This window comes from Sorghum bicolor, chromosome 5 (assembly GCF_000003195.3).
Source record: "Sorghum bicolor cultivar BTx623 chromosome 5, Sorghum_bicolor_NCBIv3, whole genome shotgun sequence".
Taxonomy (NCBI): domain Eukaryota; kingdom Viridiplantae; phylum Streptophyta; class Magnoliopsida; order Poales; family Poaceae; genus Sorghum; species Sorghum bicolor.
Genome location: NC_012874.2, coordinates 30,756,192 through 30,828,280, shown reverse-complemented (window position 1 = coordinate 30,828,280; position 72,089 = coordinate 30,756,192).

Here is a 72,089-nt window from a genome sequence, read left to right as displayed (position 1 = left end):
TGGTTTGGGAGATAATCATCGTAGTGGCTATGTCAGTCGTGCATTGCGTTGCCTGAATGGAAGCCGAGCTCGTCGACGTGGCCGACCGGCGACAGAACAACGGCGACATTTGGCGCCCGTACATCATCTCTGGCCCCGCTCGTCAGCTCCGAACGCCGCATGACCTCCACGGCGACAACCCGGACGCAGTGGACACGTCCATTCTCTCCTTCCTCTCACTCTCTCGCAAAAAACGCGGCCGCTGCAGAGTCGCCATCGCAAGCTCACTCCGGCGAGCTCGAACGCGCTCCTCGCTGCGTTGCTGTCCACCAAAACTCACCCACAGATCTGCCGTGACCTGCTCTCCAACCTCCACCAGCAAACTCGTCGTGAAACCCTCCGGTGAGCCGACATTTCCAACTTCCCCCAAATCGGTTCGTCGTGACCTTCTTCTCCGGCGAACTCAATGTTGAGCTCCTCGGAGCTTTTCGTCTTCTCTAGTTAGGTTCTAGAGGTAGCTTAGGACCTTAGCAAGCATTTGCGCCTCTTGGTGGACGCTCTACCGCACTCACCGTTGTCGGACACGACGCGCAGCGCCGCCGTGTTTCCGCCGAAGCTCGGCCCTCTCGTGGCCAGCTCGTTCCACACCGTTTCAAGCCTAGCCACCTACCTAGAAAGTTTCGCCGTAGTTCACTGGTGCTGTAGGAAACCCTAGGTCTCGCTCTACCGGCCTGAGAGCGTCGGCGTAACGCCGAGCACCTCCGCCGAGTCGCCATGGTCGACGGCAAGCCCCTTTCGGTGGCTCCGCCGTGGGGAAATGGGGTCAACCGGTTTGCAAAGGTCTGGGGATCACGTTGGTGCCCTTGGTTTGGCCGGAGACCTCGCCATCGTGGAGAAATCGCCGGTGAAAGTCGTCTCGGTCGTGAGGAAGACAAATCTGACAGGCGGGACCCGCTGTCAATGACACATCGTTTCCCTCCTTTTCTTTTATTCAAATCCAGATTTCTTGCAATCTTGCAAAAATCATATCTCCAGTTTCTGAGCTCTAAAATTTGTGAAACAAATTTTGTGATGATCCTTGAGATGGCTAGTGTTTAATAAAAATATAAAATGTACCATGTTTTCTGGGAAAAATAATTGTTATGATTTAATCTTGTTATTTAATTGTAAATTCATATCTGTTGATATACTGCTCCTTTTGTTATGAAATTGTTATGGTAGTCTCTGTGTGGTATTAGAATGCTGTGATAAATATTTCATGATTTTTGGAGTGCTGTATCTTTGATATGAAATTTATGTTGATTCTATAGCTTGTTTTCTTATTTAAATCATAATAAATGATTTATGCTTATGCTGATATTCTACTTTGGTGTCAAGCTTGTTTATGGTAATAGTAACATGTAAATAATCTGAAATATGTTGTTTGACACTATCTAAGCCATGTTTCTTAATTTATGAAATAAGCACCTTGTTACTTGTAAAGTACTTATCTTAAGTTTGGCATGTGCAATTGCTCTGAAAATTTTATGGTAATGTCAAGATGCTATGCTTGTGCTTCTGTAATTTTTGTAGATTTTTCTCAGCACTTTTGCTGGTGTCTTGTAATTATGTCTCTTCATAGAATTAAATTAATAAATAAATGCCATGTTATTTAATGTTTAGGGGTCAACATGGGATGTTCTGGTAATCTTAGGTTGTGCTTGTACTTGTAAGCCGTTAGGTTGGCACTAAATATGTTTTGGTTATGTCATCAAATAATTAATTAAAGGGGTAAAAGCTATTCTGGACAGCAAGGAAGTAATCTGACCTTTGCTTAATGACAACTTTGTTTTCTGACTAACTTGTCGAAATAAAAGATGTTGTAAACTTTATGAACTAGCTGTGGCTTAAATTTGGGATCTATTGGTCCAGTAGTTTAAAAGTTATGGCTCTTCCAAGTTGGGTTTCAGAAATAGGTATTCTCTGTTTTTTTTGGGACAGAACCTGGAACTTTGTTTAATTGACCTGTTTAACTTGTGAATCTTGCTGTGATGTCTAAAGTTGAAATGTAAAAAATTTCATAAGCTTTCCAGAATGTCCCCACCCATGTTTGTTGGATCTGTTTTGCAGCAAACTAGTCATTGGCTTAGCAATCTTGGAGAAGTCGCGGATGAAACGATGATAATGCCCGCCCAATCCAAGAAAGCTTCAAACATCTGAGACAGAAGTTGGTGCCTTCCAGTCCATGACCTCTTGTACTTTTGCTGGATCCACGATGATCTCTTCTTTCGACAGAATGTGCCCCAGGAATGGAACCTACTTAAGCCAAAACTCACACTTGCTAAACTTTGCATATAACTGATGTTCCCGCAGTCGAGTCAGCACAACCCTCAAATGCTCAGCATGGTCTTGCTCACTCTCCAAATAAACCAGAATGTCATCGATGAACACCACCACAAACTTGTCTAATTCTGGCATAAAGACTGAGTTCATTAGATACATAAAGTATGTAGGAGTATTTGTCAATCCGAAGGACACGACAAGATACTCATACAACCCATATCTGGTAGAAAAAGCAGTCTTTGGTATATCTTGCGGTCGAATCTTGATCTGGTGATACTCGGACCTCAGTTCTATCTTGGAGAACACTTTTGCTTTAGACAACTGGTCAAACAGGATGTCGATTCAGGGTAGAGGATACTTGTTCGTGATGGTAACAACATTGAGTGGATGATAGTCCACACACATGCGCAAGGATTGATCCTTCTTTTTCAGAAACAGTGTCGGACAACCCCATTCAGATGAACTAGGCCAGATGAAACCTTTGTCTAGCAGCTCCTTCAGTTGAGTCTTCAGTTCAACCAGTTCATTTGGCAGCATCCGATACGGTCTTCTAGAGATTGGTGTTGTACCTGTTATCAACTCTATAGCAAACTCCACTTCCCTATCCGGGGGAAGTCAGTAACTCTTCTGGAAAAACATCGGGAAACTCACAGACTACAGGTATGTGCTCTAACAGAACCACTTGTATAGCACAAGAAAGGCTGGTAAAGTCAAACCACCGAGGTAATTTAACCTAAAACACTCCCTCCCACTTTGGATCCTTAAGGGAGAGAGTCCTCTGACCTGCATCTATGACTGCACCCCAATCTATCGTCTTATTCATGCCAATGATAACATCCAAAACTAACCTTGGCATGACAACAAGGTTTACGCAAAACCTTCGGCCGCTGATATCCAAAGTTGCTCCTGTTACTGCCTTGTTGGTCAATACATCAGCCCCAGCCGAACTGATGCGATAACCACAACCCAACTCGGTAACCGATTGATCATGTTTTTGCGCAAATGCTTGGCTCATGAGTGAATGCGATGATCCAGAATCAAATAAAATAACTGCAATATGTTGGTGGACAGGGAACATACCAGCTATTACCAGTTCTCCTTCCAGAATCTCCTCGATGAAGGTGTGATGCACACGGGCTGGGTAGGTCGTTTGTTGCTTATTGGGATAGGGACATTCCTTGGCGAAGTGCCCCATCTTGTGGCAGTTGTAGCTCGGCCCCTTGGTCATAGAGTTGGTAGCAGGTGCTGCGGCTTGATTGGCTCTTGGCTTCGTTGGAGCCACTGCTACCTTTTATGGCTTCTGCTGAGTTGGATGCCCCGTGTTCCTTCTTGGTGTAGGTCGGAACCTAGCACCCAGGGCAGCAGGACGATACTGCTGACGCCCTACCACTGGTGCCCTGGACTGAGACGATCCAGCTTCAAAAGCCCTCTTGTGTGACTTGGATGCACTGTAGTTGTTGTTATTGCTCTCTTGGGTCAGACAGTCACTGATATAGGCATTGAAAGTAGCTCGGGTCCCTGTACCCATGGTCTTCAGCATCTTTGGGCTCAGGCCCCTCTGAAAGCTAGCAATCTTCTTAGCATCTGTGTTAACAAACTCAGGAGTGTAACGAGCAAGGTTGTTGAAAGCGTGCATGTATTCTTTCACAGTCTTGGTTCTCTGAGACAGCTTCATGAACTCTCCAATCTTCATTTCCACTAAACTCGGAGGGATGTAATTTCCCCAGAAAGCGGTGGTGAAGCGGTTCCAGGTGATTGGGGTTCCCTCTAGATAGGTGGTATGATGATGGGACCACCAAATCCTAGCAGGCCCCTCTAACTGATGCACTACGTACTCTGCCTTTAGCTTTTCAGTCATCCGAAGAAGGCAGAATTTCTGCTCCATTGTGTTAATCCACTCATCGGCTTCGAGCGGTTCCGTGACCTCCTTCAAGACCGGTGGTTTGGTGTCCATGAAGTCCTTGAAAGAGCTATGGTTGGTGTTGTCAGCGATATTGCGGAGGGTAGCTTCCATGGTTTGCTGCATTTGTTCCATGTTATGTTGGCTTCCTAGAAACTGTGTGAAGAACACCTCCGCGGTGTACGAAGGGGGTGGTGGTGCTGGCGGTGATGGTGCTCTTTCCTCATTCCTGCGAGCCCCACCTCCAGAAAAACCTTCTCCAGCACCGGGGTTAGGGTTACCCCTACCACGCGTTTGCACCATCTGCATGCGTCAATGATAAGCAATCGTTAGGAGTTGTTATCAACCAATAGACATATGTAAAATCATGCCACACTGAATTTGCTAATGAGAATAAATCCACACAATAAACAGAGGCACAATAATTCATCATCCACACACAACATCACTAACTGATTACTTAGCACATAGCCAACGCGGTTCGCATACATCCAAAATTGCCAGCATACATACACTAGACTTTCAGCATCAACATAACTCAAACACAGAAGGTCTCACACATCCAAGTTTCAAATGGATTATAGGTACATGCCATGCAACATCAACAACAAGAAGAAGGACTAGCTCTAGAGCCCTAGCATCTACTTGCTATGGTTGCTGTCCATGCTGGAACCGTCGCCATCATCATCTCCACTAGCGGCCTCCTCCATCTCTAGGTCCTCATCCATCTCATCCTTAGAGTCTATCTCAGCTGCTCCAGGCAAGTGATGAGGATGGAGCTGGTTATGCAACTGGTGGATCTCCTCATGCAGGATCTCATTGTACTCCTCAGCATTAGCTAACTGCTGCTCAAGCTCTTGTTGTCTGGCCCTCAGTGTGTCCTCCTCGTGCCAGGCTTCATTCCTCTGACCAAGCACATGAACTAGCATGCGCTCGCAATTCCTGTGAGCTATGGTCACCCTATCCTTCTACTCTCTTACTGCTAGCAGATTCTGACTCAGCACACTATTCTGCCGGACTGCCTGGTCCCACTCTAGAGTCACACGGGACAGCTCTGAATGCAGCCTCTCGAACTCACTATCAAACTCATGCTGTAGCTGGAGCTTCTCATCCTAAACTGTCAGCAGAGACCCAGACAAACACCCCAAATAGAAATCTAGACCCCCATAGGTCTTCATCATAGCAAACATGGCACTCATAGCTATGTTGTCACTATGCTGGTCCTCATCTGCACTCCTCTCTAGAGCACTCCCCTCGGACTGATCCCACAGCAAAGTGTAGGGGTCACCCTGGGGAAAGACCCCAGTGAAGGCGTGAGCTAGCTCCTATGGAAACCTCTCCATGACATCGCTCAGAACTGCAAAAGCAGCCCTCTAGCACCCTAGAAAGGTGTGCTGCCTCGGGACTCGTACACCCAGCCACCCTAGGCGGGGTCACCGCCACTCGTGGGAACCACTGCCTCGATCCCCACCAGGGTCCCATCACCAAGCTGCTCTGAGCTCCAATAGTAGTGAGGTTCCCTTCCTTCAGGATACCCCATCGAACTGAGCACCCTCCAAAGCAAGGTAGGCATCCCAAACTCTCTTATGAACTTGCTCTTATGACGCAAGCCCCTAGGTGCCAACTAATGGCGGGGAGCCCGCCCACCAGTTGACTTGCGAGCGGTGAGCCTGGTGCGTGCCATCTGCTAAAAATAGAATACCTCGGGTAAGACTGAGGATTATCTTTTATTATTTCTATTGAAAATGGGACAGATTTAAATAAGGGGAGGAAATATGTAATGATATGAAATGAACATGATGCATGCACGAAACTTACGATCTCACAAACTCAGAAACAAAAGTCAATACTAATCGGTATATGCGGTGGCACACAACATTCTCTCATAACGTAACTAGCGCTCTATGCGAGAACGTGGTTAGCATACCTACAGAAAAATCATTTCAACCCAACCACAGTATGAACATGCAAAACAGGAATTTCAAGCTTGGCACCCCACACACAGGTACCCCACTTGTACCATAGTGATTATATTTTGCAGGAATTATAGTGCAACAAGTGAAAATGTGCCATACCACGAAGAAAGCGCAAAGTACCAAAGGATGTATTCAGAAATGCGCAGACCAAGAAAATAGAGAAAGGCCCAAACAACGCAGAACTGGGCCTGATCGTAACCACGGGAGAGATCCAGGCCCAGAGCCAAACCGACCACACGAAGGCGGTGGCCAGGGGGACCCACCCAGGGTGCGGGCGCACCCCTGGAGGCGGCAAACTGGGCCCATCTTTCTCAGGCGGTTGCATGCCGCCATGCATAGGACGGTTTCACCTACTACCAAATTTAGATGCGACAAACCATCCTAGTTCCACTATAAAAAGAGAGGCACTCCCCCCTTTTCAACACACACATCATTTGCAGTCAATTTACCTCACACCTCTCACTTGTATGTTTAGTCTAGATTAGTAGTAGAGCAAGGCAAGAGCTAGCAAAGAGAGCTTGTCTCCTTGGAAGAAAGGATCTTCTTGGTATGAATAATATTCAATCTTCTTCCATGAGCAAGTTCTATTCATCTTTATATGATTATGCATATGAACTAGCGTATGGTTGTGTTCTTATCATGTTCATAGTATAAGAACTAGTTCTTAGTTCTTGTGCTATGTTCTTGATATGTTCATCATTGTTCTTCATTGTTCATCAGATTAGTATGATTAGGATTAGAATTAGGAATGGGATGATGGTTCACTGTGCTGTGATGGTTGCTCTTAGCCTTGCCTGTCACTCCGAAGGGGTGGGGCCCGTGGGGGTTAGGAGTTGTTCCCAATTACATGAAAATGGTGTTCAGGTATGCGAGAATCAGTGGATGTGCGGGTATCTTTCGGGTAGAGGGGTAGGTGCCAGGGTAGTGATAGCTCTGTCATCCTTTGCACTCCTCCACGATCAGGTATTCCGATAGGAGTTCTGTAAAGTCTCTATCAACTAGGTATCCAGCTGCGGGGATCTCCCCTGATCTCAGGCTTAGTTCTAACTCTATTTATTGCTAATTAGATGATCTGCTAACAGTTCTATGCATAGTTATATGTGACCCATTCCTGCTCAAGTAGATTTATTTCTTTATTCTTTATTTATTATTTTTATTCTATTTTATCCTTGAGGTTGATCCAATGTGTGTCCACTATCTTGAATATCATGTTTATTCCTGTTTACAATATGTCTACCAAGCATTCAATAAGTAATCATATTTACACCATGTTTGATCCCTTTGCCTTCCTACGGGAATTATAAATTCGACACCCTTGAATACTCACGGGTTGAAATGCTACAATGATAGTTTTGTCCACTTGCAATTATATTACTTCTTCATTCATGAACTTTCGATTGGCGTACCTAAGTACCATTACTTAAGATTGTAATCCTTGTGCACTTTCAAGCGTAGTGCCACAGCTTTGCATATCGCAAGTAAGGATGGTTAGGAATGCCAATTCGACATTCCTAATTATTGTTACCAGACTGCACTGCTAAGGCCGGTGCCCTCAAGTTGCCTTGGGTTATCTCTCTCATGTAGTGATAGTTACGGTATGCCGACACCCAACATTTCTAGTGACATTGCTAAGGATGGATCTATGGTCTATTTTTAGTAGTGACGCTCAGAAATGCCAACAAGCATTTCTGGCGCCATTGCCGTGGAAGACAAAAAACCATACTGGCATAAACATTGATTGCATAATAAACATTGGTAGCCATAGATTAAGGAGGATAACTTTACTGTTTTCTTCCTCTTTTTATTGGAATGAAAACAGGATAGTGTATGAGCAATTTCAACTTGTCGGCAAACTTCCACAATGATCCAGAAACACTCCTAAGGAAGGGAAGGGTTCATACCATCTCTTCTTCTGCTACGCAACTGCCAAGCGAATCAACTATTCTAGCACCAACCGCACCAATTGCTATGGCCAAGACACTCCGTGACTACTCCACTCCCGTTGTTGCCAATGTGCCGACTAGGCCCGCTGTCAATGTGGGGAATCAAAGCTTCGAGATCTACACTGGCCTCATCTCGATGGTGCAGGCAAACCAATTCTATGGCCTGCCAAGCGAGGATGCCAACGCCCACCTTCAGAACTTCCTTGAGCTATGCGACACCGTCGTCATCAAGGACGTCGCACAGAACAGCATCAGGCTCCATCTGTCTCCCTTTTCCCTTGCCGAAAAGGTGAAACAATGGTTTTATCAGAACAAGGAAGCTATTGAAGCATGGGAAAAGTGCTCCGCGGCATTCCTCGCCATGTTCTTCCCCATGAGTAGGACCAGCGCTCTGAGGGGGAAAATCTCTATCTTCCAGCAGTCTTCACTTGAGTCCATACCCGAAGCATGGGAGAGGCTCCAGGAGTACATCCGGGCCTATCCTCATCATGGAATGGAAGACTTGCTTCTGCTCTAGAACTTCTACGAAGGCCTCACGGCCATGTCAAAGGGGCACGTAGATGCCGCAGCTCGAGCTGCATTCCTTTCTCTTAGCATTAATGAAGCTACTGCCCTCATCGAGAAGATGGTGGCAAATCAAAGCTGGGGAGAAGGAAGGAAAACACAAAAAGGCTCGCAATCTGCGAAGGAGGCAGATGTGCTTGCCGCAAAAATAGACTTGCTGCTGCAAAGGATGGAGGGACAAGTTGCAAATCCCAACATGGGCACCGTCCAAGCAGTGAACTCACACACATCGTGTGAAGTTTGTGGTGATGATGGCCATTCAGGGAACAAGTGCCCTGAAACCCAAGAAGAAGCAGCATATGTCAACAATGGGTTTCGGCCACAACAGCAAGGTAACAATGTGTGGAACAATCAGCACCGCCCGCAGGGTAATTTCTTCAATCAGCCTTCCTTGAAAGATCTGATCATAGGGCAAGCTAAAATCAACGAGAATCTGACCAAAAAGCTGTCCTACAATGACAAGATCATTGAGAACATCAACGCTAAGCTTGAAACTCTTTGTTCATCTGTCAAAAGTCAGACGAGTTTCAACAAGAGGATAGAAACACAGATAGCATAGATGGCTGCATCAATTCCAGTCACTGACACATAGAGGATCGCAGGGCAACCGAAAACCTCTATTGAGTTCATCCATGCAACCACAGAAGAATGAAGGAAGGAGAGTCTTGCCAACGGACTATAAATGTTCAGCCCTTGCCGAAGGAATTTGGTAGTTATTAAAAAAACTATATATAATAAAAATAAATTTGGTGCTATTTGTGTCCCAATAAAGATATCTGAAGGGGGTCCACGACATCAAGCAAGCTTGGGGGAGGTGTCCCCGCTCAGGTATTATGTATTTTTAAATTCTTTAAATTTCGTTTCAAATTCCCGTTTTATAGAAAGTTTTTATTTTTAGTTTCCAAAAGTTTCCCTTTCTATAGTTTTATTTTTAGTCAAAAATAAAATTTCTCTGAAAATCTTATAAAAATTATTTTCTGGTAGTATAGATTTTCCCGTTTCCAAATCTTATTTTTATATAATTTTTGAAAACCAAAAATATTTTGAATAAATATGTGGAAAATCAAAATCTGGAGCAAGATTTTGAACCAAGTCTGATCATAACTAAAGAGACGTTTGGGGTGACCATTGGAGCGAGCAGCCAAAAAGCCGGGCAGAGGTGGGCCACCAATGGTACGTGCACAGCAGGGTGTGGCCGCACCCTGCCCAAGGCCTGCTGGCCTCGGCCTATGGGCAACGGCTAGTAGCTGTTGAGGGGGGCGCTCCCCCACCTACGATCAACTCTATAAAAAGAGAGGATCCTGGGTGGAGCACCACACCCCTCTCACACATATTTTTTTTATTTCTTCCCTTCTTCACTCTCTTGCTCCACTTTGCTTCATAGCCTACTCCACATGCTTAGTGCAAGAAAATTCTATCAAAAACCTCTTGCACACATCCCTCTCCAAGCAAAAACACCATACACTTGTGCTAGCTCGTCCACCATGAGTAGAATTTTTGGGCTTAGAAGGAGTCGCCACCAACATGGGGAACATCCACCAACCCCTGCAAGGAACAAGCAGCCAGCACATGGAGGAGAGGAGGAGGAGCCACACGGCCATGCCATTGATGAGGCCGACGCCCCCTTCATAAATTGGAGAGAGAGCGGGAGATGCAGGCATACAACCTCATGAAGGAACGCGAGTTCCTCCATTCCCCGGCATTCAACCACACATTCATGTGTTGACACTAGCTAACACCACTTAGATACTAGGTTGTCATCCCTAGCATGGCGCCGGAGTGTACAAAGGTATTTATAAATGTAAAGGCTCTTTAGAAAATAATCCATTCTATCCGCAAGCGCACAGATAAAACACCTCATTGTAGCATTTCACCAGGATAAGTATTCCAGGTATCGTTATTTATAATTTTGCTCTAGGGATCTAAGGAGATGGAATTAAATCAAGGGACAAAATCTATCAAGGCATAGACTAGAGTTAAACTTGCAAGAGCATGATTACTAATAAGAAACTCGTCACACAGTCACATACTTTAGCAGGGGGTAAACCATAAAGATAATGATAATAAAGTATAAGTTCAAGGGATAAAGAGCACAGCGATTAGAAAATAGACTACTCCTCATATATGTAGGTGATGTCGGATTAGCTAGAGAATTGATTCTAAGTTATCTACTAACTACTAAGTCATAATCTACTCTAGTTATCTACAAGATCATATATAGCATAAAAGACTCTTCATTCATGTATAAGGAACATTGATAAAGTAAATCAGAACATCGCATGACTTACTCCACAATACCGGTTCTGCCTGTCCTATCAACGGAGGGTGGACTATATAAGAATCAACGAAGCTGTCACTATCGCGAACTACCACACGACTCGGCCAATAGGATACATTTGCAGATAAATAACATCTAAGCACCACGCTCACATGTGATCTATCACCTAACTCCCTCGCGTCAAGAGCTAAGCGCTTTGCAAACTTATACATAAACTCATTATCAATTAGAACTATATCAAATATAGAACTAGAGCAAACTAAGAGCATAATAATTAGAGACATAATGCAATTAGAACAATAGAATTAGAGAAAGATATGAATAATACCAATCTTTATTACCGAAGATCCGAATCCAGAGCGTAGTGCTCTACTTCTCTAATTGCTATCTAATCAACCTCTAAACTTGAAGGATTAGGGAGTAGCTAATTCTAATTCTCTGTGGGAGAGAGATCTAAACCCTAACTTTGATGGCTACCTCTGAATAATGATTTCTCCTCCTCTCCTCCAGGGGCCAGGGGTTCTGGTTTTATAGTCCCCTCAAGTGAACGTGAGCCATTGGATCAAACCGACATAGATTGTATGGTTTAGATTGATCCTTTAGGTCGGTGGAGTCTTGTCCCGAAGCAGAGTCCTGATTGGCCTCTTGGCCAGGGCAGGCGCCCAAGGGGGGTGGGCGGCCGCCCAGCTCCCGAGCCCGATTCGCTTCCCGTTCGTTCCCGTGGCTTCTGGATCCTTCTAGATTGAGGAAAATTGCGCGGCACGTAATTATCTTGTTGTAAACATGACATGTGGGCCTTCTCTCCATATTTTCTGATAACTCCCTGCGGAAATAGATAAACACCAAAGCTCGTGGAATTCTGTCAGATAAAACCCTAATTCTAGATGTTTGTTTCATATTGATCCTTTTTAATGTTTATTTGATTATTAATTTTAGTACTTAAGGACCGTCAACAAACTCCCCCAAGCTTACCCTTTGCTCGTCCCTGAGCAAACAGCTAAACTCAGACGGATCAGGAGTTGCTTCGATGTTTTCTTTCCTGACAGGCACACATGCTTTTATAAAAATTCTTCCATATTAGAGTGAAGTGTTATGAAGTTTAGTACCTGCACTTAAGTCTTAAGTAATCGAAAGACAAAATAGTTAAGTCAAGCACTATCTCTCCTGTCTATACTTCACCTTTGTTCCAGAGTTTTTCATAAGTTTTCAAAATAAAACTCAGAGTTCCCAGCAATGATTCTCTCAAGTCTCTGTATATGTGGTATTTGTGGATCCTTACCATAATATCACTTACCTATAGCTAATGGAATATTTAAGTGGAGCTCATAGGAGTGATAAACAGCTCATACATATGTTGTCTAATCGAGCCATGGATCCAAAGGAACTCAGCATATAATTAAATCAAGATGTGCATGTGTGATGGAGTAAATGATAGTGATGGTGAAAATGCATAAGTGATAATAATAAAATTTAGTTCTCATTGCTCCTTATATTGCTATCTCTCCTCTTCTTTGATCTTTGCTTTGGGAGAACATGGGCTATCTTTTTCTTCTTCTCTTTCTTTTTTTTTAAGATGGGTAGTAGATACTCCTAATTCTACTGTCGGACACTTGTCCATTTTTTCCGCTCTAGTGGGCATCTTTGTACCCCTAATTCTACTCCGGACACTTGTCCATTTTTACCTCTCGTCTCACTCTTTTTCTTTCTTTTCGAGGTTCCGGGCACTTGTCCCTTTTTATTTCCTCGTATATTTTTGCATAACCCATGCCTCTTCTGCATTAAATCTTTTTAGAGAGAGAATAACAATATTCGGGACAGTGAGTGATTATATTTTTAGCAATTTTAATGATTGGTGATGAATGCTGTGGTAGATGTGTGCAAGTGAATATCTTAATTTAACCACATGAAAAGCTCCTAAGGGTCTACACAGCTCGATTAAACTCAATGTGAATATAGTAAAAGATGTTATAGCAAGTATGGCTGTGGTAGGTAGTTTTGTTATGCTAGGAACTCATCATGTGATTTGTAAGTTTTCAAAATAAATCTCCAGAACTTAGTGTAGTAGGGATAAGATAAACAGTAGCTCAACTTTATATCATGTCTTTCTTTTACCTAGAATTTAGTTTTATGCTTCCCAAAGATAGTAATTTTAGTTTTAGTAATTCTTGGAAGAATTCTAATATAAAAGCTAGGTACTTGTAAGTAAGCAAACAGAGCAACTGTTCATCATTTCCATCATGCATATTTTTGGTCTTTTTATTTTTTCTAGAGATTGAACTTAGTAGGTAAATAAAGCACACTTATCTACACACTCTTTTTATTTTGTTTTCATGTTTATAAAGTGCAGTAAATTAAAGCAAGAAAATATTTATTTGATTTTCTAAGTTTTTTTCCTTTTAAGATAAATTAAATACTAAGACAGAATAGAATAAATAAGAAGAGCAAATAGAAACTTACTTGATAAATTGGGGAGAAACTCCCCCAAGCTGGATGTTGACGTCGGTCTTACCCGATGTTCCAGAACAGCATCATGGTTGTGATGTTGTCGTTCATTGTTGTTGTATCTTGTCTCAGCTCTTCTACTACAGCTGCATGGTCCTGGTTCCATTTTTGTTGCTCTTCTAGGAGTCTTCCATGTTCTGCTTGCGTGTTCTGGATGTCCAGGAGGGTGTTGTCGGTACGAGTGAAGAAAGCACCGGCCTCTTGGTAATAGTCATTCGTGAAGGCGTAGGAGGCATCGGAGTATCGTCCTGCATCAACTTGGGATGGAGGTCTGGATCCTGAAGCTCCATATGGATCAGTGGAGTACCTGCCCGTATGAAAAGGCGGGTTTGTCCACTGGTGATCTTGGCTCTCCGGCCATGTCTCCTCTGTTGGCTCTTGTGGTTGCGCATGACGAGCCCATGGGTCTCGAAGGACTCGTGGATTGTAATCGCAATAATGCAGGTGCGCTGCTTCTTCTGGTCCAGGGTCTTCTCGGTGAGTGGTTATCCTTTCAGATGCCACTCGCTGTGGAGTTCTCTGGTTCACTGGTGTTGCTGCAATCTCAATGAAAAAGTTTTGCACAGAGTAGAGGCCAAGGTTCGGGTTAGGTAACCGAATCTTGCCTTTATCATCATACAGCATATACATTATATTCCCCTCTTTCTTTAACATCCGAGCTTGTCTAAATGTGTCATAGCCATGGTAAATTCTTAATTCTTCTATGAAGTCCAACGATGAATTTTCTAGTAAGTGAAGATTAGTGGCTAGACGAGTGATAAGTGAAGTACACCCTACTGGTCCCTGCAGACTAGGTATACTAAGCCAATGTGAAACTAATAATGTAACAGGTGAAGTGGGTACTTTACTAATAGCAACATATAAAAGTTGTAAATCTCCTACTCTTACTTTCCTAATATCATCACGATAGAAAAGATTGTACCCAAGCCATTTGTGAAACATCCTAAGAGTGGGGTGTTCCATGTCACTGGTTCGGGCTTGACTATAAAAATTATCTCTAGATATTTCTCTCCAAAACTGGTGTCTCTCAAAATTGGGTAAATCGGAGTCAATGTTCAGGATGCATCTTGAAGAGAAACCAAGATGGTCGCTCAGCTCTCTCCAGGATAACATAATTTCTTGTTTAAACATCCGAAAAACAATTCCCCCCTCATAGTATTGTAAGGTGCAAAGAAATTCGAGGGTGAGAAGACGAGAACCCAGCTCAGTTATATTCCAAAAATTTGTCCAACCCATCATCTGAAAAATTAAGTCAAATTCAGTGTCCATACCTGTTTCTCGTAGTAGGATTGGATCGATAGTAGGGGTGTGAATGAAATCTTTGTTCTTCAGTTGCTGATAGATTTCCTTCTCTCTTTGGTTCTTCAGTCCTAGGTCTCCTATCTTGAGAAGGACCTTAACTTGATGACCTGATGAAGATGACGGAGCTTGTGTGGGTGTCGGATCGACACTCATCTCTGATGGCTATGAGGAGTGTCGGGCGGAACTCCTTGTACCAATGTTCTTGAGAGCCTTCCCTGCATTCTTCACCTTCTTAAACATCCTGCAAACAAAAGTTGGCAAAAACACAACTGGTGGAAAATGTGAGATAAAATGTTGGTAGTCAGCCGTCCGGAGTGTCAGTAGTCCAGGGGTTAATCGTTCAAGACAAGTTTCTATTTTGGTAGAGCCTCCCCCTAAACAACTTTTACTTCCTCTTAGACAACTACTTACTAGGTGATAATAACTCTCTCAAAAGAACTCCAACCTTCCCTTCCACTCTCCTCTTTCTCTATACAAAAACTCCTTCTCGGGAAACTGAGATTTGTGTGGTTTTCTGAAGTGTTTGTGTGAAGAGAAGGGGAGCTGGAGGTGGAGTTTTATAGGCTGAGCAGGGGACAGGGCGGGCGCCCAAGGTAGGTGGGCGGGCGCCCACCCCTGGTGTCCATCCTGGGTGTGCCTCCTCCACTTGCTTCCTTGCTTTGATCTCACGCAGAATAATATTGTGTTGGTGGTGGTTGGACGGTGGAAAGATGTCAAGTGAGTGGAAACATATTGGTGGATGAAATTATGTGATGGGATGTATGTGAGGTGAAGTGTATGACATGTGGGACCCAAGGAGTGTGGGTCATGCTTCTAGAAGATCAATATAATTAAATATAATGCAGGAAAATCTATGAGAATTGAAACTTATTGAAAATGATAATGGAAAATATTTTTGTGCCTCCACAATAATTAATAAATATGGGTTGTTACACACCATGAATATTATTTATATGGGGATTTTCATTATTATAATTATGCTATGAATATATATGACTAATGCAAGATTTAACTATGCAAGAATTTAAATATGAGAAACTTAATAATGCGGGTAAATACCGATTTACCTCCCGGTGAGGGTTTGGGATTTTTAGGTCCCCCAAGCTGGACCTCCAAATCTTTTAATCTTCTTAGTTACCTTCCTCCGGAGATGGTGTCTTCAGTAGTTCTTCATGAACTTCCTTCACTGTAGAGTCTTTCTCTGGTCTGGGTTTGAATGTGAAGTGTTCTTCTTGACCGTTTATGTTGAACTTGATTTCTCCCTTCCCAACATCAATGTGGGCATTGGCAGTGCTCAGAAATGGCCTTCCAAGGATGATGGACACTTTCGAGTCAGGACTCATGTCCAGTACTACGAAGTCTACTGGCACCAGGAAATCTCTGATCTTGACTGGAATGTTCTCGGCGATGCCCAACGGGTGTCGAACCGATTGATCCGCTAGTTGTAGGCACATTGATGTTGGTTCTAAGGTTGCATGATCAAGATTTTTGTAGACTGATGCTGGCATCACACTGACACTTGCTCCGAGATCACAAAGTGCATTGTTGAAGTGTTGGTTTCCAATCGAGCAATCAATAGTGGGGCATCCTGGATCTTCCTTCTTCTTTGGTGGTTTGTTGAGGATGGCCGCACTACATTCTTCTGTCAGCTTGATAACCTCAGTGGTGGGCAGTGGTCTCTTAAGAATATCTCAGATGTACTTTGCATATGTAGGTACCTGTATGGCATCGAGCAGAGGTATGTTGACATATAATTTCTGAATGACCTCTACAAACTTACCAAACTGCTCATCCGACTGCAGTCCTCTGTTTCTTCTGGGAAATGGCAAATAGTTGGTGTCGTAAAAATATTTCCTCATTTCTCCATTTCTTGGTAGTTGTAGCAGATCTTCTGCTTCAACTGGGCTTTCTTCTTCTATCACTGCTGGTTGCACTGGTGCTGATGTTCTTTGTTTCTCTTTTGGGTATGGTGGATCTCTGGTGGCTTTGCCTCCTCTAGTAGTTATATTCTTTACCTGCTCAAGGTTAGTAGCAACAGGCAGTGCAGCAGCTATCTTTATTAATTTAAGCTCTACCTTTTTATTAAGAGTGTTTTGCTCATCAAAGGCAGTTAGTAAAAAATCCATTTTATTGTGTATATCTTTTAGAGACGATTCATTTGTATCTAGCCTTTGTTTAACTTCATCATAAATTTTGGTTTGTTGAGCAATTATCTCTTTTAATGAAAGTTGCTTGATAGTATTACCTGAATTCATACCTTTGCTATTGGGTTGACTCGAAGTTGGTTGATATTTGTATGCTGTCTCAATGGCCCTTTGATCTTCTTTGAACTTGGCCCTCTGGTCAATCCAATGGAGCAAATTTTCTATCTTAGTTGATAATGCATTTACTTCTTCTGGTATTTCTTCAGTTTGATGACATTGTTGAGCTTTATCTTGGAACCAGCTTTGGTTTTCTGCTATCTTAACCAAAAGTATCTCTGCTTTTCCAGTTGTAAGCTCGAAGAATGATCCTTTAGCAGATGCATCTAGGCACTCACGAGTCTGATGGGTTAATCCATGATAGAAGGTCTGCATAAGTAACCATGTAGCCATTCCATGGTGAGGACAATCTGATATGTATCCTTGAAAACGCTACCATGCTTCTGAAATGGCTTCTGTCTTCTGCTGTTGGAAACTGACAATATTTCCTCTTAAGGCAGTTGTTTTGCCTATAGGGAAAAACTTTGATAGAAAGGCATCTGACAAGTTCGTCCAGTTGTTGATGTTATCTTGATGAGTGTAGAACCACTTCCTCGTTTTTCCTTCTACACAATATCTCCGTTGATGTGGATTGTGCTTCCAATTTCTAAGAAATTCTGCAAGTGTGCACTGGCATCTTCATGTGCATTTCCACTGAATTGTGTAGCTTGTACCAAATTGATGAGGCTTGACTTGAGCTCAAACTCGGGTATTCCTTCTTCTACTGCAAATCTTGGACCGGTTGGAATGTTCTCAAGACTTGGAGCAGAGAATTCTTGCAAGGTCTTGTGTGCCATAGCTTCAACAATTGGTAGCTAGCTTCTTCTTCTCTTGATTGCTTTGGTTCTGATGATGAAGAGTTGAATGTACCCAAAGTCATTCCTGTTATACCCTGTATAAAAATATAAACATAGAAAAACAACAGGGTGAACCTGCCAAAGCAGAGGTGCCTTGTTATGATTTCTCACTTAGTAGCAGTTTTATGCAATTATTTCTCTATAGTCTACTCTAATATTTTATATGAATAACCTTGACTGATTTTCTGGCTTCCTTAATATTACCCTTTTGTTCCCTTTTATGACTTATTCCTGAGATTCGTATAATTCCTATAAGTTCCCCGGCAACGGCGCCAGAAATGCTTGTTGACACTAGCTAACACCACTTAGATACTAGGTTGTCATCCCTAGCATGGCGCCAGAGTGTACAAAGGTATTTATAAATGTAAAGGCTCTTTAGAAAATAATCCATTCTATCCGCAAGCGCACAGATAAAACACCTCATTGTAGCATTTCACCAGGATAAGTATTCCAGGTATCGTTATTTATAATTTTGCTCTAGGGATCTAAGGAGATGGAATTAAATCAAGGGACAAAATCTATCAAGGCATAGACTAGAGTTAAACTTGCAAGAGCATGATTACTAATAAGAAACTCGTCACACAGTCACATACTTTAGCAGGGGGTAAACCATAAAGATAATGATAATAAAGTATAAGTTCAAGGGATAAAGAGCACAGCGATTAGAAAATAGACTACTCCTCATATATGTAGGTGATGTCGGATTAGCTAGAGAATGGATTCTAAGTTATCTACTAACTACTAAGTCATAATCTACTCTAGTTATCTACAAGATCATATATAGCATAAAAGACTCTTCATTCATGTATAAGGAACATTGATAAAGTAAATCAGAACATCGCATGACTTACTCCACAATACCGGTTCTGCCTGTCCTATCAACGGAGGGTGGACTATATAAGAATCAACGAAGCTGTCACTATCGCGAACTACCACACGACTCGGCCAATAGGATACATTTGCAGATAAATAACATCTAAGCACCACGCTCACATGTGATCTATCACCTAACTCCCTCGCGTCAAGAGCTAAGCGCTTTGCAAACTTATACATAAACTCATTATCAATTAGAACTATATCAAATATAGAACTAGAGCAAACTAAGAGCATAATAATTAGAGACATAATGCAATTAGAACAATAGAATTAGAGAAAGATATGAATAATACCAATCTTTATTACCGAAGATCCGAATCCAGAGCGTAGTGCTCTACTTCTCTAATTGCTATCTAATCAACCTCTAAACTTGAAGGATTAGGGAGTAGCTAATTCTAATTCTCTGTGGGAGAGAGATCTAAACCCTAACTTTGATGGCTACCTCTGAATAATGATTTCTCCTCCTCTCCTCCAGGGGCCAGGGGTTCTTGTTTTATAGTCCCCTCAAGTGAACGTGAGCCATTGGATCAAACCGACATAGATTGTATGGTTTAGATTGATCCTTTAGGTCGGTGGAGTCTTGTCCCGAAGCAGAGTCCTGATTGGCCTCTTGGCCAGGGCAGGCGCCCAAGGGGGGTGGGCGGCCGCCCAGCTCCCGAGCCCGATTCGCTTCCCGTTCGTTCCCGTGGCTTCTGGATCCTTCTAGATTGAGGAAAATTGCGCGGCACATAATTATCTTATTGTAAACATGACATGTGGGCCTTCTCTCCATATTTTCTGATAACTCCCTGCAGAAATAGATAAACACCAAAGCTCATGGAATTCTGTCAGATAAAACCCTAATTCTAGATGTTTGTTTCATATTGATCCTTTTTCATGTTTATTTGATTATTAATTTTAGTACTTAAGGACCGTCAACATCATGCACCAAATAGGTATGGATGTTGAGTTTGATACTATTTTTGAGCATCTTGGTTGGAGTAGAGTTGCCCCCGTTCATGAGCTTGGGTCACGTCTTTTGACGATCCAAATTTTGGGCACTCTACAAATTGTGGATTATGGTATTACCTTCCATTACTTTGGAAGAGATTTCGGTATTTATTGGAAGGATCTTGCCAACCGTTTGGGTTTCCACGAGCGGTGCTCCATTGACTTAGGTTTCTCCCTCGGGGGTTACCAACGTCATGCTTTCTGGCATTTGATCTCGGGGCAACACGTCGTTGGAAAGTTCCAGGGGCATTCTGCCAACATCCATCAACCCACTTTGAGGATTCTCCATAAGTGGATCACTAGTTCGTTCTTTTCAAGAGATAATACGCATCTTACTTACGACATAGAGTTGAAGTTGCTTTATGCTGTGCTCAAAAAGATTAAGGTTGCACCTATTGTTGAGCTTGTTAATCATTTGTTGCGTTCCATTAAAACTTCAACTGCTATCATGTGCACATCTCTTATTACTCGCCTTACTGCAAGTGTTGATCCCCATGCTGCTAATACCATTATTTACATCACTACTCCTTGTATCATGATTAATGAATCATATATTTCACATGCACATATGATTAAACGCGACGAAATTGGTAAAAAGATTTTATATTATTTTCCGGGATATACAAACGAGATCCAGTAACCTAACCCGGATCTCGCTCTGTACAATTCCCCATCACTCACCTTCACCCTCATTGATAGGGAAGGTGGACGCAGGAGCTCTGTTTCTTGCAGAACTCACGGAGGAGGGAAGAAGAAGAGTAGGCAGCACAAGCAGCAAGGGCAGCACAGGCAGGACTGCCAGCACCATCCGCACAGCCAGCACAGCACACTCCACAACCACCTATGCCAGGGATGGGATGGACCCCTGCTATACCTACGCCCGGATTTACCCCTAGATATGGATATGGTATGGGATACGTTGCTCACCCCTACAAGGCTAAAGGTTCGAGCTGACAGGCAGGAGAGTCGAGCTGGCATGCGCACGGAGGTGCAAGCCCAAGCGAGCCGGAGGCATATTGGGTAGGGGGATCCAGGCATCTCGAGCTAGGACACTCCTCAGATTCTGAGGGAATGCTACCCCCTGTTCGCCCTTGTTGACGGTTCTTAAGTATCAATTTTAATTATCAAATAAACAAGAGAAAGGACCAATATAAAAACAACACCTAGAATTAGGGTTTGATCTGACAGAATTCCACTAGTTTTGTTGTTTATCTGTTTCTGCTGGGGGTTATCAAGAAAAAAGGAAGAAAGGCCCACATGTCATGATTACATAGAGATATCAACGCACCGTGAAATTTTCTACCATCTAGTAGACTCCAGAAGCCACAGGAAGGAAGCAAAGGCCGAATGGAGCCAGGCCCTGGGCGCCCGCCCAGTTAACCTGGGCGCCCGCCCTCTGTTGGATGCCAATCAGGACTCTTTTTGCACACGACGCTCCACCGACCAAAAGCATCAAGGATAACCATCCAACCAATGTCGGTTTAATTCAATGGCTCATGTTCACTTGAGGGGACTATAAAACCAGACCCCCTGGCCCCTGGAGGAGACAAGTTTATCATAGAGTTGAGGGGAGCCCTCGAAGGAAAACCTCTTCTCTAAATAAAATTTCTTTTTAGGCTTAGCATCCAATGTGAGTACAAAAAAAAATCTTCTAGTTTCTACTAGATTGAGAGAGATAGAGTGGAGGTGTAGACCGGAGGAAGCCCGGCCTGTCGGTGTCTACTCCGAGCTTGTACCTGCGGGATCAAGTTCTCCTAACCCGAGGATTGCTCCTAGGATTCTTCAGTATTTCGACTTCTAAATTCTAGTAAGTTCTTGTTTTATTGTTCTTTTGCTTTATGAGTTTACTTTAATCTCTTCGCGTAGAGTTTAGAGTAATCATCTCTAGCGTAGACGTGGTGTTTAAGCTAGGATACTCATAGATATTCCTTGACTAGCTAGACCGTGGTAGTAGCGAGGAACGTGACATTTTCGAGTTACCTTTGCAGACCATATCTTGTTAGCAGGAAGGATAGGGTTTATAGGTGCGGGTTGAACATCCTTTGTGGTGTCTAGATTCCGTTAGCCTCCCCAATAGAACAGTAGATCATCCTTACCAAGGTTAGAAGGAGATTACGGTTGTAGTCTTCTCTATTTATCACTCACATCGAGAAACATTCTTTGTTGCCTAAAGGGTTAGTAGTAATAGACCGGGTTAGTCAGATGCACTCTTTCTCCTAGTGGTAAAAAAATAAATACGATACTCTGGATAACCTCCCGGGTGAAGTGCTCACCGATATCCGTGCGCTTGCGGATCAATTCCTTATTGCGTTCCCAAATATCAACATGCATTTCTGGCGCCGTTGTCGGAGAGAAAGATGGTTTGCTGAGATAACCTTGAGTCTTACTATTAGCTTGTATCTATACTTTTATCTTTTCTTATCTTTTATATTCTGTATTTATTTTCTTTACTCTTACCTTATGGAAAACCAAGATTCTAAATCAATCTACAAATTTGCAACACCTTCAGAAACTGACCTTTTACCATGGGAGTCATCACAGCCTATCCAAACATCCCAGTACAGGTTAAGTTCTAGGTTGATTTCCATGATTCAAAACCTATCTTTTTCGGGAAAGGAAGACGAAAACCCTTACCTTCATATTAGAGATTTTGAGCAAACATGTGATTGTCTTTGCATTGAAGGCATTTCTGATAAAACTTTATGTTAGAAGCTTTTTTCTTTTTCCTTAAGGGGAGAAGCTAGACAATGGTACAGTCAGAAGGTAAGTCAACAATGAAGTGAATGGGGAGTTTTACGAGCCAACTTTTGTCTAGATTTCTATTCCCTCGACCGTATCGGCGACCTTAGACTCGAAGTCCTATCTTTTAAACAAAAAGATAATGAAACTTTGGGAAAATCCTAGAAACGTTTTTCTGATCTTTTAGATCTAGTCCAAACCTTAATCTTGAAGACCCTGTTCTTTTATTTAACTTTTTTCGAGGTCTTCAGAAAAATCACAAACAAATGCTACACACAATGTCTAGAGGTTCTTTCTTTCACATTTCTACTGATGAAGCTAGAGTGATCCTAGATAGAATCCTAGAAGCTGAGATGGATAATACCCTTCATGATGAAACCTACGAAGCCGAAGTAGACACTCTGCCAAATTCTTCATCTACTTTAGCTATCCCATGTTCTGAGCCACAAGAGGAAGAAATTCCACCACCGGACTTCATGCTGCATATAGAATCCGATCTTTTTGCCGATTTTGGAAACCTTTCAAACTACCATTCTATTGACAAACCCCAAAACGACCAGTTTAGCATTTATTTGCCAAGTGAATATCAATTGAGAGAGCTTATCTCAGTCATGAGTAGCGAGTGGTTGGAGGAATCGGAGCTTTCCTCTGATGTGATCCGTTTGGACAAACCCTCTATAACTATACGTTGTGCCTATAATTCTGATCGATTTAATGCTCTTTATAATCCTGTTGTGGGGATCAACATCATGTCTAAATCTTTTGCACTTAAACTATTTAAAAATCTTGTCTTAACCCCCACAACAAAGGTCATAAAGGAATCTTTGGGACGATTAGTCCCCAGTCTTGGAATTATTAATGTCCTACCTCTTACGGTAGAAGGCTCCATGGTTCATTTGAACTTCTATATCTTTGATACATGGGACTTCGACCTGTTGATAGGACAACCTTTTAGAAGACTCCTTTATGAAGGTCATACTGGAAAGCTACACATTTCTTTTGGAAAAGCTTTTAAAATCCCAATAACAATTTCACACTCTTTGAATAATAAGGCCGAGTCATATCTTTTGCCTGATCCTATGGAGGAGGTAAAGCTGCATCTCTTGAACTTTTAGAAGAATCAGACTTAGAAGACGAAACTCCAACCCTTAGATGAGTTTGTAGAAACACCTAGACCCCCCATAGAGCTTAAAACTTTACCACCTGGTCTTATCTATGCTTTCCTAAACAATAATCCAGAGTTTCCTATGATCATTAGCGATAAACTCACTCAGGAGCAAACTCTGCGATTAATGACCATTCTTGAGAAACATCACTCAGTTTTTGGCTACTCACTCCAAGATCTTATAGGAATCAGTCCTATGATTTGTACCCATCGTATTCCAACAGATCCTTCTGTTTCACCTTCTCGGGAACCCCAACGTAGACTTAACAACACTATGAGAGAGGTAGTTAAAAAGGAAGCTATAAAGTCGCTGCATGTAGGGATTATATATCCTGTGCCGCACAGTGAGTGGGTAAGCCCAGTACAAGTTGTGGCTAAAAAGGGAGGCATGACTGTTATTATGAATGAAAAGAACGAGCTAATTCCGCAAGGCACCGTCACAGGATGGCGGATGTGCATAGACTATAGAAAACTAAGCAAAGCCACGAGAAAGGATCACTTTCCTTTACCTTCCATAGATGAGATGCTAGAGCGATTAGCGAACCATTCATTCTTGTGTTTCTTAGATGGATATTAAGGGTATCATCAGATCCCGATCCATCCTGATGATCAAAGCAAAACCACTTTTACATGCCCATATGGAACTTATGCTTACCGTAGAATGTCTTTTGGGTTATGTAATGCACCAGCTTTTTTCAAAGATGCATGATGTCTATATTTTCTGATATGATTGAAGACATTATGAAAGTTTTCATGGATGATTTCTCTATTTATGGAAAAACTTTTGATAGTTGTCTTGAAAACTGAGACAAGGTTTTGCAAAGATGTGAAGAAAAGCACTTAGTCCTTAATTGGGAAAAATGTCATTTCATGGTTAGGGAAGGAATAGTGCTGGGACACCTAGTGTCTAAAAGAGGTATTGAGGTAGACAAAGCTAAAACTGAAGTAACTGAACAACTACCTCCACCTGTGAATATAAAAGGAATTTGAAGCTTTCTTGGCCATACTGGTTTTTATCGTTGATTCATAAAAGATTTTTCATTCATTGATAGACCACTTACTCTTTTGCTAGCCAAGGATGCTCCTTTCGAATTTGGTGATGCATGTCTAACATCTTTTAATTTATTAAAGAAAGCACTCATCTCTGCACCAATCATTCAACCCCCTGATTGTTCGTTGCCTTTTGAAATTATATGTGATGCTAGTGATTATGCTGTGGGGGCAGTATTGGGACAAACTAAAAATAAGAAGCATCATGCATTTGCTTATGCCAGTAAAACTTTGGCAGGAGCTCAACTTAACTATGCAACCACTGAAAAAGAGCTTCTGGCTATTGTCTTTGCCATTGATAAATTTAGATCTTATTTAGTTGGAGCTAAAATAATTGTTTACACTGATCATGCTGCACTAAAATATTTGCTCACTAAAAAAGATACTAAACCTCGCCTGATTAGATGGATCTTATTACTCCAAGAATTTGACTTAGAAATAAAAGATAAAAAGGGAGTAGAAAATTCTATTGCAGATCACTTGTCTAGAATGTATTTTAAGAGTCCACAGGAAACCCCCATCAATGATTCACTCCGGGACGACATGCTTTATGGGATTAACAGGTCTGACCCCTGGTATGCAGATATTGTTAATTTTATGGTTTTAGGGTATGTACCACCAGGAGCAAACAAGAAAAAGCTTATTCAAGAAAGTCATTCACATATATGGGATGAGCCATACCTCTTCCGAGTATGCTCTGATGGCTTACTCAAGAGATGTGTGACCACTGAGGAAGGATGGAAGATCATCGACAGATGTCATTCATCGCCATATGGAGGTCACTATGGAGCATTCCGTACACATTCAAAGATCTGGCAGTGTGGATTCTACTGGCCTACAATGTATGAAGACGCGAAGCAATATATCAGAAGATGTGGGCCATGTCAAAGGCACGGAAACATAAATACAAGGGATGCAATGCCACTCACCAACAACCTTCAGATTGAGCTCTTTGATGTCTGGGGAATAGACTATATGGGTCCATTTCCTCCATCAAAGATGTGTGAGTAAATCTTGGTGGCACTTGACTACGTCTCCAAGTCGGCAGAGGCATTACCTTGCAAGCATACCGACAACATCAGTTCAAAGAGGATGTTTGAAGAAATTATATTTCCAAGATTTGGAGTCCCCAGAGTAGTGATAAGTGATGGAGGAGCACACTTCATCGATAAACGATTCAAGCAATATCTATCAAAGCATGGAATCCGTCCCAACGTCGCTACCCCCTATCATCCTCAGACATGTGGCCAAGCAGAGACTTCCAACAAGCAAATCAAGAATATTCTTCAGAAGACAGTAAATGAAATGGGAATGGCGTGGAAAGACAAGTTACTCGATGCACTCTGGGCATACCGGATAGCATACAAGACCCCGATTGGAATGTCTCCATACCAATTGGTGTACGGGAAGACTTGCCACCTACCTGTTGAACTAGAGTTCAAAGCACACTGGGCCGTAAAGAGATGGAATATGGACCTAGATGTTGCTGGAGATCATAGAAGAATGCAACTATAAGAATTGGAGGAATGGCGAGAGAAAGCATATCACAATTTGAAGATCTACAAAGAAAGAGTCAAAAGGTGGCATGACAAGAGAATCAAGAAGAAGGAATTCACACCCGGAGATAAGGTATTACTTTTTAATTTCAGGGTGAAGCTTTTTCGGGCATGGAAAACTCCGGAGCAAATGGGAAGGACCATTCAAGGTAATTAAGTCATTATCCCACAGAGCTATCACACTTCAAAACGATGAAGGTACGTTATTCAAGGTAAATGGTCAACGTCTTAAATTGTTTTTAGAGCCCAATAAAGAATTAGAAGAAATACACGTAATCCATTTTTTTCTTCCCATGGAGAATTAGAGCCCGACCTTTTTAGTCTGATGTTTTTGGGTCATATATATATATATTCCTAATTAAGTCTGCATCTAGAAACACGCTCGAGGAAGCGTGCCCACAGAGGAGACAGAGAGAGGGTGGGCGCCCTGATCAAGTGGGCGGGTGCCCAGCTCCTGTTCCCCCTCTGTCCTGATTTTCTCTGTTATGGAAAATGCACTTATGGTAATCCGAATAATCCCTCAGATGGAAAGTTTCTCACGCACATCGAAGGGAGCAACCAGAACAACCCCTAGAGGCACTTTTTGACCCCTATATAAACAGACCCCTGACATCAGTTTTCAAACACCAATCCACCAAGCCTTCTCTTCTTCTTCTTCTTCAATTAGAGCTTGTTTAGTTCCTCGCTGCTCCAATGGCCGAGAAGTTCCACGATGATTGGGAAGTCGTCCCCTTCAACCTCAACATGGAGCCTGCGGAAGACCCCGATGCCCGTGCTCTCGTCCCGGCCAACACAGAGCGACAGCTAGAAGTCATGCCATTACGCCAACGCAGCTCCGCCCAATCCCATCATGCTCAACCAGTTCTCACCGCACCACCACAACCCCTACTCCTCAAAGGATCATCATCTAAGATGAAGACCACCATCAAGGTGCCAACCAGCACGATGATCCTTCCACCTAGACCCAATGAGAGGGTCGTTGGAGTCAAGACCAACCAGAGCGGTGAGATCAGCAGCATTCGCTACACTACGGAGGAGGAAAGGCCTTACTTTGAAGGGATTAGAGCAGCCAAAGTCCGTTTCATCTCTCCAAAGGCAGCCCCGAAGCATGCTCTCAATGCTTTTGAGACACCTCCCAAGCGTCGCAAGACTATAGTAGATATTGATGAGGACGTTCGCAGGCTAGACAGAGTTATCATAGAACTCCAGTCCTCGATTAATTCCCTCACTAGGCAGCTCTCTAACCACAACACCGTTATACTACGCCTTAGGCAGGATCTTGCCAGTGTCAATAAGAAGATTAACGAATTAGAGTGTCACTAAGTTATCTAGATTAGACATTGAGGCAATGCATCTTAGTCATTTATCTTTAAATTCGGTTTAGGTTTACTATTATTGTCAGTTTGCTACTGTTTTCGTCAGTTTGCTACCAGTCAGTTGTAATAAATGCCTCAAGATTAATAAAGAGTATTATTATTATTATTATTATTATTATTATTATTATTATTATTATTATTATTATTATTATTATTATTATTATTATTATTATTATTATTATTATTATTATTATGTCTTGTGTGTCTCTACTTTATTCTTGTGCAAGAAAGTAGAAAACAAGTATGGGGGAGATCCCTCGACACGCCAAACACACTTCGACTACAGTACATACTCTGCACACTTTACACATACACATATCTTGGATTATGCAAAATATTGTTTCTGACATGATAAAGATTAAAATGTTTCTAATTATGATTAATCTCACTCTGTGATATTTCCTGAAAACTTACAACTATTATAAAATCATTTTAAAACCCTGTGTTACTTAAGTCAGTATGGAATGTGAGATGGTAAAGTATGAGTTTCTTATTCTAGATATCATTGTTGCTTGGAGAATTTATTTCAAAATCTTCAAAATTCTAGCTACCATCCTCAGTGTTTTATATGCCTGATAAAACTGAAAATATTAATTATGATTATAAAGGCTATCTACTCTGTATTTAGTTTGTTCAAAATGAGTTAGACCCATGTTGAGAGATTTATCATGCTCCTAAGATCAAGACATTTATTCAGAAAGATTCACTCTTCCGAAGTATTATTGCATTAGGCATGGGCTATGCAAAAATAAAGATATTTCGTGGAAATAAAAAAGGAGCAAGTGCTTGACAACCTCGCAGAAAAAATGGACTAGTGTCCGGCAGTAGAATTAGGGGTACCTTGGTATCCACTTAAAAAAAAGAAGAAAAAGAAAATGATAGCCCATGGTCCCTCTAATAAGCAATATGACAGCAAGAGTTGACAAATATTTTTATTTCTAAAGTCTTTGATCTAAGAGTATGACATTCCCCTCCTCGGATCCCGTTTTGATCAGGCAATAAATACAAGGTAAGTATGCTTGAGAATTTTTGCAAATTAAAACAGCCTCAGTGAGATATATATAAAAGATAAATAAGTGATCTGAGAGAACCTATGAGGATAAAAGGTATGCTAACTTTCTTTCAAAAATATACAAAAACTCCAAGTGACATGATTGAGAAGAAAGGATCTCTACTCTTAACCATATACTTTCCTGACTATAGTTCACAGTGGATTTTAACATCCTGCAGTTATGAAGAGAATATTTTTAAAATGTTTTACCCCAGATATTGTTCTTAACCATCCCTTTCTCGAGGACGAGTAAAAGCCTAAGTATGGGGGTATTTGTTGACGGTTCTTAAGTATCAATTTTAATTATCAAATAAACAAGAGAAATGACCAATATACAAACAACACCTAGAATTAGGGTTTGATCTGACAGAATTCCACGAGTTTTGTTGTTTATCTGTTTCTGCAGGGGGTTATCAGGAAATAAGGAAGAAAGGCCCACATGTCGGGATTACATAGAGATATCAACTCACCACGCAATTTTCTACAATCTAGAAGACTCTAGAAGCCACAGGAAGGATGCAGAGGCCGAACGGAGCCAGGCCCTGGGCGCCCGCCCAGTTGACCTGGGCGCCCGCCCTCTGTTGGATGCCAATCAGGACTCTTTTCGCACACGACGCTCCACCGACCTAAAGGATCAAGGATAACCGTCCAATCAATGTCGGTTTGATCCAATGGCTCACGTTCACTTGAGGGGACTATAAAACAAGACCCCCTGGCCCCTGGAGGAGACAAGTTTATCATAGAGTTGAGGGGAGCCCTCGAAGGAAAACCTCTTCTCTAAATAAAATTTCTTTTTAGGCTTAGCATCCAATGTGAGTAGAAATAGATCTTCTAGTTTCTACTAGATTGAGAGAGATAGAGTGGATGTGTAGACCGGAGGAAGCCCGGCCTGTCGGTGTCTACTCCGAGCTTGTACCTGCGGTATCGAGTTCTCCTAACCCGAGGCTTGCTCCTAGGATTCTTCAGTATTTCGACTTCTAAATTCTAGTAAGTTCTTGTTTTATTGTTCTTTTGGTTTATGAGTTTACTTTAATCTCTTCGCGTAGAGTTTAGAGTAATCATCTCTAGCGTAGACGTGGTGTTTAAGCTAGGATACTCATAGATATTCCCTGACTAGCTAGACCGTGGTAGTAGCGAGGAATGTGACATTTTCGAGTTACTTTTGCAGACCATATCTTGTTAGCAGGAAGGATAGGGTTTATAGGTGTGGGTTGAACATCCTTTGTGGTGTCTAGATTCCGTTAGCCTCCCCAATAGAACAGTAGATCAACCTTACCAAGGTTAGAAGGAGATTACGGTTGTAGTCTTCTCTATTCATCACTCACATCGAGAAACATTCTTTGTTGCCTAAAGGGTTAGTAGTAATAGACCGGGTTAGTCAGATGCACTCTTTCTCCTAGTGGTAAAAAAATAAATACGATACTCTGGATAACCTCCCGGGTGAAGTGCTCACCGATATCCATGCGCTTGCGGATCAATTCCTTATTGCGTTCTCAAATATCAACAGCCCTCAGGTCACACTGGACGTCCTCAACACTCACACTGGAGGACTAGAGCTCCAGAACAGGCAGATCCAAGGTACGCTGAATGCCCACATCCAGACTGCTACCCAATGGCATCGGTAGAGCCAGTAGAGCTTCATCGACCTTGAGGATGCGAGCCGTCACCGGCACGAGGCACAAATGGCCTACCTGCGATCCATGGGACATTTCCCTGGACCGCAGCAGTGAGCTAACTTGGGGGAGGACCCCCACAATAGGTAACATGTATCTTACATTCTTGCACTTAATTTTAGTTCTTAATTTTACTATTTAAATTTCAGCAATTTTTCATCATCTTTCAAAAAAATTCCACTCTCATGTGTGCTATGATATGTTAGTTACTCTTCTATTGAAATGATGAATAGTTGCTCTGTCTATAATTCTCTAGTATCTAAGTTATAATTTAGTGTTCATCAAGATTTAAGTTTGTTGGCTAAAAATGTCTCATTCTGAGAACTTGAAATCTTGTGGGTTGCAAATGCATGATCCTTTTCTAAGTTGTTGCGAGACATGATATGGTATAAATAGATTTTGCTATGACTTTGTTCTAAGAGAAACTTGATATCCGGAGTTTTCTTTTCAAAAATTCAAAACAAAGAGTTCCTCAATGATTATGAAATACCTACCAAGGCCATATGACTTGCTTAGTAGTTTGTACACCTTTAGTCATATGCGGCATGCGGCGCTTTGAGTTGAGTCAAATCCTAGGTATCCTAGAGTGAGATTATGGTCATGCACCCATGATATGAGATTCACGCACCCACAAATAAAGCCGACTCTCACACTGAGAAGTTGTGCACAACATGCACCCTTCCATCCACCAAAATATGTTAACTCTTACCCTGAGAGTTGCGCCTTAGCTTCCACCAAATAAGTATGCCAAACTCTCACCCTGAGGGTTGCGCATCCCCATACACAATTTTACTCCTTACATCACCATCATGACATCTCTCCATTTTCCTCTTTGAGATCCCTTTGAAACATGTGGGCATCAGTTATCCATGAAAAAAATGAAGGAAAAGCCAAAGGGCATGGACGGGAAAATCAAAATCCCCATCAGAAAAAATATATATATATATATATGATCCATTTTTTTAGGGTCCATATGTTTACATTCTCTCATTCTCTTCCTCAACTAAAGAGAGTCATGATACAAGGAGTAACCAAAAATATTTAGATAGGACTACCACCAAAAAAAATCCCACACACTTGCACATCTGAATCAAGGTGTATGACTTGTACCTCCTCATGGTCTGGGCTTTGACTTGGCAACACAAGTGTCTTAAGTACGCCCACCCTTAATAGCTTCCCAAAGCTCCATTCTCAGCCTTAGTGGTAGGTCTTAAAGTCAAACACAAATGCCTTTGGTGAGGATTTCATACACATTGAGCGATCGAGAGAATCATTCAAGGAACTTATTTATTTTGCAAAAAATTATAAAACCTCCGGATTGATGGTCTATCAAGGGATGAATAAATGGTGAGTCTGTTACAACCATTCTATCTTGCAACCACCCAAGAACTTGGAAATGCTATAGGCCCCATGAGAAGTCAAAGTAAAGAGTGGATAGCATGCCAACTTATTTAATTTGTGAATGAATACTTTATTATAGGTATGATACTCTTGAATTATATCGGTGTTGACGGTCCTTAAGTACCAAATATAATCATCAAATAAATAAAGAAAAGGATCCAAATGCAACCAACACCCAGACTTAGGGTTTTATCTGACAGAATTCCATGAGTTTTGGTGTTTATCTATTTCTGCAGGGGGTTATCAGGAAATACGGAAGAAAGGCCCACACATCGGGTTTACATAGAGATATTGACGTGCCGTGAAATTTTCTATCATCTAGAAGACTCCAGAAGCCACGGAAACGAACGGGAGGCCGAACGGGCCCGGGGGCAGGGCGCCCGCCCTCGCCCCTTGGGCGCCCGCTCTGGAGTTTCAACCAATCACGCTCAATCTCGTGGATTATGCACCACCGACCTAAAGGATCAAGAATAACCGTTCAATCAATGTCGGTTTGATCCAACGGCCCAGGTTCACTTGAGGGGACTATATAAGCAGACCCCCTGGCCCCTGGAGAAGGCACCCCTTGATCATTATTTATTATTCATAGACAGAGCAAAAGTTAGGGTTTGGAGATGAGTGCTCTCCTCTCATCTCCAAACTAGAGTAGATCTAGATAGTAGCGAGATGGAGAGCGAGGGAGGATTGGAGGAGAGGCCGGCCTGTCGGTTCTTCCTCCGGTTGTACTTCGTCATGATCAAGCTCTAATCAAGCTTACTCATGGGATGACTCTGGTAATCTACTTCTAATTCATTATGCAATTACTAATCATGTATGTTCTGGTTCACAACTCTTTTGTGTACTTTAATCTATAGGACGCTATAGGTGAGAGTTGTAGTATAGGTGTAAGCGTGGTGCTTAGACATAGATTACTTGTGGATATCCCCTGTCTAGCTGGATCGTGTGGTAGGCCGCGTAGGTGACAGTTACGTTGGTCCCGTGTAGTCCACCTCTTGTTAGCAGGACGGGTAGGGTTTATCGGCCTATGGATAAGCATCCTTTGTGTTGTATGCTTATCACGTGGTTCGTCCCAGACATAGACATACCCCTTTGAAGTAGAGAAACCATACTTAAACTCTCTATTCAGCTACCATCGCTCATATATTAGAAGAAATTACGTCAAAATCCAGCTTGGGGGAGAGCACCCCCATTTTTCCAGCTAAGTGTTTCTACTCGCGTTTATACTTTACTCAAATAATAAAAAGATGCATAATCATAAAAACCCAAAGAAAGATTTTGTGCTTATATATATCTTTGCTTTGTTTGCTAAATATGTAAATAAATAAATAAAGTTTGCTATGAACCCTTGTGATAAGCTCTCACATGGAAATGATGAATAGTTGCTCTGCCATGACTAGTTCTCAAAATTGAATTCGCTCTCAAGTTTAGGCATGACTGTTAAGAATTAAGATTTGCTCTAAACCTAAACTTGTGGGAAGAGTACTTGATCTAAAGTCTAAGTCGTTAACGGATATGATATGGAAAGGTTGAGCTGTTGTTTATCTGTTCTTAGAGATCCTAGAATTCTGGAGAATTTTATCTTTGAAAATCTTTAAAATGTTGCATGATGATTTCCTTTATGATGAGAGTTTAAAATCCTACCACAGCCATATATACATGCTTATTAGACAATGAACTACACATTTCCTTTTTACTGCTTATGAGCATTGAGTGTGGTCAAGCTGTGTAGGCCCTTAGGAGCTTGTCATGCGGTTAAAATCAAGATTCACTTGCACGTTCACTCATACATGCTGCTTCTACTCTGGAAGTACGCATCCACATACATCCACTCCTTTCCATCTCCAGATTCACCTAAAATTATTCTACTCCTATCCAGGAGAGAATAGCCAAAAACATTATCCTATTCTTGTTATTCCCCGTAAAATAAATGCTCTTGATATTTTGGTTACTACCACTTGCAACATTATTCTAGGAGCGTGAGTGCTCTGAAAAAAAGTGAATACGAGGAAATAAAAAGGGGTACAAGATACGCACCTGAGAGAAAATAAAAAGAAAATATAGAGCATCTCATTCCTCTCAAAAACTTTCAAAGTGCAAGAAAGGTACGTATCCCCTCAAAAGAGCAAAAGTAGAATTAGACTTTCACCATTATTTTCACCATTATCACCATCATCACCATACACCATTCATCCACCACACATGCACATTTTGATTTGACTTATTGACTTGTTTCTCTGGATCCATGGTTTGACTATGCAATAAATGTCTTGTAAGTATGTATTAGATGTCTCCCACCTATTAGCTCCAGATATCAAACCTTATTAGAGTAGGGTGAGAGAGACAGGCATATCACTAATGCCTCATACCACAAATACTACATACTTGAGAGAAGGCGTATATCATCACTACCTTGGTAAGGATCCAGAAATACCACAAAAGAGAGACTAGAGAGAGTCATACAAGGAATCTCTGGGTTTTATTTGAAAATCTACAAAAACCCCAGAGCTATAGTTGATCAAAGAACAAGAGACATGGTGCTTGACTTGACCGTTCTATCTTTTAACTGCTCAAGACATAAGTGACTGTTGCAAGCCCCATGGTGGAAGGTAGGCCCACACGTCGGGTTTACAAAGAGATATTAACGTGCCGTGCAATTTTCTATCATCTAGAAGACTCCAGAAGCCACGGGAATGAACGGGAGGCCGAACGGGCCTGGGGGCAGGGCGCCCACCCTCCCCCCTTGGGCGCCCGCCCTAGAGTTTCAACAAATCACGCTCAATCTCGCGGATTATGCTCCACCGACCTAAAGGATCAAGAATAACCGTATAATCAGTGTCGGTTCGATCCGACGGCCCAGGTTCACTTGAGGGGACTATATAAGCAGACCCCCTGGCCCCTGGAGGAGGCACCCCTTGATCATTATTCATTATTCATAGACAGAGCAAAAGCTAGGGTTTAGAGATGAGAACTCTCCTCTCATCTCTAAACTAGAGTAGATCTAGATAGTAGCGAGATGGAGAGCGAGGGAGGATTGGAGGAGAGGCCGGCCTGTCGGTTCTTCCTCCAGTTGTACTTCGTCATGATCAAGCTCTAATCAAGCTTGCTCATGGGATGACTCTGGTAATCTACTTCTAATTCATTATGCAATTACTAATCATGTATGTTCTGGTTCACAACTCTTTTGAGTACTTTAATCTATAGGACGCTATAGGTGAGAGTTGTAGTATAGGTGTAAGCGTGGTGCTTAGACCTAGATTACTTGTGGATATCCCCTATCTAGCTGGATCGTGTGGTAGGCCGCGTAGGTGACAGTTACGTTGGTCCCGTGTAGTCCACCTCTTGTTAGCAGGACGGGTAGGGTTTATCGGCCTATGGATAAGCATCCTTTGTGGTGTATTCTTATCCCGTGGTTCGTCCCAGACATAGACATACCCCTTTGAAGTAGAGAAACCATAGTTATCCTCTCTATTCTGCTACCATCACTCATATATTAGAAGAAATTACGTCAAAATCCAGCTTGGAGGAGAGCACCCCCATTTATCTAGCTAAGTGTTTCTACTCGTGTTTATACTTTACTCAAATAATAAAAAGATGCATAATCATAAAAACCCAAATAAAGATTTTGTGCTTATATATATCTTTGCTTTGCTTGCTAAATACGTAAATAAATAAATAAAGTTTGCTATGAACCCTTGTGATAAGCTCTCACATGGAAATGATGAATAGTTGCTCTGCCATGACTAGTTCTCAAAATTGAATTCTCTCTCAAGTTTAGGCATGACTGTTATGAATTAAGATTTGCTCTAAACCTAAACTTGTGGGAAGAGTACTTGGTCTAAAGTCTAAGTCATTAACGGATATGATATGGAAAGGTTGAGCTGCTGTTTATCTGTTCTTAGAGATGCTAGAATTCTGGAGAATTTTATTTGAAAATCTTTAAAATGTTGCATGATGAGTTCCTGTATGATGAGAGTTTAAAATCCTACCACAGCCATATATACATGCTTATTAGACAATGAACTACACATTTACTTTTTACTGCTTATGAGCATTGAGTGTGGTCAAGCTGTGTAGACCCTTAGGAGCTTGTCATGCGATTAAAATCAAGATTCACTCTCACGTTCACTCATACATGCTGCTTCTACTCTGGAAGTACGCATCCACATACATCCACTCCTTTCCATCTCCAGATTCACCTAAAATTATTCTACTCCTATCCAGGAGAGAATAGCCAAAAACATTATCCTATTCCTGTTATTCCCCGTGAAATAAATGCTCTTGATATTTTGGTTACTACCACTTGCTACATTATTCTCGGAGGGTGAGTGCTCTGAAAAAAAAAGTGAATATGAGGAAATAAAAAGGGGTACAAGATACCCACCTGAGAGAAAAGAAAAATAAAATATAGAGCATCTCATTCCTCTCAAAAACCTTCAAAGTACAAGAATGGCATGTATCCCCTCAAAAGAGCAAAAGTAGAATTAGACTTTCACCATTATTTTCACCATTATCACCATCATCACCATACACCATTCATCCACCACACATGCACATCTTGATTTGACTTATTGACTTGTTTCTCTGGATCCATGGTTTGACTATGCAATAAATGTCTTGTAAGTATGTATTAGCTGTCTCCCACCTATGAGCTCCAGATATCAAACCTTATTAGAGTAGGGTGAGAGAGAAGGCAATATCACTATGCCTCATACCACAAATACTACATACTTTGAGAGAAGGCATATATCATCACTGCCTTGGTAAGGATCCAGAAATACCACAAAAGAGAGACTAGAGAGAGTCATATAAGGAATCTCTGAGTTTTATTTGAAAATCTACAAAAACCCCAGAGCTATAGTTGATCAAAGAACAAGAGACATGGTGCTTGACTTGACCGTTCTATCTTTTAACTGCTCAAGACACAAGTGACGGTTGCAAGCCCCATGGTGGAAGGTAATATGAGTAAGTTTAAGTCTTAACAATTTACCTTAACCTGGAGATGAGATCTTGTTTGAACGCATGTGTACCTTTAAGGCATAAAATCACTGCAGAAACTCTTGAGTCCATCCTTGCTCAGGGACGAGCAAGAGGTAAGCTTGGGGGAGTTGTTGACGGTCCTTAAGTACCAAATATAATCACCAAATAAATAAAGAAAAGGATCCAAATGCAACCAACACCCAGACTTAGGGTGTTATCTGACAGAATTCTATGAGTTTTGGTGTTTATCTATTTCTGTGGGGGGTTATTAGGAAATATGGAAGAAAGGCCCACACGTCGGGTTTACATAGAGATATTAACGTGCCGCGCAATTTTTTATCATCTAGAAGACTCCAGAAGCCACGGGAACGAACGGGAGGCCGAACAGGCCTGGGGCAGGGCGCCCGCCCTCCCCCTTGGGCGCCCGCTCTGGAGTTTCAACCAATCACGCTCAATCTCGCGGATTATGCTCCACCGACCTAAAGGATCAAGAATAATCGTTCAATCAATGTCGGTTTGATCCGACGGCCCAGGTTCACTTGAGGGGACTATATAAGCAGACCCCCTGGCCCCTGGAGGAGGAACCCCTTGATCATTATTCATTATTCATAGACAGAGCAAAAGCTAGGGTTTAGAGATGAGAGCTCTCCTCTCATCTCTAAACTAGAGTAGATCGAGATATAAGTGAGATGGAGAGGCCGGCCTGTCGGTTCTTCCTCCGGTTGTACTTCGTCATGATCAAGCTCTTATCAAGCTTGCTCATGGGATGACTCTGGTAATCTACTTGTAATTCATTATGCAATTACTAGTCATGTATGTTCTGGTTCACAACTCTTTTTAGTACTTTAATCTATAGGACGCTATAGGTGAGAGTTGTAGTATAGGTGTAAGCATGGTGCTTAGACCTAGATTACTTGTGGATATCCCCTGTCTAGCTGGATCGTGTGGTAGGCCGCGTAGGTGACAGTTACGTTGGTCCTGTGTAGTCCACCTCTTGTTAGCAGGACGGGTAGGGTTTATCGGCCTATGGATAAGCATCCTTTGTGGTGTATTCTTATCACGTGGTTCGTCCCAGACATAGACATACCCCTTTGAAGTAGAGAAACCATAGTTATCCTCTCTATTCTGCTACCATCGCTCATATATTAGATTGCTCTACTCTCTATTCCCATATTATCACCCATCGTTATCTTACCTTTAATATTGTTCTTATTCAATTCTATCATCTTTCCTATTCACACTTATCTATCTATCTTGGTTAAGTTAGAGCGTAGTTGGTTCTCCCATTTCCTTGTGGATACGATAAAACCTTTAATCGGGTAAAAGTTACATCGGTATCCGTGCGCTTGAGGATTATCTGTGTGCGTATAAATACCATAGTACACTCTAGTGCCATGCTGGGGATGACAACCTAGTATTCAAGTGGTGTTAGCAAGTGTCAACAAGCATTTTTTGTGCCGTTGCCAAGGGAGCGGTTGCTGAGTTGACTACGAACTAGCTTAATGATTTTCTAAAAAAATTAAAAATAAATATATTTTTTTTATCCTTTGCCTCATCTCTGCTATTCTTTCTTCTTATCTAATCCTTGATTTCTGGTCTATCATGAATGCAAACATGTCTATCTATGAATTTCATAGACCTACGGGCATACATCTCGAACCACCAAAATCTTCAAAGCCGATCATAGCATCTAGTTTTGAGATAGACCCCAAATACATAGAATTTGTTCAAAAACAACCTTTCTCAGGAGAAGGTGAGGAAAACCCATACACACCCCTAAGAGAGTTTTATCGAGTCTGTGACCTCCTTCTCATAGAAGGCATGTCCGATGAGACCCTTAAATGGAAGCTTTTTCCGTTCTCTTTAATAGGAAAAGCTAGACATTGGTATAAACTCAACGTAGGGAGTGTTCATGGAGATTGGAAGGAGTTATATAATAGTTTTCTTTTTAAATATTTTCCAATCTCCAAAGTGGTGGAACTTTGGCGTGAGATTATTCCTTTTAGACAACTGGACGAAGAATCTCTTAGCAAATCATGGGACCGCTTTATTAACCTTACTCTCTCTGGCCCAAAGCTTTCTATTCTAGAAGAAGTTCTTCTTATTCAATTTTTTGAGGGCCTTAGTGGGGAAAATAAGCAAACCTTGAATACAGCCTCTAGAGGATCCTTCTATCACCTACCTACTAGTGAAGCTTGGAATTTGATTGATTTAATGAGTGGAAAGTCTCCTAGCTTTTATATCCCTGCGAAAGAGAAAGAACCAGTTCCTAGACAAGAAGAAGAAGTTTCGATAGCCAGATCACAACCACTTCAATCCCAACCTTTAGCTATCGATCCTAAACCATAAATACCCCAAAATTCTCCAAGGGAGGAAGGAATTCCGACCTTAAATCTTTCAAATACTGATGGTTTAGACTTCTGGTTCCATAAGAGACCTTCAAGCAGGGATAATTCAAATCCTTGCAATAATGTTTCTCTTAGAAAATGTCCTGGTTCCTTTTATGAAGAAGTCGAGGATGACATACCAAGTGAAGGAGAGCTAAGCCATATAGAAAATTCTAACACCTCACCTTTCCTGATCACAAGTTCTAAATGGCTAGAATGTGTAGAATGGATGGATAAGGAAGAAGCCTTAATGGATTCTGACTTTGGCTCAATATCAAATGTTGAGTTCTTGACTCCCTTTGAAGATGAGATTCATCCAACTATAGAAGAGGATATAGGTAAGACCAATCTAGGAGAAACTCTGAATATTCAGATTGGAGATGAAGATGACATTAATGACCATGGAATTTATTTCATAGCCACTTCGTTTACTCCATACTCATATGCAACATCTTCCCAATCTATTGGTCTCTCCAACATCACCACATTTGAGATCCTCAACCCCCTCTTCCTTTCTATTTATAAAAACTTTAAAAAGGCGGTTGTCGACGTATACGTCTATAATAAATATTGCAGATCTCGTTGAGTTGGTCTTGATATAGGTCAGCATTGGAAGGGAAACCACTTCGCCGACATAAATTGATGGTTTCCCAAGGACAAGCTTAGTGTCCTAAAATAAGCACTGATCAGATCGTAACATGAGCTTTTAATAATTTACAACATTACCTTGTGTATTGAGCATATAAGGATAATCGTAAAAATATTCCTTCAGGTATTCTTGTCACTAACTTTTCCAGGATTGGAGCAAGAAGATCGGATGAATGACAAGCACAAGGTATGTCCAACCAATCATCATACAACATTGAATTAAATTCACCCAAACTTGAATTTTACAAAATTCAAGCTTAGGGGAGTACTTTACATAAAAACATCCTTTGTCATGTTGCTATGTTGGTTGTCCCTACCTTTGAGACATGCTCAATTTGTTAAATACTAATCACACTACTTCATCTCCACTTGAGTAGATCTCTATAAATGCCATCACGCTACCTTTGTTTATCCTAGTAAGTGTTAGTTTGGAAGTACTGCACATACTTCTATTGGCTTTTAAATTAAGCATGGTGCTTAGGTTAAACAACCTTCCTTAATCTGATTAGACATGGAGTCTAGTTTGGTTATTGAACTAAAAACTGCTTAAGTAGATATTGGTATATTTTGTCGGACTAACCCCTCTAGGAAAACTTTCAATATTAACCTGGGAAGTCCTGAGATAAACTCACATTGGAGACAAGGGGAGGGACACATGAAGTTTAACAATTTACACAAGGAAGACATAGCTCATAAGAGATGATCCATGGAGGGTGCCACAAACACGATACACAACCACTACAAATGGGAAGCTTCCACAAGGTGAGATGGTACCATCACACTTCAATTAAGGTAACATCTTAAGATATGTGACTATCACTTTTATAAGTTTCTCCTTGGTTCTAGCGTTCACATAAATAAAGAGACAAACATGTATGATTTCTAAGTCCAAATTAACCAACCCAACTGATTCAGCATGTTTAGTCCTTTAATCCTTGTTCCTAGTACTACCTCCATGATCCCACACTCCTAATCATATGAGCTAAAATGTTACACATTCAATCTTTGAGAGATATAAAGAAAAAGACATATACATAGATAGATTATCATTCCATAAGGTTCAGCGATCTGATCTGACAAATGTTATAAGTGCTACACTCATGAACTTATCATCCATCAACTTTGTCTTGCTCACTATGCTTAAGGTTAGAGAAGAACAAAAACACTTTTGGTTCTGTTGGTGTTTTCCACCAACAGGGCCCATGCACTTGAAGCAAAATATGGAGGAGTTTTACATCTCCCAGACTCCACCAAGTGAAGAACCTAGATCTACGAGCACAAACACACTGAGCAAGATACTGCCAACGCCGCACTTCCAACTGTTGGGCAAATGAAGAACATGGGTGACACCGTATTAAGAGGTGCAGACGTCAAGGTCCACACCTGAATCAAATGACGCACCTGAAGAATGAAAACGGTGAGAAGTCTTGTTCAGAAGACTTAAAACATTGAACCCTCGCCGAAAGGTAAAATTGGTAGTAATCCATATTTATCCTTTCTGCAGTCTCTTTTCCTTTAAATTATTTACTTTCCTTAAATGGCATGTTAGTTAATCATGCTATCTTGAAAAGAAAATAAAAATGTTAAAAATAGTAAGCCCCTTGTGAGTATGCTCGTGGCATAAAACCTATAAGTACATTCACTATGGTGGCGTAAAAAATAAAATAAATATATTTCTGTCCTATAGAAATGAAAATAAAAAAAAATTATGATCCTACCAAAGAGAGTGATATTTATTTGAGGAAGCTCAACATGATAAAGGCAAAGAGATTTTTATGCTAACACTTAACCAGTTCCACAAAGCTTTGTTGTCTATTTGAGCTCCCCAGAATTTAAAGATCAAAGAAGACTAGGAGACGGAGAACATCCTAATCGCTGTCTAGGTGCTACCGACATTCAAATACACCTCCGCCACCTGCTAGCTACATCAGAAGCAATTACGTCAAAATCCAGCTTGGGGGAGAGCACCGCCATTTATCCAGCTAAGTGTTTCTACTCACGTTTATACTTTACTCAAATAATAAAAAGGTGCATAATCATAAAAACCCAAATAAAGATTTTGTGCTTATATATATCTTTTCTTTGTTTGCTAAACACGTAAATAAATAAAGAAAGTTTGCTATGAACCCTTGTGATAAGCTCTCACATGGAAATGATGAATAGTTGCTCTGCCATGACAAGATTTCAGGACCAATGCACATGCCAAATTAAAGATATGCATTTAACATGTATCAAGGCATTTATTTCATAAATTCATAAACATGACTTATATAGTGTCAAACAACAGATTTCAGATTATTTACATCTTAGGAATACCATAAACAAGTTCACCACCAAAATAGAGCACCAGCATAAACACCAATTATTTTATGTGATTTAATTAAAGAAACAAGCCATATTTCAAACACAAATTACATATCACAACAACAGTGCTCCAAAAATCATGAAATAATTATCAGAGCACTCCAATGCCATGCAAAGACCACCATAAAATTTTCAAAGCAAACTAAGCAGTATAACAAGAGATATGCATTTATCCACAAATAACAAGATTAAATCCTTAATAAATAATTTCTCAGAAAATATGATTCATTTTATATTTTTATTAAATACTAGCCATCTCAAGAAACACCACAAAATTTGTTTCACAATTTTTGGATCTCAGAAACTGGAGATATGATTTTTGCAAGAAAGCCAAAAATCAGGATTTTGAATGAAAGAAAAGGAGGGAAAGAGAGAGTCGCTGACAGTGGGTCCCATCTGTCAGGCTCTTCTTCCTCACGGCCGAGGCGATCTTCGCCGGCGATTTCTCCGCGACGGCGAGGTCTCCGGCCAAACCCAGGGCATCAACGTGATCCCCGAACCCTAACGGCTCGATTGACCCCACTTTTGCCACGGCGGAGCCACCGGAAGGGGCTCACCGTCGGCAATGGCGGCTCGGCGGAGGTGCCCGCCGTTACGCCGGAGCCCTCAGGCCGGTAGAGCGCGACCTAAGGCCTTCTACAGCACCAACGGACTACGGCAAAGCTTCCTAGGTACGCGGCTTGGCCTGGATCCCCGTGGAAAGGCTGGCCACGAGAGCACCCAACTCCGGCGGAAGCACGGCGGCGCTGCGCACCGTGTCCGGCGACGGAGAACCCGGTAGAGCGTCCACCAGGTGGCGCAAAAGCTCGCTAAGGACCTAAGCTACCTCTAGGACCTAACCAAAGATGATGAGAAGCCTCACAGCGCTCGGCATTGAGTTCGCCGGAGAAGAAGGTCACGGCGGACCGATTTGGGGGAAGAAGGGAATGTCGGCTCACCGGTGGGTTTCTCGGCGAGTTAGAGGGTGGAGCTTGGAGAGCGGCTCACGGCGGAGCTTTGGGTGGAGTTTGGTGGACGGAGACGCAGAGAGGAGCGCACACGAGCTCGCCGGAGTGAGCTCGCGGCGGAGGGCTCGCTGCGGACGAGGTTCAGGCGAGAGAGGGCGAGGCAGAGCGAAGTGGACGCGTCCACTCGCTCGGGGCGCCGCCGTGGAGGTCATGCACGTGACGGAAGCTGACAAGCGGGGCCAAACGCGGTGTACGGGCGACAAATGGCGACGGAGCTCTGCCGGCGGTCGGCCACGTCGACGAGGTCAGGCCCGATTCAGAAGAAAGGGTGCTCGTCTGACAGAGCCACTTCACCGGCGATTATCTCCCAAACCATAGCGAATTAGGCGATGGCGTAGTTGACAAACTTGGAGTACTAGGCGAGATCTACAACTTTGTCAACTGGAGCAAAGGCCAGATCGGCCTGGATTGAAAGATATAGAGTTTCCAAAACCGATCGAGCAAACTGCAAAGCACCCAGGACTTAGAAAATTTTCTAAGTGTTGAAAACAGCCCCAAATCTGCCTTGTGGACCACTTTTGAGCTATTTGTGTTCATTTTCATGAGATGGCCATAAAACAACTTTTGTTCCTTATAAAATTTGCTACAACTTTGCTGTAGAAATGTTTGACATGCAAACATTTTATGAAACACTTTTTAAAAGCCTAAGCAAAAGAGGTTTCTAGGGCCTATTTTCATAAGTATGACTTAGAAGCATATTTTGGAAAAATGACCAACATGAACATTGTTCCCAAGATCAATTTAAACATAGCTAAACTAATTACCAAGACATTAAGCACAAACACAAGCATTGTTCACTCAAACATAAGCATAGGAAGCCTATTTAATCAATTTAAACCACATCTTTGCAAAGAATGACATGTCTCAAGATAGATGATGATCATGGATGCTTTGAAAAAAATGATGATGCTCATGCCATGCACATGCTTGATGCAACCATAACACTGGGGTGTTACAAACGGTGCTGAGGAACGGTCTTCCAAGGATGACGGGTGGATCATTCTCATCTTCTCCCATGTCAACAACTTGAAAGTCTGTGTAGACAAAGTGATCGTCTATTTTGACTGGGACATCAGATACTATTCCTTGAACTTCTCGAAATGTCTGACCTGCCATCTGGAGCTGAATGTATGTTGGTCTTAGTGGCATGGTTCCGAACAAGAGCCGATAGGTGACTGCAGCCATTATGTTGACGCCCGATCCGGTGTCGCAAATTGTCTTGTAGAAGCTATATCCATGTATGGAGCAGTAAATGCTTGGCATTCCTGGATCGTCCTTCTTGGTCAAAAACGGTGACTTCAGTTGGTGATCTTGGCCTCCATGAACTACAGTGACCATCTTAGCTGACTCGGTCCACACGTGCTTGTCTTTGTTCCTCCTGTTGGTCCTCTTCCTTGATTCACGTCTGGATTGATCTTGAATTTGTGTAGTCTTGTTCTTGAAGAAAAATGTCTCCTTCTTCCCTTTGACGTAGAAACTGATCTTGGCAGCACTAGCGTAGATGATAGCTCCCGTGGTGTTCAAGAATGGCCTCCCTAAGATGATGGGTGCTCTCTCATCATTTCCGGTCTCTACCACTACGAAGTCTGCTGGGGCATATAAGGTACCAACTCGGACACAAAGGTTCTTCACTATTCCTTTTGGAAAAGTTATCGTCTGATCTGCAAACTGCAAACACATGGTTGTCTCTAATAAAGGATATGTAAAGAATTTTTCATAGAGTACCCTGGGTATAATGTTGACGCTAGAGCCAAATTCACAGAGTGCTTCTGGGAAGTCCACCATGCCGATGGAGATCGGGATGACGGGGCGTCCTGGATCGCCTCTCTTGACCGGCAGACGGTCAGTAGAAAATTCAGTGACGGGGTTACTCCAATTACCTGCATCAAACACGTCTACAAGATTTGCATATTCTAATCCTTCCGGTTGTGATGGTATACCGGGGTTAGTAGTAGGAACAGCAGCAGCTATTTGATTTAACTGAGATTCAATCATTTTATTAAAGCTAATTTGATTCTTGATGGCAGTAGAAAAATTATCCATTCTATTATTTATATTTTCTAGCATTTTATCATTAGATGCCAATTTCTTAGATAGGTTATCCATTAGCTTTCCATGATGAGACACTAACTCTCTCAAAGGTGGAAAATTACTATTGTTGTTATAAGAATTGTTACCTTGATAATTACCTGAGTAGTTAGGCCTCTGTTGATTCCAACCTTGATTTTGTTGAGGACGGTTGTAGTAGTTGTTGTTGTAGATGTAGTTCACATCCTCAAGTATCTCAGGGCAGTGGTTGCCTGAGTGTCCAGTGTTTCCACACTCCTCACAAGTCATGTGAGAGTCGTAGATGTGCATAACTTATTTCTTGTCTCCAGCTCTATCATCGAGCTTCTTCATGAGCAGGTCTAGCTTTGCAGACAGCATGTCTACCTCCTTCAGCTGATGCATACCTCCACCTCTCTTGCGTGTCTGGGTCCTCTCTTCATTCCAGCTTTGGTTGGACGCCATCTTCTCCACAAGAGCTGTGGCTTGTGGTATAGTAAGTGATAAGAATGCTCCTCCAGCTACAGCATCCATGGTTTCTCGGGCACTGTTGCTGAGCCCATGATAAAACGTCTGCATCAATAGCCAACTCTCCATTCCATGATGGGGACATTCTAGGATGTAGTCTTGAAAGCGCTCCCATGCTTCTGGAACAGATTCATCATTTTGTTGCTGAAAACTTGTAATCTTCCCACGGAGAGCATTGGTCTTGCCCATGGGAAAGAACTTAGCCAGAAAGTTTGTTGAGCAGAGTGCCCATGTAGTATTCTTCTCCTTTGTAGCGTAGAACCACTGCTTCGCTCTTCCTAACAGTGAGAATGGGAAGAGGCGAAGTAGTATAGCATCTTTGGAAACTCCTGCTATGGTGAATGTGTTGCAAATCTCCACGAAGTGTTGTAAATGAGCACTAGCATCTTCGTGTGCCTTCCCACAGAACTGGTTGGATTGCACCATGTTGATAAGTACAGGCTTGAGCTCAAAGTTGCCATCGATCTCTGCAGCAGGTCCAGTGCAGATGTTGTCCGTAGTGGGAGCTGAGAACTCGCAGATCGATTTGTTCGCCATGGCTTCGAACTCTGAAGACAAGTTCCGGTGATCTTCTTGATTGGATGAAGCTTCTTCGTGAAGTGTTGATGATTTCTTTAGCTTGGCTCTCGTCTTCTTGAATAATGCTTCGGGATTGTCAACAAAATTTCCTAGAAGATGTCTTCTATTCATACATTCCCCTGCATAAGATAAAATAGAAAAATATCGGGGTAAAACTGTATGAGAGAATAGATAAGCTCAATCATATTAGTGATGCGAACGATAACTCAAAATCTTTTATTCTATTCCTGATTGGTAATCAACCTTCCCCGGCAACGGCGCCAAAAATGCTTGTTGGGTATTCTTAACATCATTACTAAAAGTAGACTAAGTTCTAAATCTAGCAACGGTGCCAAAAATGCCAAACCTATCCCTCACACCACTTAAGCCAAGTTGTCATCCCCAGCATGACATGAGAGACGCGGTATTGAAATATGCAATTGCTCTTCTAAATAAATAATGAATGGGATCTGCAAGCGCACAAATTAATACCGATGCAGCATTTTAACCGGGAAGTATTCCAAGTATCGTTATTTATATTTTTACCACTAGGAAGGGATTAGCAATCATCACTATTGATTACAGAATAGAATATGAGATTGAGCATCTATCATTGCATGTATAATTGAGAACATTATATCTAACTCTTCATACAGGGATAAGTGTCACATAAAAGATATATGAAATAATAATAGTGACAAGGATAACTAATCTGATCTAGCCACATAATAAATATGATAAGCACCTCAATTAGATACTCTAGAAAGTCATTAGCATGGTATTAGAACGAACTACAAGAATATTCCCTAAGTTATTCTCAACTATATAGTCTAGCATTATCATAGTTAGTGCAAGCATACTTAGCAATCATTGCGAGACAAGACTACGCCCATGCATAGTGATATTAGCAAGGAATATGTGAAACATAGCAATCACTCCCCTGTAATAATGTTGCTCTGCCAGCCCAATACACGAGAGGGGGACTATATAAGAATCAATGAAGCTGTCACTATCACGAACCACCCCACGATCTGGCATATTGGGTACAATCGTAGATAAATACGGTATAAGCACCACGCCTACACAATATCTATCATTTACCCATGGATCCGATGGATAAACGCTATACGATCCTAAGCATGTATATAGATCGTATCTAACTAAGCCAAGTACATAACTATGATAAACTAAGAACAATATAATCTTGAATATAAGCAAGTAGAGCAAAGTCATAAGCAATATACTGAAGTAGAACAAAGTCATATTCATAATATTGAAGAACAAATATAATTAGAAAGCAATTAGAAGCACAATTAGAGAATTACCAAGAATCCTCCTGACAGATCCGGAAACCAATCGAAGATTGACTCCTTCTAGTTCTAATCCTATGTAGCTATGCTAATCTAGATGTTTAATTGATGTGGTGGCTCTAATCTTGATCAGAGGCTTCTTCTCCCTTGATGGAACAATGAATTAGGGTTGAGAGGCTCTCTCCTCCAGGGGCCAGGGGGTCTGGTTTTATAGTCCCTTCAAGTGAACATGGGCCCTTGGATCAAACCGACATAGATTGTATGTGTTGGGTATCATAATAAGGGGTACCCAAATCAGAGCAGCTAAAAGACACAAAAAAAACATACTAATTACAATCATCAGGGCCTCGGACGCAAGTTCCGACTCGCCCGACCCCACAGGGCCTCGGATGTCAGTTCCGACTCGCCCGACCCCTCAGGGCCTCGGACGCCAGTTCCGACTCGCCCGACCCCTCAGGGCCTCGGACGCCAGTTCCGACTCGCCCGACCTCTCAGGGTCTCGGATGCAAGCTCCGTTTCGCCCGACCCCGTCTAGGCACGGGCGCCGGACCCCACTCCACCTGGGTAACAAGACTTCCCCCGACATGACGGACGCGACGGCCCCCATAACACGGCAGGGCAAGGTGACGACTGTTTCGACCACCCCGGTCACTGTGGCCTTACCTCTGTCACTATACACCCCTACCCCTGTTCACTGTAGCACGCTACCGCACAGTAGAAAGGGAATGGGTGAGGTAAATCAGCACCACTGTTTGCGGTCATTTCCCACTGTTGATAGGATATGCAGCAGTACTGGCGATCCGACCCCCGCGACCCCTACAGGGTTCGATAACCCTCTACAGGAGTAGCCATGCTGTCAACCATCCCTCAAGGACGAGATGGACCAGCCTCAACAGGGTCGGGACTGTGTTTTCACCCTTCAATGAAAGAAATCTACTCATGTAAATACCTGGCCTTCCCTTGGGACTATAAAAGGGGAGCCAGGGTTCACAACTAAGGAGGGAACGCACAGGTTCAGAAAAACACGCACGCACACCACACTCTTTCACAGAGCAACAGCCCGCACTCCGTCCACACCAAGCCGAGACCTGGGACTTAGCCCTCTCTCGCAACCAGCTTGTACCCCCTACTGCAAGCACCTTTGGGTGCAAGGTTATACAGAATCCACCGCCACACTGGACGTAGGGCATCCTCGGCCCGAACCAGCATAAACCCTCTATGTCTCACTTGCATCACCATCCAAGCTTGGTCAGTCACGCAGACTTATACTTGTTAGTGCCTAGACCGCGAGTCTAGACGCCGATAGTTGGCGCGCCAGGTAGGGGCCTTCTGCGTGACGCTTTCCAGTCCCTACTGGGAAGGCTTGGATGGCACACGGATTTCGCCCACTCCGCCGCGGCACCATTATGATGTTTGGGAGTTTAAAATTCATGTCCCCCGGTTCCGGCTACGACATGGTCCTCCTCCCGCCACGTGACGACGTCGAGCCTAGCCCCGAGCCAATCCCGCCACAGTCAGTGCGTGGGAGATGTTCGGGACACGATGCGGGGGGTTCACGGAGGGGGCGTCAGAGATCTAGGATCTCCGACCCTACCTCTGAGGCTAGGGCCCGTCCGGCCCTCCCCCCGCATATTCCTCATCAGGTCGCCCGTTCCTCCGGCCCGACAGGCGCTAGAGGATGTGCTCGCGGGGCATCAAGCCCCGGTCCCAGGACCAGCAGAGGATCATCGCGGCCTTCCGTTCCACCCCGGTCGAAGGGGAAGGTACGGCCCACGCCCGTCCCCCGCAAGGGGGACAAAGGGGCCTCAACGTCCCGTCCTCCTCCGCCTACGCACGAAGGAGCAGTAGCGGCACCTCCTGAGTTACCTTTTGGGCTCAGGAATGCCGCCGCCACCTACGCCTCTTCCGTGAGCACTTCACTAAGTGCGTATGCGGAACTTCCAGGGCACCACTCGAGGCCTACTCTGGACCTCATCTCTACGCCGCCCGTTTCGCCATACCCTGAGGATCCTACCTCAGGCGACGACGAGTGGGTGGGCGCTGACTTTTTCGGGTATGGCGACCCGGAGACCTTCATGCGTTTCTTGGAGGCCAACAACTATTGTCTCGGCTACTCCAACTCCGACGACGGAAACTACGACCCGTCACGAGAATGCTTCAACATAGAAGTCGGAGGCACGCCGCGTAGTGCCCAGGGGGATGCAGGGCCCTCTAGGCAAGAGGACGCAACTCCACCTCCCAATCCAACTCCCGGAACCAATCCCGGAGACCGTGGGGTAGCATCTGCCCCCGCTGGGGGACACCACCCTGACCTCGCACAGCTCGATGAGCTGGAGGCCAGGCTCGAAGAAGAGCGCACACGCCTTCGCCAACTCCGTGAGGCCCTGGTCCGAGAGCCGTCCGGCCGCGGAGATGGGGGTGAAGCCAGACGTCGCGCCCGTGACGTCAACCGTCACATTGTTGCGGACTAAGGGGAAGACGCCCCAGTCTTCAGCACGGCCAGCCAGAATGTGATGGCCGCCGCGCTCCTCCTCAGGGCGATGCCCGAGCCTTCGACTCCTGAGGGAAGGAGAGTGCGCCAGGGGCTACGTGGCCTCCTGGAGCAGGCTGTGGTGCAGAACGCGAAAAGTTCTGCTTCACAATCCCATAGCACGAGACGTCGTGGGGAACGCCCCCTCCTAACAAGGCACCAACAGTACAGGGTCTGCCACCCCCTAACCCACAAGGGGGCAACAGGGCCCCGTCAGTTCACGAGCGCATCGGAACCGACGCGGACGTACGGGCAACCCTCGAGGCCAGGCAACGTGACAGGGACGAGGCCGAGTCCCGACGTTACCGACCGCGCCGAGGCGGGAGGTACGACCCTGATCACGACCGAAGCACGTCACCAGAGCCTCCGGGTCCCCGCGTCTTCAGCGAGGCCATACGCAGGGCCAAGTTCCCGGCGCGATTCCGACAGCCCGCCAACCTCACCAATTACTCAGGGGAAACTAACCCTGAGCTCTGGCTGGCGGACTACCGCCTGGCATGCCAGCTAGGCAGCGCGGATGACGACCTGCTCATCATCCGCAACCTTCCACTCCACCTGGCCGATACGGCCAGGGCATGGCTCGAGCACCTCCATGAACGCATGATCCACGACTGGGCTGACCTAGTCAGGATCTTTGTCGGGAACTTCTAGGGCACATACGTGCACCCTGGGAACTCCTGGGACCTCAGGAGCTGCCGGCAGAAGCCTGACGAGTCTCTTCGAGACTTCATCAGGCGATTCTCCAAACAATGCACCGAGCTCCCCAACATAACGGACTCCGATGTGATCGGAGCTTTCATTTCCGGTACCACCTGCAAGGAGTTGGTACACGAGCTCGGACGCAAGACCCCCACAAGCACGAGCCAGCTGCTCGACATCGCCACCAACTTTGCCTCAGGCGAAGAGGCAGTTGGCGCCATTTTCTCCGACAGCACAGCTAAGGGGAAACAAAAGGCCGAGGCTACCGAAGCCTCGGACTCGCGCGACCCGAAGAAGAAGAAGAAGGGTCGCAAGGGGAAGCAGGGACAGTCGGACGACAACCTGGTCGCTGCGGTAGATCGCAAGAACCCCAAGCGGGCTCCTGCTGGCCCCGGTCTCTTCGACGAAATGTTGAAGAAGCCATGCCCCTATCACAGGGGACCAACCAAGCACACCCTCGAGGAGTGCACCGTCCTCCGTCGGTACTATACCGACATCATCACCAAGGAGAGTGCCGAAGAACCTCCCAAGGACGACGACCCCGAGGGGGAGGCTTTCCCCAAGATCAAGAACTGCCTTCTGATCTTTGGGGGACGAGCGGCTCGCCTCACTGCGAGTCAGAGGAAGCGCGAACTCCGAGAAGTCTGCGCAGTCAGCACGGCCACGCCCTCGTACCTCAAATGGTCCGAGAGCGCGATCACGTTCGACAGACAGGATCACCCGGATCGGATCCCCAATCCTGGGAGTTATCCTCTGATCGTCGACCCCAGCATCGCCGAGACCCGTCTCACTAAGGTGCTGATGGACGGAGGCAGCGGCCTCAGCATCCTCTATGCCGAGACTCCGGCCCTCATGGGGATCAGTAAGTCTCGGCTGAGGAACGATACAGCGCCATTCCATGGAGTAGTGCGTGGACATCGCGCCCACCCCCTCGGACAGATCGATCTGCCTGTCTGCTTCGGGACCCCCGGCAACTTAAGACGGGAGTTCCTCACTTTCGATTTGGTCGGGTTCCCAGGAACCTACCACACGATCCTAGGACGACCGTGCTATGCCAAGTTCATGGCCGTCCCCAACTACACCTATCTCAAACTCAAGATGCCAGGACCAAAGGGCATCATCACCGTCAGCACGACTAGTCAGCATGCCTACCAATGCGACGTCGAGTGCGTCGAGCAGGCCGAGGCTCTGGCTGAGTCTCTGGCCATCCTCACTGGCCTCGGCGACTGCGACCAGGACGTCCCCGACCCCAAACGTCACGCCGGGAGCTTCGAGCCGGTGGAGGAGACCAAGCTAGTTTTCCTCGACCCCGGGACCTCCGAAGGCAAGGCGTTGAGGATCAGCTCCAGCCTCGACCCAAAATAGGAAGTGGTGCTCGTCGACTTTCTCCGCACGAACGCTGGCATATTTGCGTGGGGTCCCTCGGACATGCCTGGCTCCAAACCGGCTCCAAACCCGTGAAGCAACGCCTGCGCCGATTCGATGAGGAGAAGCGCCGGGCCATCGGGGAGGAGATCCACAAGCTGCTGGCGGCCGGATTCATCAAGGAGGTATTCCATCCCGAGTGGTTAGCCAACCCCGTTCTAGTTAAAAAGAAAAATGGGAAGTGGAGGATGTGTGTAGATTATACCAGTTTAAACAAAGCATGTCCTAAGAATCCCTTTCCACTACCACGGATCGATCAGATAGTTGACTCCACCGCGGGATGTGAAATTTTGTCTTTTCTTGATGCTTACTCCGGCTACCATCAAATCAAAATGAAGGAGTCCGACCAGCTCGCGACTTCATTCATCACCCCTTTCGGAATGTATTGCTACGTAACCATGCCTTTTGGCCTCAAGAACGCGGGGGCTACATATCAACGATGTATGCTCCAGGTTTTTGGGAACCTTATAGGCAAAACGGTAGAGGCTTACGTAGACGACATCGTCGTCAAGTCCAGGAAGGCGAGCGGCCTGGTCGCTGACCTGGAAGAAATATTTCGATGCCTTAGGGCGAAAGGGATCAGACTCAACCCGGAAAAGTGCGTTTTTGGGGTCCCCCGAGGCATGCTCCTTGGGTTTATTGTGTCTGAGCGGGGGATCGAGGCCAACCCAGAAAAGGTCTCGACCATCGCGAATATGGGCCCCTTTCGTAACCTAAAGGGAGTACAGAGGGTGATGGGATGTCTAGCCTCCCTAAGCCGTTTCATTTCTCGCCTCGGAGAAAAAGGGCTGCCTCTGTATAGGATACTCAGGAAATCTGAGCACTTTTCCTGGACCCCCGAGGCCCAGGAAGCCCTTGACAAGCTCAAGGCTTTGCTCACCCACCCTCCCATCCTGGTGCCTCCCGCCGAGGGGGAACCACTGCTTCTCTACGTCGCAGCCACTGACCAGGTGGCCAGCGCAGCTATCGTGGTCGAAAGGAAGGAAGAAGGGCACGCCCTGCCGGTCCAAAGGCCGGTGTACTTCATCAGTGAAGTGCTCTCCGACACAAAGACCCGATACCCGCAGATTCAAAAACTGCTCTACGCAGTGGTGTTGGCCCGACGCAAGCTCCGCCATTACTTTGAATCTCACCCGGTCTCAGTGGTCTCATCTTTCCCTCTGGGAGACGTGATCCAGAACCGAGAGGCCAACGGAAGGATTGCTAAATGGGCCATAGAGCTCATGGGCGATGGAATCACTTATGAGCCTCAGAAAGCCATAAAGTCTCAAGTACTGGCGGATTTCATGGCAGAATGGATCGGGACTCAGCTCCCACCACCTCAAATCCAGCACGAGTGCTGGATTATGTACTTCGACGGGTCTTTGATGAAGACCGGGGCCGGCGCAGGTTTTGGCTTCATCTCACCCCTCGGGGTAAGGATGCGATATGCAATCCGGCTCCATTTCCCTGCTTCGAACAATGCAGCAGAATATGAGGCCCTCCTTAACGGTCTTCACGTCGCGATCGAACTTGGGATCAAGCAGCTCGATGTCCGAGGCGATTCTAGACTCATCATCGATCAAGTCATGAAAGAGTCTACCTGCCATAACCCCAAGATGGACGCATACTGCAAAGCGGTTCGACGCCTGGAAGAAAAGTTCGACGGCCTCGAACTTGACCATGTGTTAAGGAAGTATAATGAGGCCGCCGACGCGCTCGCCAAGATGGCATCCGAGCGGGCCATGGTCCCCCCGGATGTTTTCGTCAGCGATCTCTACAAACCTTCCGTTGACTACAAGGACGACGGGGGGTCGAATGAACCCCAAAACAAATAGAGTGCCGACCCCAAAGACGCTGTCGCCCAAGAACAGGAGGCCATGGACATCGAGCCAGAGCCACCTGCGACTGACGACTCGCCTGACTGGCGCTACCCTTTGCTTCAACGCCTGGTCGATGGCACTCTGCCCCTGGACCAGGCTGAAGCGAGACGCGTGGCCCGTCGTGCCAAGACCTTCGTCCTCCTCGACGGGGAAATGTACAAACGCAGCCCCTCGGGCATCCTCATGCGTTGCATCCCACGTCAGGAAGGAGTCAAGCTCCTGCAGGACATACACTCGGGGGCTTGTGGCCATCACGCGGCACCTCGAACGATTGTAGGAAATGCCTTTCGACAGGGTTTCTACTGGCCAACCGCTGTAGCCGACGCCACAGAAATCGTAAGGACCTGTGAGGGATGCCAGTTTTACGCTCGGCAGATACATCAGCCCGCCCAGGCCTTGCAGACGATCCCCATCACCTGGCCTTTCGCCGTCTGGGGCCTCGACCTGATCGGGCCTCTGCAGAAAGCGCCCGGGGGCTTCACCCACGTGCTTGTCGCAATCGACAAGTTCTCTAAGTGGATCGAGGTCCGACCCATCACAAGGATCAAGGCCGAACAGGCAGTATTATTCTTCACGGATATCGTCCATCGATTCGGAGTGCCGAACTCCATAATCACCGACAACGGCACACAATTCACCGGACGAAAGTTCCTACAGTTCTGTGACAGACACCACATACATGTGGACTGGGCGGCAGTCGCTCACCCCAAGACCAATGGTCAGGTCGAGCGCGCCAATGGCATGATCCTCCAGGGCTTGAAGCCCAGGATCTTCAACCGCCTGAACAAGTTTGGGAAAAGGTGGCTCAAACAGCTACCGACCGTCGTCTGGAGTCTGAGAACCTCCCGAAGCCGAGCCACGGGCTTCACCCCGTTCTTCATGGTCTATGGGTCGGAAGCCATCCTCCCCACTGACCTAGAGTACGGGTCTCCAAGGGTACAAGCCTACGACGAAAACAGCGGCAAGACGTTCCAAGAAGACGTGCTGGACCAGCTCGACGAAGCCTTGGACGTAGCCCTCCTGCACTCCGCCAAGTACCAGCAGGCCCTCCGCCGATACCATGCGCGGCGGATCCGAGGCCGAGCATTTCAAGTCGGCGACTTGGTGCTAAGGCTCAGATAGAGCAACAAGGGTCGTCACAAGTTCACACCCCCTGGGAAGGACCCTACGTCATCGCCGAAGTCCTCCGACCCGGGACCTACAAGATCGCCAATGAAACAGGGGAGGTCTTCAAAAACGCATGGAACATAGAACAGCTACGTCGCTTTTTCCCTTAGAGCTTTGTAAAAATTTCTTTGTTCATCCATTGCCTCCAAGGAATAAATCAAAGTTTAAGTTATCAGAGAGCCTCGGACCTGCCGAGCAGAGTCCGAACCTCCCTCGGGGGCTACATGGGGGGAACCCCCTATGTCGACTCCGAATCTTTTTCTTTTTTCGCACAAGTTAAAAGAACCCCGACCCAAGGTTTTCCTCCTCCTTCCTAAAAAGACTCAAGAAACCGAAAATCCGTCCCCTAAATCTTAAGGCATGAGCCCGAGGAAGGATCTGCGCTCACGAGCAAAGACTGCCTCAACTCACCTTAGATTCGGGAACGAATTCGGGCTTCCAAGAGTTACTAAGGAAAAAGGAAAAGCACTTAGGCTTGGGGACTCCGGCCTACGCGATAACTCTAAGTAGCTCACCCGACCCCCACGCTGCTGAGGTCGGATCGGTATAAAGAGAAAGGAAATAAGATACTTAGGGAAAATGCCAAAAAAGAGCAGTTATATTTACATTCGACATTAACATTATATATATATATATATATGTTACAAGGCCCACCGGCCTCAACACCCACAAAAAGAAAAGAAACCTAAGGGTCCTGCTGCCCTGTCTACTCAGGTCCTAGAGCCCCAAGGGGCGGAAGCTCCACCTCGTCGTCGAAGAAGGTGGCCAAAGCATCTCCGGGGATAGCCACGGTGTCTTCAAGCCTCTGCACCTCCTCCTGGGCCTCAGCCTCATCATCCGGGAGGACGTAGCCCTCACAGACTGCTGGCAAATCAATACTGCCATAGTGAGAGCTCACCACCGCCAGGGCTTTCATCACCCCGGCGTGGAGTGCCTCCTTCATCCTCTCCCCAGCCCGGGAGTAAAGGGCTTCGACCCGACTCCGCAGCGACGACCCCGACGCCGATACCCCGAGCCCCCCACACGCCGAGGTGACCACGGCTTCAAGAGCCGAGCGGTCTGAAGCCTCGGCGTCGAGGGACCTTTGCAGGGCCTCGGCGGCAGAGGCCGCCTCGACGACCTTCCTCTCCAAATCTGATCGAAAAAACAGAACAAGAAACAGGAAGTCAGGAAAAGCTAACTCAAAAAGTATAAAGGAGTCCAGGGTAAAGGGCGCAAGTCTTACCCTCGGCACGCTTCTCGTGCTCCGCCGAGCTCTGATGCCAGCGGGCCACCTCGCTCAGAGCCCCGGACAGGTCGGTCTGAGCTTGGTTCAAGGCAAGGTCTTTCTCGGCGAGCAAAGCTTCAAGCCGAGCGACCTCACCCCTGTACCCCTCAGCCGCCGCCTTTTGCGCCTCGGTTTCCTGTGCGAGGTCCCCAATCTTATCCTCCAGGGGGGCGACCTTGTCCCGGGCCTCCCGAGCCTCGTTGGCCAGTACCGAGCACTTCTGCCGAAGCTCGGCAGAAATCTCGCACTCCTTCGCGAGCTCCCCCTCGGCCGCCTCTCTGGCAGCCCTCTCCTTCTCAAAGGACGCCCAAGCATCGTTCTCCCGATGGAGAAATACCGATTTCTCCTGGGAGGTGGCCTTGAGCGCCTGCAAGATCAGAGGTCACACAGGGGGTTAGTACCGCAAAGGTAAGCACAAAACTACTTTATAACACGGATAAAAATCTTACCTGAGCCAAATTAAACATGTCACGACCCACGAGCTGGGTAGCTCGGTTGAGGGCCTCGACACCGGCGCGCCCACACGCATCCAGACCCTGCCAGAGGTAACTCTCTGACGGGTCGTCCAGGACAAATCTGGCTCCCTCCTCATCATCGCCGAGGTTGGGCCAGATTACGGGGCTCTTGCCCCATCCGATTTCCTCCTCCCTCCCCGCCGCGGGGGCCTCGGGCGCCGCGCTGGACACCACGATAGCACGCAGGACGGGCCGCGCCTCCGAGGTCAGCGTCCTCCGGTCCTTGGGGCTTCGGCGACCCCGTGTCTTGCCCCGGGTGGCGCCCTGCCTCCTCGTAGCCTGGAGGCGGCGGAGACACGGGCCTAGCCGACCCGGGAGTTGACTGAGCCCCCCTCTTCACAGCTTTCAGGGGGGCCAGTGCCACCGAAGGTGCCTTTTGCTTACGGCTGGGGAAACAACACCAAGTTAGAAGAAAGAGAAAAACAAAAAAACCAGCAGAGGAACCAGAAATCCTATACATACCTCGCTCGGGGAGCAGACTTCTTCTGGGAGCTCGGAGCTCCTAGGGGACCTCCCGCGGCGCCAGGGGCCGCCGGTCCGACCCCTGCCTCGCCTGCCGACGGCGCAGGAGACACCACGGCGGTCTCAGCCTGCGACGCCTCCACCAGGGCACCAATTCCCGCCCCGGACGCTGGGGCGGGCTCAGCCGGAGCCTCTGGCACTACCGTTTGAGGTAGCGCCTTGGATCCAGCCTCCGATGCCTTCCCCCCTTCTTGAGGACCCACCGGGGCTGAACCCTCACGAGGGGCGCTGTCCTCATCATCCACAATAATGTGGGGGGCGGCCTGCCCGCCCCCCGGCGCTTGGGCCCCCTGGGGGGCCTCCGACCCCCCTCGGGTCTTCGACCCCTCCGGGGCCTCGATTCCCCCGCCGGCCGGAGGGATAACTTCGTCCTCCTCCATCAGCTCGTCAAGCCAGTCGACGTCGCCGCCCCCGCCCTCTATCTCCGAGACCGAAGTCTCGGGAGAGGGGGGCGGGGCGACCCCTGCCTTCTCGGCTTCACGATGATTTTTGGCGGAGATCTCCCGCCGCTGCGCTTTCCGCGCTGCCTTGGCCTTCTTGTCCTCCTTGGCCTTCTTCTGCTCCTCGTTCCGAGCCCGATTCTTGGCCCGGATCTCCTTGTCCTCTGGGACAGGGGGTAGGGAGTCCTTGACGACCCCCATCCTCTGCGAATGATCGGGAGTCAAGGACATGACGAGAAGGAAATGATAAGAAGGCGCAAAAAATCCATACTTACCAGGGAAATGTAGCCCTTTTCAGGGCGCATCGGCACCACCCGAGAATTCTTCTTCTCTGGGTGCGTCGTCTTCTCGACCCGGGCGGCGATGTCCGAGGCCGATAGCGGCTCGGCCAACATCCTCGTCCCTGCCCAGGGGACCCCCCGGGTCATCTCGAACATGGGCACTCGCCGCTGCGCCAGCGGAAGCAAACTCCTCTTGTGGAAGGCAGTCGCCATCGTGGCCGCAGTGACTTCGGCATCTCACAACTTCTGAAGCCCCGCGAGAAGCGGGGCGAGCCTCTTCTGCTCCTCGGTCGGAGCGCCCCACGCCCACTTCATGAGAACCTCCGTCACCATCTTCCCGGTGAACTTCGGGAGCAGGCCGCCGTCGTTCCGGAGGTAGAACCACCCGCTCTGCCACCCCCGGTTCGGCGAAGTCATCGAGCTCCATATGTACAGCCCGGCCCGCTGCTGACGAAGCTGCAGCGTGCAGCAGCCGGCCCGCAGGGGGAATTTCTCCTTCCCCACGTAACGAGCCGACATCTCCGCCTTGAAGATGTGGAGCCAGAGATTCCAGTTGACCGGAACACCCGGGAACCCCTCGCAGACCGTGGTGAAGACGGCAGCCTGCATCACCATGTTTGGGTTTAGGTTATGTAACTCCACCTCGTAGTGGTGGAGGATGGCCCTGATCAGGCGGCCGGCCGGAACTCCGAACCCCCAGTCTAGGAACGACAGGAAGCACACCACATAGCCCGGCGGCGGGTTTGGCTCCCTGTCGTTCGCCGAGGGAACGATCCACTCCGGGAACCCGACGTCCTTGAGAGGACGGAGAATCCCGGCCTTCACGCGCGCCTCCAGCGCGGACTTGGTCACATTGCTGGGCGGCCACGCCTCGATGCCAGCCAAGGCTTCAGGAGGAAGAGGAAAGTCTGCGTAGTAAAAGTGGAGTGGACGGCGGCACAAGGAAGAGTAGGAGGCAAAGGCTTGGCGGCGCAGGAGCGAGAGGAAAGAAATCAAGCCCCCAGTAGCCGCTTTTATAGAAGGGGCGAGCCACGACCACGCCCCTGCGAGGAAGGCCAAGAGAGAGAAAGAGAGCAACCGTCGCCCACTCAGGTGAAAAACTCGAAGCGCCAAGTCCCTCCGATTCCCGCGCCCGCCGCACGCGTGCATTAATTTCACAGACGAAACGTCCCATCCAGCCGGGGCAAGACGGCACGGCCGTTTTGAGTCCCCACGCGCCGCGCCTCAAAAGGAGCGCCCTGAAAAGTTATGTCAGGGCGGTTCCTTCCAGGGGAAGCGTCGACCCCCCTCGCTAACCAAGCGTCGCAAGGCGGTCTCCGTCGGGCGCAGTTCTCCGTCTCGCCCGACCCCTAACATTATAAAACGAGTCTGAAAAAAGCCTTTCGAGGCCTAAAATCCCCAGGCCATGGCCACCTACGTTCCAGAGGTTGCGAGACTGACCTGCAACGCAGGTTCGAACAGTCGCCTCAGGATAACTGAGCGAGGGATGACTGAAGATGAGCACAATAGAGGCCAAGGTCCGAACCCTACAGGGAGTCGGCGCATCTTTGCAAGTCATATCCGAGACCCATGCGGGTGTCACTAGAGTGGGATCGCATCGAGGGAGGCATCGAGCCCTCGGGACCTAGCGAACGGTTCCGACATCCACCGTGACTGCCCTCGGGTACTTTTTGAGATGTGCCCATAAGGCCACTAGCCGACCCCTATCGAACGGGACTCGGACATCCACTTGGATTTACCCGCCTGCAGCTCCCGGGAAGCGTCGTCACTCGCCCGTCGAGGGTAGTACGGCACGACCCACCCCTCCTCCGAGCGAAAGGAAGAATGAGGGACGTAATTACAAGACGAGAAAGAACCTGATCGACCCTTACGGGGAAAGGGCTCGGGGACTTCCTCGCACCATGGGAACAGGCACTACGTGTAAAGAACACGCAACCTATCCCTTGAAACACTCCAAACTAAAGCCGTCAAGGAGTGAAAGCCTTTGAAGGAATGACACCATTCCTCCAAAAGGCTCGGGGGCTACACCCGGCAGGTGCGCTCGCGCGCACCCCCCGGAGAAGAGTGAAAGGCTCCTAGTCAGCTACAAAGCAGTCCCCGGGGAAGGAACCTCTAAAGAGGAAAACCTACCCCTTCAGAGGCTCGGGGGCTACTGTTGGGTATCATAATAAGGGGTACCCAAATCAGAGCAGCTAAAAGACACAAAAAAAACATACTAATTACAATCATCAGGGCCTCGGATGCAAGTTCCGACTCGCCCGACCCGATAGGGCCTCGGACGTCAGTTCCGACTCGCCCGACCCCTCAGGGCCTCGGACGCCAGTTCCGACTCGCCCGACCCCTCAGGGCCTCGGACGCCAGTTCCGACTCGCCCGACCTCTCAGGGTCTCGGACCCCACTCCACCTGGGTAACAAGACTTCCCCCGACATGACGGACGCGACGGCCCCCATAACGCGGCAGGGCAAGGCGATGACTGTTTCAACCACCCCGGTCACTGTGGCCTAACCTCTGTCACTATACACCCCTACCCCTGTTCACTGTAGCACGCTACCGCACAATAGAAAGGGAATGGGTGAGGTAAATCAGCACCACTATTTGCGGTCATTTCCCACTGTTGACAGGATATGCAGCAGTACCGGCGATCCGACCCCGTGACCCCTACAGGGTTCGGTAACCCTCTACAGGAGTAGCCATGCTGTCAACCATCCCTCAAGGACGAGATGGACCAGCCTCAACAGGGTCGGGACTGTGTTTTCACCCTTCAATGAAAGAAATCTACTCATGTAAATACCTGGCCTTCCCTTGGGACTATAAAAGGGGAGCCAGGGTTCACAACTAAGGAGGGAACGCACAGGTTCAGAAAAACACGCACGCACACCACACTCTTTCACAGAGCAACAGCCCGCACTCTGTCCACACCAAGCCGAGACCTGGGACTTAGCCCTCTCTCGCAACCAGCTTGTACCCCCTACTGCAAGCACCTTTGGGTGCAAGGTTATACAGAATCCACCGCCACACTGGACGTAGGGCATCCTCGGCCCGAACCAGCATAAACTCTCTGTGTCTCACTTGCATCACCATCCAAGCTTGGTCAGTCACGCAGACTTATACTTGTTAGTGCCTAGACCGTGAGTCTAGACGCTGACAGTATGGTTTAGATTCATCCTTTAGGTCGGTGGAAATCTCCCGCAAAGCAGAGTCCTGATTGGACTCAGGGGCAGGGCGGGCGCCCTGACCAACTGGGCGGGCGCCCAGGGTCAGGCCCTGTTTCGCCTCCGCTTCGGTCTCGTGGCTTCTGGAGTCTTCTAGATGTAAGATAATTGCGCGGCACGTTAATATCTTTACGTAATCCCGACGTGTGGGCCTTTCTACCATATTTCCTGATAACCCCCTGCAGATATAGACAAACACCAAAACTCGTGGAATTCTATCAGATAAAACCCTAAATCTAGATGTTGATTTCATTTGGATCCTTTTCTTTATTTATTTGATACTTAAGGACCGTCAACAAACTCCCCCAAGCTTACCTCTTGCTCGTCCCTGAGCAAGGATAGACTCAGCTATGGATCATAAGTTGTTGCAATATCTTTAAAAAATTGATGGTACACATGCTCTTAAATAAGATCTCATCTCTGAGTTAGAGTAAACTGTCAAGACTTAAAACTTACTTACTTTACCTTCACCATGGGACTTGTAACCGTCACTTCTATCTTGAGTAGTTAAAAGATAGAACAGTCTAGCCAAGTGCCATGTCTATCATTCTTGATCAGCTATAGCTCTGGGGTTTTTGTAGATTTTCAAATAAAACTCAGAGATTCCTTGTATGATTCTCTCTGGTCTCTCTTTTGTGGTATTTTTGGATCCTTACCAAGGCAGTGATGGTATATGCCTTCTCTCAAGATATGTAGTATTTGTGGTTTGAGGCATAGTGACATTGCCTTCTCTCTCACCCTACTCTAATAAGGCTTTAATATCTGGAGCTCATAGGTGGGAGATAAAATATACATACTTACAAGACATTTATTGCATAGTCAAACCATGGATCCAAAGAAACAAATCAATAAGCCAAATCAAGATGTGCATGTGTGGCGAATGAATGGTGTATGATGATAATGGTGATAAGAATGGTGGAAACAATGGTGGTGGAAGTCTAATTCTACTTTGCTCTTTGAGGGGATACATACCTTCCTTGCTTTTTGAAACTTTATGAGGAGAATGAGATGCTCTTCTTTTTCTTTCCTCTCAGGTGGGTATCTTGTACCCCTAATTCTACTGTCGGACACTTGTCCATTTTTACCTCTCGTCTCACTTTTTCTTTTCTTTCGAGGTTCCGAGCACTTGCTCCTTTTTATTTCCTCGTATCTTTTTTCTTTTTCTCTTTTTTTTCAGAGCATTCATCTCTTGAGATAATATAGCAAGTGGTAGTAACAAGATAACTTGAGCATTTATTTCACAAGGGGAAACATAAATATTTTTGGTTATTCTCTCCCGGATTAGGAGTAGAATATTTTTGGGTGATTCTGGAGATGGAAATGGATGGATATATGTGGATGGTACTTCCGGAGTAGAAGTAGCATATATGAGTGAACGTGCAAGTGAAATCTTGATTTAACCACATGACAAGCTCCTAAGGGTCTACACAGCTTGACCACACTCAATGCTCATAAGCAGTAAATATTAAATGTGTGGCTCAAAGTCTAGCAAGCATGTATATATGGCTGTGGTAGGAATTTAAACTCTCATCATACAGGAACTCATCATGCAACATTTTAAAGATTTTCAAAAATAAAATTCTCCAGAATTCTAGCATCTCTAGGAACAGATAAACAACAGCTCAACCTTCCCATATCATATCCGTTAACAACTTAGACTTCAGATCAAGTTTTCATCCCACAAGTTTAGGTCTAGAGCAAGCCTTAAATTATAACAGTTATATCTAAACATGAGAGAGAACTTAAAATGTGCAAATTAGGCAGAGCAACTATTCATCATATCCATGCTTAAGTTTTATTTAGATACAGATTAGCATAGCCACTTTATTTATTTATTAAACATACTAAGCAAAAGACCAATATATATATAAGCACAAACTCTTTATATGGTTTTTTTATAGCTATGTATTTTAATATTCTAATATAATATAAGTATAAAGATAGATAGAAATACTTAGCGAGATAAATGGGGGTGCTCTCCCCCAAGCTGAATTTTGACGTAATTTCTCTTGATGTAGCTAGCAGGTGGCAAAGGTGTATTTGAAAGTCAGCAGCATTCTGACAGCGATTAGAATGTCCTCCGTCTGCTAGTCTTCTTGATTCTTAAATTCTGTGGAGCTCAAATAGACAACAAAGCTTGTGGAACTGATTAAGTGTTAGCATAAATATCTAGCCTTTATTATGTTGAGACTCCTCAATAATTATTACTCCCTGTTTTTATATTTTTGTTTTTATAAAGCAGAAAAATATTTATTTTATTTTTATGCCACCACAGTGAATGTACTTATGGGTTTTATGCCACTCGTCTACTCACATGAGGCTTATAGTTTTTCATATTTTTTTTTTCTTTTTAGGATAGTGTGAACTTAATTAACTAAGTAAACTATTTGAATAATTGAAAGGGAAAGGATAACTACCAAGTTTACCTCTTGGCAAGGCGTTCGGTGTTTTTAAGTCCTCCGAACGGGACTCTCCATTCTCTTAATCGTCCTGAGGCTCGTTGGGTGGCGTAGTCGGTACTTCCGGCAGCGCCTCCTCTTCTTGTATAGTTATCTTCATTTTCCATACCTGACTCGGTGCTTCAATCTCCTCTGGATAATTCTGTTTAAACTCTATGTCTTCTGATCTTACAACTTCTCCTTCATAGTCTGCCCATCCGTCCCTGATGATCTGCCTCCTCTGGTTGCGGTTGCGTCTTTTCCTTACCCGCTTAGATTCTTCAACGATATAGTTAGGGTCAGTAAAGTAACGGCGTACCTTCTCTGAGGGGAAGTGCATATGGACTTCTCCGGTTCCAATGTAGATAATTGCTTTGACGGTGCTAAGGAACGGTCTTCCAAGGATGATGGGTGGATCGTATTCATCTTCTCCCATATCAATAACTTTAAAGTCTGTGTAGACAAAGTGATCGTCTATTTTGACTGGGACATCAGATACTATTCCTTTGACTTCTCGGAATGTCTGATCTGCCATCTGGAGTTGAATGTATGTTGGTCTTAGTGGCATGGTCCCGAACAAGAGCCGATACGTGACTGCGGCCATTATGTTGACGCCCGATCCGGTGACACAAATCGTCTTGTAGAAGCTATATCCATGTATGGAGCAGTAAATGCTTGGCATTCCTGGGTCGTCCTTCTTGGTCACAAATGGTGACTTAAGTTGTTGATCTTGGCCTCCATGAACTACAGTGACCATCTTAGCTGACTCGGTCCACACTTGCTTGTTCCTGTTTCTCCTGTTGGTCCTCTTCCTTAATTTACGTCTGGATTGATCTTGAATTTGTGTAGTCTTGTTCTTGAAGAAAAATGTCTCCTTCTCCCCTTTGACGTAGAAACTGATCTTGGCAGCACTAGCGTAGATGATAGCTCCCGTGGTGTTCAAGAATGGCCTCCCTAAGATGATGGGTGCTCTCTCATCATTTCCGGTCTCTACCACTACGAAGTCTGCTGGGGCATATAAGGTACCAACTCGGACACAAAGATTCCTCAATATTCCTTTTGGAAAAGTTATCGTCTGATCTGCAAACTGCAAACACATGGTTGTTTCTAATAAAGGATATGTAAAGAATTTTTCATAGAGTACCCTGGGTATAATGTTGACACTGGAGCCAAAGTCGCAGAGTGCTTCTGGAACGTCCACCATGCCGATGGAGATCGGGATGACGGGGCGTCCTGGATCGCCTCTCTTGACCGGCATAAGGTCAGTAGAGAATTAAGTGACGGGGTTACTCCAATTACCTGCATCAAACATGTCTACAAGATTTGCAGATTCTAATCCTTCCGGTTGTGATGGTATACCGGGGTTAGTAGTAGGAACGGCAGCAGCTATTTGATTTAACTGGGATTCAATCATTTTATTAAAGCTAATTTGATTCTTGATGGCAGTAGAGAAATTATCCATTCTATTATTTATATTTTCTAGCATTTTATCATTAGATTCCAATTTCTTAGATAGGTTATCCATTAGCTTACCTTGATTAGACACTAACTCTCTCAAAGGTGGAAAATTATTAGTATTGTTATAAGAATTGTTACCTTGATAATTACATGAGTAGTTAGGCCTCTGTTGATTCCAACCTTGATTTTGTTGAGAACGGTTGTAGTAGTTGTTGTTGTAATTGTTGATGTAGTTCACATCCTCAAGCATCTCAGGGCAGTGGTTGCCTGAGTGTCCAGTGTCTCCACACTCCTCACAAGTCATGTGAGAGTCGTAGATGTGCATAACTTCTTTCTTGTCTCCAGCTCTATCGTCGAGCTTCTTCATGAGCAGGTCTAGCTTTGCAGACAGCATGTCTACCTCCTTCAGCTGATGCATACCTCCGCCTCTCTTGCGTGTCTGGGTCCTCTCTTCATTCCAGCTTTGATTGGACACCATCTTCTCCACAAGAGCTGTGGCTTGTGGTATAGTAAGTGATAAGAATGCTCCTCCAGCTGCAGCATCCATGGTCTCTCGGGCACTGTTGCCGAGCCCATGATAAAACGTCTGCATCAGTAGCCAACTCTCCATTCCATGATGGGGACATTCTAGGATGTAGTCTTGAAAGCGCTCCCATGCTTCTGGAACAGATTCATCATTTTGTTGCTGAAAACTTGTAATCTTCCCACGGAGAGCATTGGTCTTGCCCATGGGAATGAACTTTGCCAGGAAGTTTGTTGAGCAGAGTGCGCACGTAGTATTCTTCTCCTTTGTAGCGTAGAACCACTGCTTCGCTCTTGCTAACAGTGAGAATGGGAAGAGGCGAAGTAGTATAGCGTCTTTGGAAACTCCTGATATGGTGAATGTGTTGCAAATCTCCAGGAAGTGATGTAAATGAGCACTAGCATCTTCGTGTGCCTTCCCACAGAACTGGTTTGATTGCACCATGTTGATAAGTCCAGGCTTGAGCTCAAAGTTGCCATCGATCTCTACAGCAGGTCCAGTGCGGATGTTGTCCGTAGTGGGAGCTGAGAACTCGCGGATTGATTTGTTTGCCATGGCTTCGAACTCTGAAGACAAGTTCTGGTGATCTTCTTGATTGGATGAAGCTTCTTCGTGAAGTGTTGATGATTTCTTCTTGGCTCTCGTCTTCTTGAATAATGCTTCGGGATTGTCAACAAAATTTCCTAGAAGATGTCTTCTATTCATACATTCCCCTGCATAAGATAAAATAGAAAAATATCGGGGTAAAACTGTATGAGAGAATAGATAAGCTCAATCATATTAGTGATGCGAATGATAACTCAAAATCTTTTATTCCATTCCTGATTGGTAATCAACCTTTCCCGGCAACGGCGCCAAAAATGCTTGTTGGGTATTCTTAACATCATTACCAAAAGTAGACTAAGTTCTCTAAATCTAGTAACGGTGCCAAAAATGCCAAACCTATCCCTCACACCACTTAAGCCAAGTTGTCATCCCCAGCATGATATAAGAGACGCGGTATTGAAATATGCAATTGCTCTTCTAAATAAATAATGAATGGGATCTGCAAGCGCACAGATTAATACCGATGTAGCATTTTAACCGGGAAGTATTCCAGGTATCGTTATTTATATTTTTACCACTGGGAAGGGATTAGCAATCATCACTATTGATTACAGAATAGAATATAAGATTGAGCATCTATCATTGCATGTATAATTGAGAACATTTATCTAACTCTTCATACAGGGATAAGTTTCACATAAAAGATATATTAAATAATAATAGTGACAAGGATAATTAATCTAATCTAGCCACATAATAAATATGATAAGCACCTCAATTAGATACTCTAGAAAGTCATTAGCATGGTATTAGAACGAACTACAAGAATATTCCCTAAGTTATTCTCAACTATATAGTCTAGCATATCATAGTTAGTGCAAGCATACTTAGCAATCATTGCGAGACAAGACTACGCCCATGCATAGTGATATTAGCAAGGAATATGAGAAACATAGCAATCACTCCCCTGTAATAATGTTGCTCTGCCAGCCCAATACATGAGAGGGGGACTATATAAGAATCAATGAAGCTGTCACTATCACGAACCACCCCACGATCTGGCATATTGGGTACAATCGCAGATAAATACGGTATAAGCACCACGCCTACACAATATCTATCATTTACCCATGGATCCGATGGATAAACGCTATACGATCCTAAACATGTATATAGATCCAATCTAACTAAGCCAAGTACATAACTATGATAAACTAAGAACAATATAATCTTGAATAGAAGCAAGTAGAGCAAAGTCATAAGCAATATATTGAAGTAGAACAAAGTCATATTCATAATATTGAACAACAAAGATAATTAGAAAGCAATTAGAAGCACAATTAGAGAATTACCAAGAATCCTCTTGACAGATCTGGAAACCAATCGAAGATTGACTCCTTCTAGTTCTAATCCTATGTAGCTATGCTAATCTATATATCTAATTGATGTGGTGGCTCTAATCTTGATCAGAGGCTTCTTCTCCCTTGATGGAACAATGAATTAGGGTTGAGAGGCTCTCTCCTCCAGGGGCCAGGGGGTCTGGTTTTATAGTCCCTTCAAGTGAATATGGGCCATTGGATCAAACCGACATAGATTGTACGGTTTAGATTCATCCTTTAGGTCGGTGGAAATCTCCCACAAAGCAGAGTCCTGATTGGACTCAGGGGCAGGGCGGGCGCCCTGACCAACTGGGCGGGCGCCCAGGGTCAGGCCCCATTTCACCTCCACTTCGGTCTCGTGGCTTCTGGAGTCTTCTAGATGTAAGATAATTGCGCGGCACGTTAATATCTTTACGTAATCCCGACGTGTGGGCCTTTCTTCCATATTTCCTGATAACCCCCTGCAGAAATAGACAAACACCAAAACTCATGGAATTCTGTCAGATAAAACCCTAAATCTAGATGTTGATTTCATTTGGATCCTTTTCTTTATTTATTTGATAATTAAATTTGATACTTAAGGACCGTCCACAGTTGACACTACCCTCTTCACCAAGAAGCTAGGCAATGACTTGTTTGTGTTGCAAATCTATGTTGATGATATCATCTTTGGATCAACCAATCAAGACTTTTGTGAAGAGTTTGGAAGAATGATGGCAAATGAGTTTGAGATGTCCATGATTGGAGAGCTTAGTTACTTCCTTGGTCTTCAAATCAAGCAAATGAAGGATGGTACTTTTATAAGTCAAGGCAAGTACATCAAGGACATGATCAAGAAGTTTGGGTTGCAAGAAGCTAAACCAATGAGCACACCTATGGGCACAAATGATCAATTAGGTAGTGATGCAAGTGGCAACATGGTAGATCAAAAGCTATATCGGTCCATGATTGGAAGTTTGCTCTATGTCACCGCATCAAGGACGGATGTGATGTTTAGTGTGAGCAAGTGTGTGAGATATCAAGCTTTACCAAGGGAGAGTCACTTGAAGGCAACCAAGAGGATATTGAGGTATCTTAAGGGCACTCATGATGTTGGATTATGGTATCCCAAGGGGTCAAACTTTGAGTTGATTGGATATTTGGACTCCGACTATGGTGGATGCAAGATTGATAGAATGAGCACAAGTGGCACTTGTCAATTCCTAGGAAGGTCTCTAGTTTCATGGTCATCAAAGAAACAAAACAGTGTTGCACTATCAACTGCCGAGGCCAAAGCCAAATACATTAGTGCCGGTAGTTGTTGTGCACAATTGCTTTGGATGAAAGCTACCTTGAATGACTTTGGAATCAAATTCAAGAATGTGCCTTTGCTATGTGACAATGAAAGTGCAATCAAGATGACACAAAGTCCAGTTCAACATTCAAGAACCAAGCACATTGATATAAGGCACCATTTCATAAGGGACCGTCAACAAAAGGGTGATATTAGCATTGAAAGCATCGGCACCAAAGATCAACTAGCCGACATCTTCACAAAGCCACTTGATGAGAAGAGATTTTGCAAGTTGAGAAATGAATTGAACATACTTGACTTCTCCAACTTGAGATGAGTGCACCCCCACTTTTATATGACATGCCTCTCCTTCAACAAAGCAAGGTAAAGTTGGTTGACATAGCATTCATACTTTGCTGAGGACATGGTTAGAACATATAGACATGTTTGCATGACAAATTGGCTCATTCATGAAAATCAAAAGATTTTGATGTATGTATGGTACCACTATTGTCTTTATGATTGCTTGATCTAGTGGTAGCATATGACATGTTTGTGAGCTTGCAAGCATAGTGTTGAATCTAGAATATAAGCTTATGATGTGTAATTCAACATGGTCAAGATAACCCGTATACTTCATGAGGTGTGAAAAAGCTTGTTCTTGGATCAAACCGAATTACATGTTCTAGGCAAGTGATCTAGATTGAACCATAATTTGACCCTCACATTGATTGACTTAATTCTCACTAAAATTTGAACCTTTGTGGTCATTGATGACAAAGGGGGAGAGAAACAAAGATAAAGTCATAAAGGGTGAGAAAAGTGCTTAAGGGGGAGAGATAAAATTAAAACTTGAGCACAAAAATAGGGGGAGCAAGCTCATGAACCATTTTTTGCATTTGTATGTGCACTAACATAATGAGGTGTTGCATTGTAAGTTTAAATTCACAACTCTTGTTTGATTGGAGCTTGCTAGAAATAAAACTTGAATGATGCTTTGAATTCTAGCATAGAGTTTTATTTTCATGTGTTATCTAGACATATAATGTGATCTCACGAGGTATCTTGAGTTTTTGATGTATGTCTAGCTACATTGGTGCTAAGGATGGTATATTGGCAACTCCGATTGGTATCAAGCTTCAAAGGTCCATTCTATATACCTTAGCATCATTTTGGTAGTAATAAATCTCCCAAAATTCCAATTCATGCATATGTGCAAACCTGAACCAAACTCATGGAAGGACATATGTAGGGGAAGCTAGTACTACCAAAACCGAAATTGAAATGTTTGTCCAACCTTGTCTCATGATTAAAATGCTTTGGACAAACAATTCAAGTTCCTTATGTTTTCATTTCATATCTTTGTGATGGTTGTCATCAATTACCAAAAAAGTGGAGATTGAAAGCCCAAGTTTGGTTTTGGTAATTAATGACACCAAGTTGTTAACGCCTTGTGTTTAAGTGATTTGAGTTAGGCATAGCAACACATGTGATGAAGGTGCATGGAGGCATGGAAAGGTGGCCACATGATCACAAAGGGATGAAGCATGAAGTGAAGATCATGGTGATATACGAGGAGCAAAGTTATCAAGGCAAAGGTATAAACATAGGGTTTTACTTTTGCCAGTCTAAGATGAGTAGAGAAGTGATTGACCGTGTTTAAGATAGATAGCCGACTATCAAGAGGGAAAATCACGGTTATCTCTCTAATCAAGTGCTACTAGGTCTACATCTTGAGCATATGCATTAGGATCTAGTAAAATGCTAACTTAACTCCTTTGGGAAAATGTTTGTGAAAAGCTAACACACATGCACTTTGGTGGTGGACACTTGTTGGTGTTAGCACTTTTGCAAAGGAGGTGGAGTTCCTAGGGTTAGGGATTCGGCGCTTTTGAGAAAAATAAGTGTATATTTTCTATTGCGCCGGTGGGAAATTTTGGAAAAGTCGCGGGAGTGTTTCTCAGTGAGAAAACACTCACCGAACACTGGCCTTTAGCGTCCGGTGTGCTGTTGTTGGGTATTTTAAACGCAAACAGAAAAATCCACAAGCGCACGGATACCGATGTAGCTTTCACCCGGGAGTATTCTAGAGTATCGATTTTCCACAGAGAACGTGAGTGTACTAATTAAGATCCAAGATCGCCCAAGGATAACTATATAATTATTTTTGGTGGGAAGAGAGGAAGTTTCTTGAGAGTTCTCTAGTTGATCTAAGAATCAAGAATTACCTCAAGATTATGTATTTCGGGACATCATAACACTAACCACAGAAAGAGATGAGAAGGGGGCTATGAAGCTCTGACTACGGTCCTACAAACACCGATTCAAACGAGGTGGAATACGTCGACCGTTAGGGCTGTCACTACCCTAGGGCTACCACAACAATCCGCAGGATTGGGTGCAATTCCAGGTAATTGCAAGACTAAACACCACGTCTAATCTATTAATTACTACTCTAATGTTTCAAAGATTAGAGCACTTGATGCAAGCGGGAATCCAATAAATAACTTGAATGTAAATAAAAGTAATTAAAGAACTCAGGAATTGTGAATTGAAGAACCAAGAGAACGATGAAGAACAAACCAGTTGCTGCAAAAGTACAATGTTGAGGAAGATCTGACAGATCTGGCTCCTCCTCCGCTCTCCTCTTCTCTGTCCCTATTTTCTAGATTACAACTAGAACTAACTAGAACTAGAACTAGAGGAACCAGAACTAGATGAACTAGAACTAGATGAACTAGAACTAGAACTAGATGAACTAGAGGGATCCTCTCTACTTGGATGAAGAATTGAAACCCTAACTTTGATTCTGTAGAAGAGGTATGCTCTCTAGGTGCTAGGGGGCCTTGCTTATATAGTCTTTTCAGATGAATCTAGGCCGTCGGATCAAACCGACATTAATCGCACGGTTTTCCTTGATCCTTTAGGTCGGTGGAGCATGATCCCTGAGTTGTACCCTTTTTGGGCAGAATAGGAGGGCGGGCGC